Below are 72,089 nucleotides of genomic sequence, written 5' to 3'. Positions count from 1 at the left end.
AGCCCAGAGATACAAAGAGGGCACCGCAGAAGTGGAAGTAGGCTGGCTGGGAAGGGGCCTCATCTGTGATGCATATGCCGCAGATGCGGAGCCGCAGAAGCGGAAATCGCTGGAGGTAGAAGGGTTCATTTAAGTTGGGACTTAGGCCATTTTTGACTCATTTCTTTCATCTCTTGGGATTTTTTTAAGCTTCTTGGAGAGGGGTTTTCACCTAGCTATTGAAAGTAAGTAATTTCTATCCAATGTAAGTTAAATACATAGATTATAGGTAGAGTTTAATATGTAAAATTGTGAAAATTATGGGTTTAGTTGAAAAACCTAGGTTTTGATAAAAATGGGATTTAACCATGAAAATGATTATGCAATTGGGTGAAATTGATATATTTTAGTTCGCGAGGTCATGGGTAACAATTATCTTAAAAATAATTTTGAAATTCGGGCACGTGGGCCCGGGGCGCGAATTTTAGGAATCTTCCAAATTGGGTTGGGTAATTACTCCAATAGTTAAATTTTGAACTTTTGAGTATATATTGATTTATTTATATAATATTTGACTAGTTTCGGGTTGTTTGGCACCAAGTTGAGGACTTAGAGCGTATTTATCGACCGGAAGTGAGATTAAGAACGAGGTAAGTCTCTTGCCTAACCTTGTAAGAGGGATCTCATCCCTTTAGGTATATTTTGTTGTGAACTACTTGTGTGGGGAGTTACGTACGCACTAGGTGACGAGGGTCTGAGCGTAGCTATATTTTCCATGAGATGTTCGGGTAGTATTAGATTTACATCATGCTTTAATTCTACTGTCATGTTTGTTGTGCTTATTATTATCTTAAATAGAGCTGAGACTAGAGATTTTTAGTTGAAAAAATTCCAAGCTAGATTTATTATTTTTGGGAAAGAATTGAAGAATACATAATACTTTGAGAAATCCATGTCCTCTCTTATCACAAGTACTTCCGCGAGTGAGGTAAACTTCTCTATTCTCATGGGAGCGGGTTGTTCGCCTAGGCAGTATAATAGATGCATCTATGGTTTGTGTTGTTCGACCCTCGACAATGCACACAGTATTTTTATATCGGGTCGTACGACCTCGGCATAAATCGTGCATGATAATACTCGGAATCCGATTACACTTAATATTTTGTTATGGCTTGAGAGATATAATTTATTAAACGACCGAAAGTGAGTGGGAAATAGTATATATTAGATGGAAATTTTGGAATTTGTTTCCAGTTAAGGAATCACTTATTCACTGCTTGTTGTTGTGTTATTATTATTATTTCCATGTTCCATACTTTTTTAGAATTTCTCCAGTTTATTATTGGCACATAGTAAGTGTCGATGTCGACCCCTCGTCACCACTTCTTCGTAGTTAGACTGGATACTTACTAGGTACATGTTGTTTATGTACTCACGCTACACTTATGCACTAATCGTGAAAGATTTGAGGAAGGTGCATCTGGTGGTCATCCTGGCGCGCACTCATGATACCCTGAGGCTTAGTGGTGAGCTGCTTTCCGAGTCCGTTCTGCAGCACTCAGAGTTTCTCTTTTGCATTTACTTTCTATCTACTCTATTCCAGACAGTAGTTTAGTGTTTTGTATATCCTACTAGGAGCTCATACACTTGTGACACCAGGTCTTGGCAATATGCTAGTAGACATTTGATGACTTTTGAATATTTATTTCACCACACTTGCTCTTATATTTGTTTACAATTTGTTTTATTAAATTTTTCATATCGTATTTACTTCATAAATAAAAATCAATTATTTTGAAATTGTTTAAAAAGAATAAATACATGGCTAGTTCACCGTTGGCTTGCCTAGTGGCGACGTTGAGCGCCATCAAGGCCTATAGGGGAAAATGAGCCGTGACAACATGGTATCAGAGCACTAGATTCATGTAGGTCTCTCAAGTTATGATCAAGCCTAATATAGTCTTGCGGATTAGTGCGGAGACGTTTGAACTTATCTTTGAGAGGCTATAGAGTATTAGGAAACTACTCTTTCTTCATCTCCTATCGTGCAGTTGATGTTGTGCTAAGTATCTTTCTCTTATTCTCTCACACATGGTGAGAACGTGTGCGGCAGATGTACCTGACCATGGAGGAGCTGCTCCCCCTATTGCTAGAGACCGAGGCAGAGGTCGAGAGAGGGCTCTAGCTCATGGTAGAGGACGAGGACGTCCTAGAGTTGCTCCAGTTGTACCACCATTGGATCCTGTGGAGGATCTTACTATTGAAGAGCAGAGCGAGGTGCCTGCAGCAGAGCCAGCCCCGGTGGATTTCATGTCCACACCAAGATTCTAGGAGGTCATGGACCGTATGTTGCGGTTCATAGATTCTATGACTCAGGCTGGTTTATTTCCAGCAGACCCAGCCATATCTCAGGCGGGGGAGGAGCACAAACCCCTACCGCTCAGGCTCCTGGGCATGCAGCTGCCGTAAATCAGACCCCGGGTGCACTACCCATGGGTAGATCCCAGCCAATTGCAGCAACCATACCTGAGCCCAGACCAGTTATGGACGGCTAGCCGCAGAAGCTATTGGATAGATGGACCAGGCTACATCCTCTTGTCTTTGGAGAAGAGTGACATGAGGACCCCCAGGACTTTATCGATCGTTACAGGGATAGACTGCACAACATGAGGATATTGGAGTCTCACATGGTGGACTTTACCACTTTTTAGCTAGAGGGCAGGGCTCGTAGGTGGTGGCAGTCATATTTTCTCGTCACACTAGCAGGTTCTCCTCCCTTAACTTGGGACCAGTTCACATGTATCTTTCTAGATAGGTATATTCCACCCTCTCAGAGAGAAGAGTTGCGATTTTAGTTTGAGCAGCTCCAGCAGGGTCAGATGTCGGTGACTGACTATGAGGCGAGGTTCTCTGAGTTGTCTCACCATGTACTTATGATACTTCCTACCAATGCAGAGAGGGTGCGGAGGCTTGTTGCAGGATTGCACTCTAGTATCCAGGACATTATGGCCTGAGAGGTTGAGATGGGGACTTCTTACGAGCTAGTTATGGAGATAGCTAGGATCGAGGGTGTTCGTTAGTGAAGCCGAGAGCACGTGCCGAGGGATAAGAAGTTTTGATATTCTGGAGGGTTTAGTGGTGCTCCGTCTGGGGGTAGAGGTCAGTTTATGAGGGGTCAGTCTAGCAGGCCCATATATCTAGCACCGCCACCTTCTCGAGGTGCTCCAGTGCGGCCCTATTTTTGCGCCATGCCTGAGAGCTCCTACCGCCCACCAGCTATTCAGGGTTCCTCCCGTGGGTATTTAGTTCATCAAGGCCAGACCTCAGGTCAGAAGTCCATTGTTCTGAGGGGTTGCTACGAGTGCGGGAACCCTGGCCACATGAAGAGGTTTTGTCCCAGAGGTTGCGGCAAGGCAGTACAGTAGGGTCATCAGCTTATGATTACAGCACCAGCTGTCGCACCGGCCATCCAGCCACCTAGAGGCGGAGGGCAGGTAGGTAGAGGTTGTCCTAAAGGTGGAGTCCAGTTAGGTGGTGCTCCATCTAGGTTCTATGCTTTTCCAGTCAGACCATATGCAGTGGTCTCAGATGCCGTGATCATAAGTATTATTTCTGTCTGCAGTAGGGATGCTTCGGTACTATTTGATCCAGGGTCTACATATTCATATGTTTTATCTCTATTTGCTCATTTCCTAGGTGTTCCTCGTGAGTCCTTGGGTACTTCACTATATATGTCCACGCCAGTGGGCAATTCTGTTATGGTGGATCGGATCTATCGGTCCTGTGTGGTTACATTTTGTGGTTATGAGACTAGAACGGATCTTCTGTTGCTTGATATGACCGACTTTGAGGTCATCCTGGGCATGGATTAGTTGTCTACATATCACACCATCGTTGATTGCCATGCCAAGATTGTTACCTTAGCAATGCCGGAGCTTCCTAGATTGGAGTGGAGGGGTTCGTCTGTCAGTGCATCTAGTCGGGTTATCTCTTTTATAAAGGCTAGAAACATGGTTGAGAAGGGTTGTTGGGATTATCTAGCTTATGTTCGGGATACTACTGCAGAGACTCCGGTGATTGATTCAGTAACCGTGGTTCAGGAGTTCTCTGATGTGTTTCGTTCTAGTCTTCTAGGCATGCCACCAGATTGTGATATCGATTTCTGTATTGATTTGGCTCCAAGTACCCAGCATATCTCTATTCCACCGTACCACATGGATCCGAAAGAGTTGAAGGAGTTGAATGAACATCTTGAGGAGTTGCTACCAAAGGGGTTCATCAGACCGAGTGTGTCGCCTTGGGGGTGCACCAGTGTTATTCGTGAAGAAGAAAGATGGGACTATGTAGATGTGCATTGATTACCGCCAGTTAAACAAAGTTACCATTAAGAACAAGTACTCATTGCTGTGTATTGATGATTTGTTTGACCAGTTACAGGGTGCCAGGGTGTTCTCTAAGATCGACTTGAGATTGGGGTACCATCAATTGAAGATTCGGGATTTGGATCTTTCGAAGATGACTTTCTAGACTAGATATGGCCACTATGAGTTTCTAGTGATGTCCTTCGGTTTAACTAATGCCTCGGTGGCATTTATGGATTTGATGAACCGGGTGTTTAGGATATATATTGATTCGTTTGTCATTGTCTTCATTGATGAAATTTTAATCTACTCGCGTAGCATGGAGGAGCACGAGCAGCAATGGTGCTTCAGACCTTGCGAGAATAGAAGTTACATGCTAGGTTCTCCAAGTGTGAGTTTTGGTTAGATTTTATGGCATTCTTGGGGCATGTTGTATCAGGCGAGGATATTAAGGTAGATCCTAAGAAGATCTAAGCAGTTCAGAGATGGCCTCGTCTTACCACAGTGACCGAGATCAGGAGCTTCTTGGGGTTAGCAGGTTATTATCGTTGGTTTGTGGAGGGCTTCTCATCTATTGCAGCACCTTTGACAAAATTGACACAGAAAGGTGCTCCGTTTCGATGGTCCGTCGATTACGAGGTGAGCTTTCAGAAGATCAAGACCGCTTTGACTTCAGCATCGGTGTTAGTGTTGCCTTGTGGTTCAGGGATGTATATTGTGTATTGCGACGCTTCACGCATTGGCCTGGGTTGTATATTGATGTAGGAGGGGCAAGTTATTGCATATCCTTCACGTCAGCTGAAGCCCCACGAGAAGAATTACATCGTGCATGATTTGGAGTTGGCCGCGATAGTTCATACTCTTAAGATCTAGAGGCATTATCTTTATGGGGTGTCCTATGAGATTTACACCGATCATCGCAGCTTACAGCATTTATTCAAGCAGAGGGATCTCAATTTGAGGTAGCGCAGGTGGCTTGAGTTACTAAAAGATTATGATATTACCATCCTTTATCATCCGGGCAAGGCGAATGTGGTTGCGGATGCCTTGAGCAGGAAGGCGGAGAGCATGGGTAGTTTGGCATTCCTTTCAGCAGAGGAGCGGCCATTAGCTTTGGACTTTTATTCCTTGGCTAACAGACTTGAGAGGTTGGATATTTCAGAGCCTAGCTGAGTCCTTGCATGCATCGTTGCCCAATCTTCACTATTCGAGTAGATCAAGGCTCGCTAGTACGATGATCCGCACTTATTGGTTCTCAGAGAGACGGTACTACAGGGTAGTGCCAAGGAGGTTACTATCGGTAAGGATGGTGTTTTGTGACTCCAGGGTCGTGTATGTGTCCCTAATGTTGATGGATTGAGGGAAACGATTCTAGAGGAGGCACAGAGCTCTCGGTATTCTATTCATCCAGGTGCTACAAAGATGTATCGCGACCTGAAGCAGCATTATTAGTGGCGGCGGATGAAGAACGACATAGTGTAGTATGTGGCAAGGTGCCTAAATTTCTAGCAGGTTAAGTATGAGTATCAGAGACCAGGTGGCCTACTCCAACAGATGGTTATACCTGAGAGGAAATGGAAGTGCATTTCTGTGGACTTCATAGTTGGGTTTCCGCGGACCTTGAGCAAGTTTGATGTAGTTTGGGTCATTGTCAACAGGTTGACCAAGTCAGCACACTTCATTCTGGTTATGACCACATATTCTTCAGAGAGATTGGCCCAGATTTGCATTTAGAAGATTGTTCTGTTAACGGTGTGCCTGTTTCTATTATATCAAATAGAGCCCCGCAGTTTACTTTACATTACTGGAGGGTAGTACAGAGTGAGTTAGGAACCTGGGTAGAGCTCAGAACAGCCTTTCATCCGCAGACGGTTCAGATCTTGGAGGATATTCTCAAAGCATGTGTGATTGACTTTGGAGGGCACTGGGATCGATTCTTGCCTTTGGCCGAGGTTGCTTACAACAACAGTTATCAGTCCAACATCGAGATGGCTCCATTTGAGTCTTTGTATGGTCGGCGATGTTGTTCACCCATCGGATGGTTTGAGCCCGACAAGGCTAAGTTATATGGTACTGATTTGGTAAAGGATGCCTTGGAAAAGGAAAAGTTGATTTTGGAGCGACTTCGCACAGCACAATCCAGACAGAATAGTTACGTGGATCAGAAGGCACGTCATTTATCATTTATGGTAGGCGAGAAGTTTCTCTTGAAAGTCTCGCCAATGAAGGGGATCATGATGTTCAGGAAGAAGGGCAAGTTAAGCCCAAGATTTATAGGTCTATATGAGGTGTTGAGATGAGTTGGGGAGGTTGCTTATGAGCTTGCTTTGCCTCCCAGTCTATCGGGAGTTCATCTGGTCTTCCACGTGTCTATGCTCCGAAAGTATCATGCCGACAAGTCGCATATGATACAATACAACACAGTTTAGTTAGATGAGAGCCTGGGTTATGAGGATGAGCCAGTTGCCATTGTTGACAGACATGTTTGCCAGTTGAGGTCCAAGAAGATTTCTACGATAAAAGTTCAGTGGAGGGTTCAACCAGTCAAGGAGGCGACTTGGACGAACGAGGAGGACATGCAAAGTAGTTATCCATACTTATTCGGCACTCCAGGTACGATTCTAGACCCGTTCAAGGACGAACGATTGTTTAAGAGGTGGAGAATGTAATGACCTGACCGGTCATTTTGCTTTATAGATTCCTATTCCCCTAAATAAGACTCCTCGTGTATGCTTTTACTGTTTTATGACTTGCGGGGATGGTTAGTTCGGGTTTGGAAGGGTTCGGGTTGAAATCGAAACACTTAGTTCCTTAATATTGGCTTAAAAGGGGTAAGTTTGACTTGAGTCAATGTTTTGAGTAAACGGCCCCGGAATCGGGTTTCGAAGGATCCAATAGATTCGCATGATAATTTTGGACTTGGTCGTGCATTTGGATCGGGTTTTAGATAAACCGGGGAGCATTTCAGCGCTTTATATTGAAAGTTGGCATTTTGGTGTTATCGAGGTCCGTTTGGGATTTTGAGCCCAAGAATAGTTCTGTAAGGTGATTTAAGACATGCACGCAAAATTTGGTGTCATTCCGAGTAGTTTAAGTATGATTCGGCGCGTTTGGAGCAAGTTGGAAGAACTTGAAGTTCATGAGTTGATTTGATTTGAATTGGAGTATAATCCTTAGTTTTGATGTTATTTCACGCCATCCGTACGATACGCGAAACTCGTTTGGACTTGGAAGAAATTCAGAAGCAGTAGGGCTTCTGGTGCGTTCGCATCTACGAAGAAATGGCTGCAGGTGCGGCACCATAGAAGCGGTTGGTTAACAACGGGTGCGGATTTGTTCTGAGTCTGCAGGTGCGGACAAGGGGACACAGGTGCGCGACCATAGAAGCAGTTAGTGGTCCGCAGAAACGGCCTTGTGCTGGAGGGGCTGTGGCGCAGGTGCGAGGGCTTGACCACATATGCTAGCCCGCAAATGCGAAGAGGGCACCACAGAAAAGGAAGTAGGCTGGCTGGGAATGGGCCGCATCTGTGATGCATATACCACAGAAGCGGCCATTTCTCCACATGAGCGGAAATTGCTGGAGGCAGAAGGGTTAATTTAAGTCGGGATGTAGGACATTTTTGACTCATTTCTTTCATCTCTTGGGTGATTTTGAAGCTTCTTGGAGAGGGATTTTCACCTAGATATTGAAGGTAAGTAATTTCTATCCAATGTATTTTAAATACATAGATTATGGGTGATTTTAACATGTAAAATTCTGAAAATTATGGGATTAGTTGAAAAACCAAGGTTTTGATAAAAATGAGATTTAACCACGAAAATGATTATGGAATTGGGTGAAATTGATATATTTGAGTTCGTGAGGTCATGGGTAACAATTATCTTCAAAGATTTCTAGAATCCGGGTACATAGGCCCCGAGGCGAATTTTAGGAATCTTCCAAATTGGGTTGGGTAATTACTCCAATAGTTAAATTATGAACTTTTGAGTATACATTGATCCATTTATATAATATTTGGATAGTTTCGGGTTGTTTGGCACCAAGTTGAGGACTTAGAGTGTATTTGTGGACCGGAAGTGAGCTTGAGAACGAGGTAAGTCTCTTGCCTAACCTTGTAAGAGGGAACTCATCCCCTTAGGTATATTTTGTTGTGAACTACTTGTATGGAGAGCTACGTACGCAGTAGGTGATGAGGGTCCGTGCATAGCTATATTTTCCATAAGATGTCCGGGTAGTCTTAGATCTACATCATGCTTTAATTGTACTGTCATGTTTCTTGTGCATATTAATTATCTTAAATAGAGCTGAGACTAGAGATTTATAGTTGAAAACTTCCAAGTTAAATTTATTATTTTGGGGAAAGAATTGAAGAATACTTAATAACTTTGAGAAATCCATGTGCTCTCGCGTCGTAAGTACTTCCGCGAGCGAGGTAAACTTCTCTCTTCTCATGGGAGTGGGTCGTTCGCCTCGGCAGTATAATAGATGTATCTATGGTTTATGTAGTTCGACCCATGGCAGTGCACACAGTATTTTTGGATCGGGTCGTAAGACCTTGACATAAATCGTGCGTGATAATACTCGAAATCCAATTACACTTAATGTTTTGTTATGGCTTGAGAGGTATAATTTATTAAACGATCGAAAGTGAGTGGGAACTAGTATGTGTTAGATGGAAATTTTGGAATTTGTTATCAGTTAAGGAATCACCTATTCATTGCTTGTTGTTGTGTTATTATTATTATTTACATGTTCCATACTTGTTTAGAATTTCTGCAGTTTATTATTGGCACATAGTAAGTGTCGATGTCGACCCCTCGTCACTACTTCTTCGAGGTTAGACCAGATATTTACTAGGTATATGTTGTTTATGTACTCACGCTATACTTCTGCACTAATCGTGCAGGATCTGTGGCAGGTGCATCTGGTGGTCATCCCGACGCGCACTCCTGATACCCCGAGGCTTAGTGGTGAGCTGCTTTTCGAGTCCGTTCTGCAGAACCTGGAGTCTCTCTTTTGCATTTACTTTGTGTCTACTCTATTCCAGACAATAGTTTAGTGTTTTGTATATCCTACTAGTAGCTCATATACTTGTGACATCAGGTCTTGGCAATATGGTAGTAGATATTTGATGGCTTTTGAGTATTTATTTCACCACACTTGTTATTATATTTGTTTACACTTTGTTTTATTAAATTTTTCACTATCTTATTTTCTTAATAAATAAATTTCAACTATTTCAAAATTTATTAAAAAGAATAAATACAAGGCTAGTTCACTGTAGGCTTACCTAGCGGCAACATTGGGCGTTATCACGGCCTAGAGGGAAAAATGGGTCGTGACACTTCCGGTCTACAAATCCGCTCTAAAGCCTCAACTTGGGGCCAAAAAACCCGAAAGTGGCCAAATATTTTATTAATTAATCAATATACACTCACAAGTTCATAATTTAACTATTAGAGAAATAACCCAACCCAAATTAGAAGATTCCTAAAATTCACCCTCGGGCCCACGTACTCGGATTCTGAAAATTTTCGAAGATAAATGTTACCCATAGCCTCACGAACTCAAATATATAATTTTTACATAATTCCATAACCAATTTTGTGGTCAAATCTCATTTTTACCAAAACCCTAGGTTTTTCTCAAAATCGTATTAATTTCACCATTTTTCCCTGTTAAATATACCTATGATTCGCTTATTTAGCTAAAGAATTGATAGGGATAACTTACCTCTTGATGTTGATGAAATCTCTCCACAAAATGCTCTCAAAATCGCCTAAAACCAAGTGGGAAATGAGGGAAATAAAGCTAAGTCCCATAATAAAAGCTCTTGCACCAGGCGCAGATGTCACATTCGCGACATCTTGTTCGCAATTGTGACAAAACCATCGCAAATGCGAAGGCTGGCCATCTCTGACATAGTCGCAAATGCGATGAGGTGCTGATCTCAAAAGCGAAGGAAAAGCTCACAAATGCGAGTCCTGTCTCGCCCAGGCTTCATCGCAATTGCGAAGCCCACCTCGCATTTGCGATACCTGAGGCACCAGTTAAAAAACTAGAAAAATTAAAGTTCTTCCACCCCTCTGAACGCGTCCGAAACTCTCCCGAGCCCTCAGGGTTCCACATCAAACATCCACACAAGTAAAAAAATATCGTATGAACTCACTCGAGCGATCAAATCACCGAAATAATATCTAGAATCATGAATCGGACGCCAAAATCCATGAATTAAATCATGAAACTCAAGAACTTCTAAAAATACTTCCGCGCGTCTGATTCCTATAAAATCAACTCGGAATGGCACCAAAATTTGCATACAAGTTATAAATCACCATACGGAACTATTCTAAGGATCAAAATCCCAAACGGACCTCGATAACACTAAAATCTACTCCAAACCAAACTTAAAGAACTTGAAAAAACCTTCAATGCGCCAACTTTCAATATTAAGCACCGAAATGCTCTCGGGTCATCCGAAACCTGATCCGAACATACGCCCAAGTCCAAAATCATCATACGAACCTATTGGGACCGTCAAATTCTAGTTCCGAGGTCGTTTACTTAAAATATTGACTCAAGTCAAACTTAACCATTTTAAGCAAATATTAAGGAACTAAGTGTTCCGATTTCAACCCGAACCCTTCCAAACCCGAACTAACCATCCCCGTAATTCATAAAATAGTAAAAGAACATACAGGGAGTCTTAATTAGAGGAACATGGATCTAGAAAGCAAAACGTCCGGTCGGGTCGTTACATTCTCCACCTCTTAAACAAATATTCGTCCTCAAACGGGTCTAGGATCATACCTGGAGTGCCGAATATGTGTGGGTATCTACTCCGAATGTCCTCATCGGTCTCCCGAGTAACCTCCTTGACTGGTTGAACCCTCCACTAAACCTTTATCGCAGAAATCTTCTTGGACCTCAACTGGCGAACCTACATGTCAACAATGGCAACTGGCTCCTCCTCATAACCCAGGCTCTCATCTAGCTGAACCGTGTTGTAGTCTAACACATGCGACCTGTCAGCATGATACTTCTAGAGCATAGACACGTGAAAAACCGAATGAACTCCCGATAGACTAGGACGTAAAGCAAACTCATAAGCAACCTCCCCAACTCGTCTCAACACCTCAAATGGGCCTACAAACCTTGGGCTCAAACTTGCCCTTCTTCCCGAACCTCATGATTCCCTTCATCGGCGAGACTTTCAAGAGAACCTTCTCGCCCACCATAAATGATAAATCACGCACCTTCTGATCGGCGTAACTCTTCTGTCTAGACTGTGTTGTGCAAAGTCGCTCCTGAATCAACTTTACTTTCTCCAAGGCATCCTTCATTAAATCAGTACCATATAACCTAGCCTCATCGGGCTCAAACCAACTGATGGGCGATGATATTGCCGATCATACAAAGCCTCAAATGGAGCCATCTCGATGCTGGATTGATAACTGTTATTATAAGCAAACTCGGCCAAAGGTAAGAATCGATCCCACTGCCCTCCGAAGTCAATCACACATACACTGACCATATCCTCCAAGATTGGATTCGTCTGCTCCGACTGCCCATCGATCTGTGGATAAAAGGTTGTGCTGAGATCTACCCGAGTCCCCAACTCACTCTGTACTGCCCTCCAAAAATATGAAGTAAACTGAGGGCCTCTATTTTATATGATGGAAACAGGCACACCATGCAATCGAACAATCTCCTAAATGAAAATCTGGGCCAATCTCTCTAAAGAATACGTAGTCATAATCGGAATGAAGTGTACCGACTTGGTCAACATGTTGACAATGACCCAAACCACATTGAACTTCCTCAAAGTCCGCAGCAGCCCAACTACGAAGTCCCTAGTGATGTGCTCCCATTTTTACTCAGGTATTACCATCTGCTAGAGTAGGCCAACTGGCTTCTGATGCTTATACTTAACCTGATGGCAATTTAGGCACCTCGCTACATACACAACTATGTCCTTCTTCATCCGCCGCCACCAATAATATTTCCTCAGGTCACGATACACCTTGGTAGCCCTGAATGAATAGAATACCAGGAACTATGTGCCTCTTCTAGAATCTTCTCCCTCAAGCCATCAACATTAGGAACACATAGGCGGCCCTGGAGCCATATAACACCATCCTCAATGATAACAACCTCCTTGGCACCACCCTGTAGGACCGTCTCTCTGAGAACCAATAAGTGCGGATCATCGAAAAGACGAGCCTTAATCTGCTCGAATAATGAAGGCTGAGCGATGACGCATGCAAGAACTCGGCTGGGCTCTGAAATATCCAACCTCACAAGTATGTTGGCCAAGGACTGAATGTCCAAAGCTAATGGCCTCTCCTCTGCTGAAATGAATGCTAAACTACCCATACTATCAGTCTTTCTTCTCAATGCATCCGCAACCACATTCGCTTTACCCGAATGATAAATGATGGTAATATCATAATCTTTAGTAACTCAAGATACCTGTGTTGCCTCAAGTTGAGGTCCCTCTGTTTGAACAAATGCTGCAAGCTGCAATGATCGATGTAAACCTCATAGGACACCCCATAAAGATAATGCCTCCAGATCTTGAGAGCATGAACTATCGTGGCCAACTCCAAATCGTGTACGGGGTAATTCTTCTCGTGAGGCTTCAGCTAATGTAAAGCATATGCAATAACTCACCCCCCTGTATCAATACGCAACCCAGGCCAACACATGAAGCATCGCAATGCATAGTGTACATCCCCGAACCGGAAGGAAACACTAACACCGGTGTTGAAGTCAAGACGGTCTTGAGCTTCTGAAAGTTCGCCTCGTAATCGTCGGACCATCAGAACGGAGCACCCTTCTGTGTCAATTTTGTCAAAGGTGCTGCAATAGATGTGAAGCCCTCCACAAACTGACGATAATAACCTACTAACCCCAAGAAGCTCCTGATCTCGGTCAGTGTGGTAAGATGAGGCCATCTCTGAACTGCCTAGATCTTCTTGGGATCTACCTTAATATCCTCGCCTGATACAACATGCCCCAAGAATGCCACAAAATCTAACCAAAACTCAAACTTGGAGAACTTATTATATAGCTTTTATTCCCGTAAGGTCTGAAGCACCATTCTCAAATGCTGCTCGTGCTCCTTCATGCTACACGAGTAGATTAAATTGACATCAATGAAGATAATGACAAACAAATCAATATATGTCCTGAACACCCGGTTCATCAAATCCATAAACGCCACCGAGGCATTAGTCAAACCGAAGGATATCACTAGAAACTCATAGTGGCCATATCTAGTCCGGAAAGCCGTCTTCGGAACATCCGAGTCATGAATCTTCAACTGATGATACCTCGATCTCAAGTCGATCTTAGAGAACACCCTGTCACCCTTCAACTGGTCAAACGAATCATCAATATGCGGCAACGAGTACTTGTACTCAATGGTAACTTTGTTCAACTGGCGGTAATCAATGCACATTCACATAGTCCTATCTTTCGTCTTCACGAACAACACCGATGAACCCAAAGGCGAAACACTCGGTCTGACGAACCCCTTTGCTAGCAACTCCTCAAGATGTTCTTTTAACTACTTCAACTCTTTCGGAGCCATGCGGTACGGTGGAATAGAGATAGGCTAGGTACTTGGAGCCAAATCAATACAAAAATTAATATCACGATCTGGTGGCATGCATAGAAGATCAGAAGGAAACACATCGAAGAACTCCCGGACCATGGACACTGAATCAATCACCGGAGTCTTTGCAGCCATATCTCGAACATAAGCTAGATAAGCCAAATAACCCTTCTCGACCATGTGTCGAGCTTTCAGGAAAGAGATAACCCGATTAGATGCATAACAGACGAACCCTTCCACTCCAATCTAGGCAACTCTAGCATCGCCAAGGTAACAGTCTTGACATGAAAATCAATGATGACATGATATGGAGACAGCCAATCTATGCCTAGGATAACCTCAAAGTCAGTCATATCGAGCAATAGAAGATCAGCTCTAGTCTCATAATCGCAAAAAGTCACGATACAAGACTGGTAAATCCGATCCACAAAAACAGAATCACCCAACTGGCATGGACACATATATAAGAGTACCTAAGGACTCGCGAGGAACACCTAGAAAATGAGAAAACAGAGATGAAACATATGAATATGTAAACCCTAGGTCAAATAGTACAGAAGCATCCCTACCAAGAACAGAAATAATACATGTGATCACGGCATCTGAGGCCACTGCATCTGGTCTGGCTGGAAAATCATAGAATCTAGCTGGAGCGCCACCTGACTAGAATCCACCTCTAGGGCAACCCCTACCCACCTGCCCTCCACCTTTGGGCGGCCAGATGGCTGGTGCAGTAGCTGGTGCGATAATCATAGGCTGATGACCCTGATGTACTGCCTTGCCCCCAAGTCTGGGACAAAACCTCTTCATGTGGCCAAGATCCCCGCACTCAAAATAATCCCTCGGAATAGTAGATTTCTGACCTGAAGTCTGACCCTGATGGCCTGGATACCCACTTGAGGAACCCTGAATAGTTGGCGGGTAGTAGAAGCTCTCTAGAATGGCGTAGAAATAGGGCTGCACCAGAGCACCCCAAGAAGGCGATGGTGCTAGATATGTGGGCATGCTAGACTTACCCCTCACAAACTGACCTCTGCCCCCAGACGAAGCACCACTGAACCCTTCAGAATATCGAAACCTCTTGTCCCTCGGCATCTTCTCTCAGCTCCACTGACGAACACCCTCGATCCTCCGAGCTATTTCCATAACCAGCTCGTAAGAAGTCCCTATCTTAACCTCTCGGGCCGTAGTGGCCTGGATACCAGAGTGAAAACCTGCAACAAACCTCTGCACTCTCTTTGCATCGATGAGGAGTATCATAAGTGCATGGAGAGACAACTCGGAGAATCTCGCCTCATAGTCGGTCACCGACATCTGACCCTGCTGGAGCTGCTCGAACTGAAATCGCAACTCTTTCTCTGATAGAGTGGAATATATCTATCTAGAAAGAGACGTGTGAACTGGTCACAAGTCAAGGGAGGAGAACCTACTGGTCTGTCGAGAAGATAGGACTACCACCATCTACGGGCCCTACCCTCCAGCTGAAAGGTGGTAAAGTCCACCCCGTAGGACTCCAATACCCTCATGTTGTGCAGTTTGTCCCTACAACAATCAATAAAGTCCTGGGGGTCCTCATGTTGCTCACCTCCAAAGACAGGAGGATGTAGCCTGGTCCATCTATCTAATAGCTTCTGCGGCTCATCGGCCGTAGCTGGTCTGGGCTCAAGTATAGCTGCTGCAACTGGCTGAGCTCCGCCCGCGGGTAGTGTGCCCGGGGTCTGATATATGACAGCTACATGCCCTGGAGCCTGAGCGATAGGGGTCTGTGCTCCCCCTCCCACCTGAGATGTGGATGAGTCTGCTGGAAATAAACCAACTTGCATCATAGAATCCATGAACCGCAGCATACAGCCCATGACCTCCTGGAATTCTGGTGCGGACATGAATCCACTGGGGATGACTCCGTTACAGGCATCTCACCATGCTCCTCAATAACAGGATCCCCCACTGGATCCACTAGTGGCATAACGGGAGCAACTCTAGGATGTCCTTGTCCTCTACCACGAGCTGGAGACGTCCCTCGGCCTCTGCCTCTAGCAACAGTGGGAGCAGCTCCTCCACGGCCGGGGACATTTGTCGCGCGTGTTCTCACCATCTGTGAGAGAATAAAAGAAAGATACTTAGCACAACATCAAATTCACGATAGGAGATGAAGAAAGAGTAGTTTCCTAGCACCCAATAGCCTCTCGAAGATAAATACGGACGTCTCTGCACCAATCCGCAAGACTCTGAGAGGCCTGCTCATGACTTTTGAGACAAACGTGAACCTAGTGCTATGATACAATGTTGTCACGACCCAATTTCTCCTATAGGCTGTGATGGCACCCAACGTCATCGCTAGGCAAGCCAGCGGTGAACTAGCCATGTATTTATTCTTTTTAATAATTTCAAAGTAGTTGATTTTTATTTATGAAGTAAATGAGAAGTGAAAAATTTAATAAAGTAAAGTGTAAACTAATAAAAGAGCAAATATGATGAAATAAATACTCAAAAACCATAAAGTGTCTACTAGCATGTTCCCAAGACCCTGTGTCACAAGTGTATGAGCTACTAGCAGAATATACAAAACAGCTATGTTATTGTCTGAAATAGGATAGACAGAAAGTAAATACAAAAGAGAGACCGCGGGTGCTGCAAAACGGACTCAGAGAGCAGCTCACCATTATGCCTTAGGATAACGGGGGTTTGCGCCTGGATGGACACCAGATGTACCTACCTCAGATCCTGCACGATTAGTGCAGAACTGTAGCGTCTGTACATAAACGACATGTACCTAGTAAGTATCCAGTCTAACCTCGAAGAAGTAGTGATGAGGGGTCGACATAGACACTTACTACGGGCCAATAATAAAATAAAGAAATAGGCATTGCGTACAAGAATAATAATAACAACACAATAACCAACAATGAATAAATAGTTCTTTAACTAATAGTAAACTTAGAAGTCTCCATTTGATACGTGCTAACTCCAACAATTTCAGGCCATTAAATAAATTATAACCTCTCAAGCGGTAAAATAATATCAAGTGAAATCGGACTCCGAGTTTTATCATGCACAATTTTATGTTGAGGTCGTACAACCCGATCCACAATACTGTGTGCACTGCCGAGGGTCGAACGGCACGAACCATAGATGCATCTATTATACTTCCGAGGCGAACGACCCGCTCCCATGAGAGTAGAGAAGTTTACATCGCTCGCGGAAGTACTTGCGACGCGAGAGGACATGGGTTTCTCAGAGTTATTATGTATTTTCTCAATTCTTCCCAAAATTAAGAAATCTAAATTGAAAATTTGAAACTTTAAAATTCCTAGTCTCAGCTCTATTCAAGTCAATTAATATGAACAATGAACACAATAGTACCATTAAAGCATGATGTGGATCTAAGACTACCCGGACATATCATGGAATATAGCTACGTACGGACTCTCGTCATCTAGTGCGTACGTAGCTCCCCACACAAGTAATACACAACAAGATACACCTAAGGGGATGAGTTCCCTTTTACAAGGTTAGGCAAGAGACTTACCTCATTCTCAAGCTCACTTTCGGCCCACAAATCCGCTCTAAATCCTTAACTTGGTGCCAAACAACCCGAAACTAGCCAAATATTATATAAATTAATCAATATACACTCACAAGTTCATAATTTAGCTATAAGATAAATTACCCAACCCAAATTGGAAGATTTCTAAAATTCACCATCGGGCCCACGTGCCCGGATTCTGAAATTTTTTTAAGATAAATATTACCCATAGCCTCACGAAATCAAATATATAATTTTTACTTAATTCCATGACCAATTTCGTGGTCAAATCTCATTTTTATCAAAATTCTAGATTTTTCTCAAAATCTCATTAATTTCATCATTTTTCCATGTTAAATCTACCTTTGATTCGTGTATTTAGCTAAAAAATTGATAGGGATCACTTACCTCTTGATGTAGATGAAATCCCTACACAAAATGCTCTCAAAATCGCCTAAGACCAAGTGGGAAGTGAGGGAAATAAAGCTATGTCCCGTAATAAAAGCTCTTGCACCAGTCGCAGATGTCGCATTTGCGATATCTTGTTCGCAATTGCGACAAAACCATCACAAATGCGAAGGCTGGCCATCTCTGACATGGTCGCAAGTTCGACCAAAAACTTTGCTAATGCGAAGAGGTGCTGATCGCAAAAGCGAAGGAAAAGCTCGCAAATGCGAGTCCTGCCTCACCCAGGCTTCATCGCAATTGCGAAGCCCACCTCGCAAATGCGAGGTTCGCAAATGCGAACAAAACCTCGCATTTGCGATACCTGAGGCACCAGCAAAAAAATAAGAAAAACTGAAGTCCTTCCACCCCTCCGAACGCGTCCGAAACTCACCCGAGCCCTCGGGGCTCCACACCAAACGTCCACACAAGTCTAAAAATACTGTACGAACTCGCTCGCATGATTAAATTACCGAAATAACATCTAAAATCACGAATCGGATGCCAAAATCCATGAATTAAATAATAAAACTCAAGCAATTCTAAAAACACTTCCACGCGTCCTATTCCAATCAAATCAACTCGGAATGACGTCAAATTTTGCATACAAGTCATAAACCACCATACAGAACTATTCTCTATCTCGACATCCCAAACAGACCTTGATAACACCAAAATCTACTCCAAACCAAACTTAAAGAACTTGAAAAAATATTCAATACGCCAATTTTCAATATTAAGCGTTGAAACGCTCCCGGGTCATCCGAAACCTGATCCGAACATACGCCCAAGTCCAAAATCATCATACGAACCTATTGAGACCATCAAATTCCAGTTCCGAGGTCGTTTACTCAAAATATTGATTCAAGTCAAACTTAACCATTTTAAGCCAATATTAAGGAGCTAAGTGTTCCGATTTCAACCTGAACCCTTCCAAACCTGAACTAACCATTCCTGCAAGTCATAAAACAGTAAAAGCACATACAGGGAGTCTTAATTAGGGAAGCGAGGATCTAGAAAGCAAAACGACCGGTCGGGTCATTACACTCTCTATATATTTTTTATATTTTATCCTAAAGATTGCCAAGTGGCTTTTATTAGCTTGCCACTTGGCTTATCCACGATGCCAATTTTATATATATATATATATACAGATTGGGAATTCTTCCTTATCATTTAGTAGCATCCACATTAATGTAGTCCTTAAGGGGTTTTGCGAGTCTTGTTTAGGGGGAGAATTATTTTGATAAGTGTTAGCCTGCCACTTGTGTGAGCCTTTTTATGAGATTGTTCTATCGGTATTTTGTGCTCTCTTTTATATAGTGGATTGCTCACCTTCGCTTGTGGAGTTAGGTCAATTGATCGAATCACGTTAAATGTTTGTGTCTCTTTTAGTATATTTCTCTTTTGCTATATGCTTTGTTAGCTTCTTCATGACACTTAATTATTTTGATCCTAACATAGATGATCGATGATTGATGAGAGCGTGAATAAACTAGAAAAACAGAGAACGACGTGTGCATACACAAATACGTGTAAGAAAGAGAGGAGCTTTTATGGATGAGATAATGTGTAGCTAGAATTGTAGGATTATCCAAATTTCTGGAAGAGAATATATGGAATATCTATTATATATCTTCACCATGATTAGGATCTTGTTTTGAATTAACTAAATCTGAGCTATGTGTCTCCTATTTGTATAGAAACTTGAGAAAATGGAGAGTATGAAAAATAGAGAAGAGTCGAATCCAGCAACTAGAAAAATGCCGTATATATACAGTGATTTATAGATATCTCTAACGATATTTGATCGAGCCAAAAGAAACCTATATCCTCATCTGAATTTTGTTCTTCCTGTTTTCAGTTTTTGCTTAAATGAACCAAAAGTTAGGCAACCTTTCAATACTCATAACTACTTTTCATTTTTTACTTTTGATCGCATCTCTTCTTTTTTTGTTCAACGTGATGATCATTACTTACTCCTTAATTTACACGTCTTAATACTGCAAAATACGCAATCTTTTTTTCTACTAAGGCAACAAAAGCCAAACTATTATACCAAAAAAGAACAAATACGTAATCTTTAAGGCCTATAAATTCTACAAGTGCAAGCTACGCCAAAGTTTTTATATGAAAATAAAATTTGACGACTCTCCCCTCTCTTTGTATGATCTCCCTCTCCTATTTCTACAACTATACTATCCCATTACTACAACTATATCATATTGATAGCTCCCTTTCATCATTTTCTCATCAAAATTACTACACATACTTCATTTCTCAATATATATGTATTAAAACTAGATATGTCAACAACTTCAACAATCACAACCACCACAAAAACCCTACCATACCATACCATTGCTTCTTGCCCAAGTTAATTAAAGTTATACTCAATATTCATCTCAATAATAATAGTAACACAACAGTTTTACTAATCAATACCTCATGAGTACCATTTCCTTTGGAACAACAACGTCTTTTAAGTTTTTCTAGCTCATGGCAAATCAACAAGATTTGGCAGTTCATTTTCCAGCCCAGATTATTGTGAGTTTGCCTTATATTTTTTAGTGCCTTACATGGGATTTCAAAATTCTATTAGGGTTTTGTCATCTTGTTTCGTTCTTGGACATTTATGGTATACACTTTTTCTCAGTGCGGCAGATTCAGAATTTAGAATCAGCACAATCTGTTCTTTATATGTAGATATTTTTATTTCTTTTTTCTCTCACACACGTAAAGACGCAATAGGTTCCCATTCTGGATCCTCCATTTCTTTTTTGTTTTTGTGTTGAGATGTTGTTGGTTTATGTTTTTCAGAGAAAGAAGAAAATTGGTGGACAACAAAAGAAAGAGGAACTAGAAAAAGAGGTATGGGTGTGATTCTGTGTTCTTTTCTTCTTTGACTTCTTTTGCATGGTACGTATTATTAAAAATATGACCAATTATTTAGAAGTACTTGGCATATATAGGTGATGGTCATGTACCTTTGGCCTATGCTCTTTTAGTAGGTTAGTCATACGTATGAATGTTGCTAAATTTGCAATTGGAATCCAAAGATATGCTCTTTATTTTCTTAGGATTACAAAGTCTATATAAGTAAAGCAATAAGAAGGAATTTCCACCATTATTACCATAAAGATTTTAAATATCAGACAATCTTATGGGCACAAAGTCTAATTCAATGGAGATTTCAAGGATTTAGATCCCATATTATTCCTCGTCCTATTCTTTCTTACAGATTCCATTCCGGCTTTACATATATATAGCTGACGTAGAAATCATTGATATATTCCCAGAAATAAAAGAACCGTTTATTTCTTTTGGTCTTATACTCTTTTTAGGTTGCTGAGCTTAAGAAAATGTTGAATCATGAACAAAAAGTACATGAATTTCTGGAGAAAGTGTATCAGCGAAAGGATGGTTCATCTTTCAGTATTCCAAATTACCTTCCTCCTAAGGTAATTTAATTTCTTAGTGAAATGTTTTATAAATTTAATTTTGTTTTGTGCCTTCAATTTTCTGTGTGTATCCAACTTTTGATGGAATGATCTTCTCTTCTTCCTAAGATTTCATGATTAACACAAGCTTAGAAGAAAAGTTAGATTTTCTTCAATGATTTAGTTACACGTGGAATTGTGTATTTATTTTTTGGAAAAAATATCACTAAAATGCAAATCATAGCCTCTAAATTTACACGGTAAGAATGGGAACTTTTTTTGAATATGAAGAAACTACCTTTTGTCATCAAAGGATCTGACGTTTACTTTCTACCTAAGCTTGATTCAACCAACCATCCCTATGTACCTACTAAAGCTACAAACTATTTTTTTTAAATTTCTTTTCTTAAAGATTTTGTACGAAATTGGATCCATAGCAAGCCATTGTTGTTCTGGATATGAACATGATTTTTTTTTTTGGGTTATAATCCCAAAATCATTAGTTTCTTCTCCATATATACTAATGGATTTAAGTTATATATGTATATTGATCGTGTAAAGATTTTGTTTACTATCGATGTAGATTGCCGATTATCATTTGTATTAAGTCATATATGTAGTAAATCAAGCAATATTTATCGTAGAATTTTACTTGTAATTATTACCTTATAAGTAACGTGATTATATATATTTATATCGTTAGTCCGTCAAACTTAATCTTAAACTCTGCAGGGGTGGAGCTAGAGTATCGGGAGCGGGTTCGACAGAACCTAGTAGCTTTGGTTCGAACCCTGTATTTGTCTTAAAATATCCATTAAATATGTATAAATTATTAATTTAGAACTCAATAACTTAAAACGATCAGAATCCCAAACCCATAAACTTGAAATCCTAGCTCTGCCTCTGAAACTCGAACCTAATTGGTACTGACTAAATTGCAAATTTTGTAGATGAAGGAGCTGTTAGCAGAGCTTGCCATGGTTGAAAATGAGATAGCTAAGTTGGAAAGCCAAATCAGTCAACTACAATGTGATGTGAATAAGGAGAAGGAAATCAACATTACTGAAAAAGCCAAGTCCAAACAATTTGTACCAAAGCTGAAACAATCGCAACAACATGGAATTATCAACAGCTCTCATAATATTTCATCACTTCCACCAAATCCAAACAAATTCAAAGGGTTAAATGATCAGAAGTTGCCATTTGAGACTAAGGCTTTGCATTTCATTAGCAAAGCTATAAAAGGTGATTATGGTCTTAATGATTTCAGAATCAATGAGAAAATAATGATGAAGTCAAAAGTCAATATTACTGATCAGGAGGAAAATCAATTACATCAAGAAGTTCGAACATTTGGTGAAAGAATTTCAAGGAAAAGTGGGATGATTAAAACTCCCTCTCCTTTAAGAGAACCAAGAAATCCAACTCCAAGAGTAAGTTCTTTATTATTAATATTCTGATTCTTAGTAATAGTATTTCAAGATTTTTTATGGGTTAATTTCACGACGGATTAATTGTAGTAAAGCCATAAAGTTAAACTTTTTATACAAAAAATTACATCTATTATCCTTAAATTTCCTGTAAAATGCAAAATGCGAAATAAGCACCGCCACATCATCAAAATCAATTAAAATTAGGAACAATATCAGATATTTTTTTATGGTTGTTAGATGTATATTTGGTAATTTTATTTTATGTGCCAGATTATTGCCAATGTATTCATAAAGAGCTTAGTTTTTAAGAATTTTAGACCAGATTTATGATAAACTTTGATTTTTAACTAGCCCAACACTAACTCTTCGATATATTTCTTGCTGGAAGTACCCCAGATCCCATTGATAACGAGTGAGCCCAAATAATTCAATCAGGATAGCTGTTGAACCATATCACATAGTTCCGGCAATAATAAAAGCGTAAAAAAGACTGCAGCGATACTGCTGGAAAGAACGATTTTAATTTTTCTTTCTGATGATTTGACAGTGCTTATTCGATAATTATTTGATATGCCAGCTTAATTGTGATTTCTAGCATTGTGGTCATGAATTTTCAACTATTTTTATTTTAGGCGAAATATTAGATTACTTGACGAATATTTTTTTGTTAATAATTTAGTTTACTTTGTTGCAACAGACCTTTAATTCGTGAAACTAACTCCAAATTTTGTATAATTTTCTTGATTCGATCTATTTTTGATCTTTCAGAGAGAACGTAACGCAGAAATCCCAAAGTTTATGTCTACTCCAATACACGAACTTCAGCCAAAAGTAATGCCAAGTCCACTTCACACAGAAGAAGACACAATTCATAGATGGCCACCAAATAAATTATCTGAAAACATTATGAAATGTTTGATATTTATTTTTATAAGGTTGCTTAGAACGTCAAGAGCAATGGAGTTAGAAAAATCAGGTCCTATTGGTAGGTCAAGCAATTTCTCTTTAAGTTTCAGAGCTGAACCAAATTTGAACTCGAAAACAAGCCTTTTGATTCAGAAAGATTCAAGACAACAAGATCCATATGGTATTTTTGATTCAGAAGAGTCTATTCCAAGAGATATTGGCCCTTACAAGAATTTGGTTAGATTTGCAAAAAGTTCTATGGAGGCAAAATGCATCTCGAGTTCTAATTCCATCCCTCTATTTCAAAAGCTCAAGTATGTCAAAACCTTTAGAAATTTTATTTTTATATATTTTTTCCTACATGCAAATTAATTACTTATGAGTTTAACTTCTGAACACAACAATGTAAAGAACTTTTACATTATCATATCATGTCATCTAAAAGATAACTACAAGTAACTGTCAGAATAAATGAAATAATTATATGAAAATAAAAAAGTATGTTATCTGCAATCACAATCAAACTTCTCTATAACAATCTTATTTTTTCGGAATTTTTTTGGATATAAAGTGAAATGTGTTATAGAGAACATATACTATCATAGCACGAAAAATGATTCTATAAAAAATTTGGTTTTTATAGTGAATGATTGTTATATATAGTGATGTTGTATAACAAGTTAAATTATACTGATAGCCTAAAAAATTCTTTACATTCTCACCGCATATAAGTTAAATTCTTTTATTTTTCTGTTTGCAACATATGGTTTCTCTTCTAAATGGAGTAATATTTTTCTTGTATTTTTTATAATTTCAGGCTTATGATGAACAGTCTACAGAATGTAGATTTAAGACTGCTGAGTTACCAACAGAAGCTAGCATTTTGGATCAACATGTACAACGCTTGTATCATGCATGTACACTAGATTAAGCTTTATTCTTTTCATTTTTTTCTAAATATTAATATAACTAGTTTAATCCAGTTATAAATTAAAGTACATATATCTTTTTTGAATTCTTATTCCAGGGGTTTCTTCAACATGGAGTTCCTTCCAGTTCTAATCCTGAAAAGTTTCTGTCACTTATGAACAAGGTGATTAATACTTTCGTATTTTCTTGATAAAATTTTCGTATTTTCGTATTTTCATATATTAAGTAGGAATTTACGTAAGAATTGATTGATTTTCAGGCAACTTTAAACATTGGTGGCAATACGATAAATGCACATGCAATCGAGCATTTTATCTTGAGAAAACCAGTAAATTCACCTGCAAAAGAGGTAAATTACCTTTAACTTGTACCAACTTGTTTTGAGACTGAGGCTTATAATTAGTTATTGTTTGCTTGTATTTTTGCATGTAATGTATGTTATATCTTACAATATCGATATGATATTTAAATAGGTAAATCGAAAAGGTGAAAAAGAGGATAAAGAAACTTTAGTTCGTGGATTACATGGACTTGAATCATTCGATCCAAATATCATGTTTGCCTTATGTTGTGGCACACGTTCTTCTCCAGCAGTAAGTCAATATATTACCATAACATAATTGCTTATTATATGGAATTGCACTTTTCGAAAGTAAAGTTTGTTTGAAGCAAATATTTTTTATGCATTTAGAGTCTTTCAATTCGTTATAGTCTAGATATTTAATATTATTTCAAGAATTTTTTTTATCTTCACCCCATTATATATTCTGAAAGTTGGTCTGATTGGTGACTTCAGAAAGTATTAAGTGGACAATAATTTGGGTCTAGTGAGACAATATAAATTACGAAAATCAGTTGCACGATACATTTTCCTTTCCTTAATTGAATGTTAACTTGTTAATTATATTGGAAGGATTTAATTTAGTATATTTTTACATGTTATAGCAGGTTATTTTCAGGCAACTAAAACTTGTACTTACCTTTTAAGTGACAATTTGCACTGAAGTTAAGCTCTAATGAAAATGAATGTGCAGGTGAAGATATATACAAGTGACGGGGTTACAGCTGAGTTAGAAAAATCAAAGTTAGAATATTTACAAGCTTCACTAATTGTAACAAGCACAAAGAAAATAGCTATACCAGAGCTTCTGCTAAGAAATATGAATGACTTTGCTCAAGATTTGGACTCATTAATAGAGTGGATTTGCCAGCAATTACCTACATCAGGTTCATTGAGGAAATCCATTGTTGATTGTTTCAGAGGTGTTAATGGAGGCAAAGTGTCCACCATTGTTGAGAAGATACCTTATGATTTCGAGTTTCAATATCTGTTATCTGTATAAAATTGATTTGCATTTTTTAATGCAGTTTTTGCTTCATAATTAGTCGTCATTTGTATTTAGAGGAACCTTTTCTATTACGTGTATATGTGAAGGAATTACAATAAGTGGTGAAAAGAAAGGTGATCACTTGCTGCTTTATAGGGTTGTTTTGGAAGACCCTTTCTTGATTGGAAAATATTTACATATCCTCTATGTTTGCATCAAATTGTGCTAGTTTATCATAATCAAATGATAAATCGAGGCAATAGTGCATACGGTTAAACCACTATGTAATAGTCATTCTTTATAATAGCCCTTCACTATAACGGACAAGCTTTCTTTGAAACCAATTTTTTATATTATGTTACCATATATGTTCTACTTCACTATAACAACAAAAAAAATGTCTGAACAAACAAGGATATTATAGAGAGGTTTGACTGTAGTACTTATTAACTAACCATGCATAATTCAATAAAAAGATATTTATGTGATGAATAGTGACAGAATGTCATGTATATTTGTTAATTTGATGGAAATACTAGGTGTAGATAATTTTTTTTATTTTCATTTGAACAGCAATGGTCACTTACTCTTTTTTTTTTCAATTTAAAATTAAATAATCTTTCAATCGTCCTCTGATCCTTTTTTCTTTTGGGACAAGTGGAGTATAAACTATATTTAAAATAACGGCAAAGGGCTAAATATATCTCTCTACTTTTGAAAATGATCTAAGAATACTTCTCTTTATACTATTGGGTTATCTATACCCATGCAGTCATACTTTGGGTTCAAATATACCCCTCATTTAAACGGAGGGACACGTCTCATCGTCATGTTGGTCAATTCTAAATATCTCCTAATTAAAAAGAAACATTACTCATACACGAAAAATATATTTTTTTTTGTGTAAAAACTGGAAAAAACTAAAATTATTTTTACTAAAAACTGAAAAAACGAAAATATTTTTTATTCCAGTTTTTACAAAAAAAACTGCCTTAGAAAAAACTGAAAAATATTTTCTAAAACAATATTTTTGTAAAAACTAAAAAAAAAGGGCTGAAAATCAATTTTCTAAAGCAATTTTTTTTGTATAAACTAGAAAAAAACTGAAATATTTTTTATTAAAAACTGAAAAAAACAAAACAATATTTGTTTTTTCAGTTTTTACAAAAATATTGCTTTAAAAAATTACTTTTAGTTTTTTTTTCAATTTTTACAAAAAAGATTGTTTGGAAAATATTTTTCAGCTTTTTTTAAAAGCAGTATTTTTGTAAAAACTGGAAGAAATTTTTTTTTGTTTTTTTCAGTTTTTAGTAAAAAATATTTCAGTTTTTACAAAAACACTGCTTTAGAAATTTACTTTTTAGTTTTTTTTTTCCAGTTTTTACAAAAATATTATTTTAGAAAATATTTTTCAGCTTTTTTTAAAGCAGTTTTTTTGTAAAAACTGGAAAAAAAATATTTTCGTTTTTTTCAGTTTTTAGTAAAAAAAAAAATCAGTTTTTACAAAATTTTACAAAAAAAAAATATTTTTCGGGTATAGATAATGAGTCTTTTTAATTAATTAGGAGATATTTAGAATTGACCAACAGGACGATGACACGTGTCCCTCCATTTAAATGAGGGTATATTTGAACCCAAAGTATGACTGGGGTATAGATAACTCAATAGTATAACGAGAGGTATTTTTAGACCATTTTTAAAAGTAGAAGTGTATATTTAGCCTTTTGCCGTTAAAATAAAAATGAATAAGGTAGAATCTAATACAAAATTGAGAATATTCGGATTATTATAGGTAAGAATATAAATTTCTGTCATTAGAATGATGACAAAAATTGGATATTAAAACTGAATATTTCCAAATTCTTTTTTAAGGTTGTACCGTTTCATACGTACAATAAGATAGCCAAATAACACGCCTCCACGTATCACCTTTTCCGGACACCAACACCATAATTCCAATTCGCTTCTGTATGTAACTTCACGTCCGTCTCCACTCTCTCTGTGAAAAGACAAAATCAGCTCCCACTACTGAAACAGAGGCAGCTACAGACTACAGCTAGCTGCTTCATTCCTTTTGGTTTTTTGCTTTTCCACGTGTCCTTTTCTGATACGAAACTCTGCTACATGCATTAAATGTATAAAACTTTTCTGAGATTTCTTTAGTTTTTGGTTTTTGTTTCACAGTATGGTTCTTAATTTATGTTTGAAAAAATAGTATGATCAGAGCCTTTTGTTCTTGTTTATGCAAGGTTTGTTTTCTCCCTTTTCTTTTGCGGTTTCTGTCTTCAGGCCGTCTCATATTTGTATATGTTTTTCTCATTTGCATGCATTTTCTCATAATTCTTGAATCATTACTTGTCCCCGTTAATCTTTTAGTACCTTTTTATATAGTACCCAAAATTGACTGCATAAGAAAACATGTGATGTTTTAACACAAGATTGTTTTGTTTTAGGTTCACGTTGCTGATGTTTTAGTTCTTCATATGGCCTGTTGGTATCGAATCTCTAATTTTTTATAAAGGTATATATTGTGAGACTCTGAAGCTTTTTTAGTCAAAGTTTTGTTCCATAACTTGTGGATTAAATGATTTCATTTAGTTGATTATGCATTTTCTTATGCTTCTTGCTCTTGGACCTGAACAATTCCAATAAAATGTTATGATCTTTCTTTATGGTCATTTTTGCAATCTTTGGAGTTTCTAGTTCATGTTTGAAGTATGACTACATCAGTTATTGTTATTATTAATCTTTTTGGCTCCATATTTCTGGAATACAAGGTATATATGTATATGCCTAAAGGATGTTATTTAATTGGTATTTCCAAATGGATGAAATACACTGTTACTTGTTACTGATTAGTTATTACTTCATATGTACATATTATTGGTTCTTTTTGCAACACTGCAAATGCACATCATTTCCTTTACTAGTATACCATGCTAAGGCTGCAATGTTTTATTTTGTTCTGTTTCTGGTAGTCATTCTCAAGAAAATGTTAGGAAAAGTTGGACAAAAGTGTAAAATGCAGAGTGCTCTAGATTCATTGCAATACAGCTCAAAGACACCGAATGCGAGTGCAAGCATCTTTCGACAGGAGCCAGAACAGGTACCTAAACATTCTGGTGGACAACTAGTTTAGATTTCACTTCATTCGGCTGTTCAAGAATATGTTGCACATTCTGATCAATAATCTTTTTTATTTTATTTTGTTTAAATTTTTATGTTCTTTTAGGTCGTAGGCGGTGCCTCTGATTATTTTGCATCAGAGGAGGAAGCCATAGGTGTGGAACATCTATTAGCAGAACCTGAGTATGATGATATAGTTGATACTCTTCTAGATCTTAAGACATGTACATTCAGTGTTCCAGAGAGCTACTTTAAGGATTTTTCAGCTCTAGAGTCTGTTGATCATGGTACTTACTAATTAGTCTTATGAACTTGAGCTATGCGAATCAGATGAGAGTAAATGGCTACTTAGAGTGGTTCATTGACTGCTGATTTCTATTTATCTTTCTTAGTTTTTCCATAACTAATACTATATTTTGGTCTCTGGTCTTTCACCTAGATGCACTTCCCACAACTCTTACCGAAGTGGATGAAACGAGGGAGAAGGTATGTGTCCTTGTGAGCAAGGCATAATTGTTAAGTCCAATTTGTTTTCTGTTTTTATGTCGTTCCATAGCCTTTTCATTGTCACTGATTATTTGAACATACCTGATTTTGCAGCTTCTTGATGGATTTTCAAACGGATATGACGAAAATTATTGCTCCATTTCATGTGAAGATTACCTTTTGGGTAAACAGTTGTTGCATTTCCCATATCATGCTTGTCTACTCTTTCCTTTTCCTACTTTGTTTCTGTCCTAATTAAATATCTTTTAGCTGATAACTTAATTTTAGTCCTGCTATCCTCGATTTATCAGATATTGAAGTTGAGGAAGAGACTCCCACTCTCCATGATGTCGATATATCCTATATTGAAGATGTGAATTTGGAAAACCAGCTTGCTGGTTCAGATGGAAAAAATTGTGGCATTGATGTGTTAAAGTTGTCTGATGCAAGAAACTCATCTGATTATGATTCTCTGCTGTTAGACAATCGCAATTGTCTGCAATTTGATGACATGTCATCCGATAAACTACTCGAGGTGTTCAGGAAGATGTTTGGACATCAAACTTCTGTCACGGATAAGCAATGGCTGAAGCACCACATAACATTTGGTTTGCAAAACCAGGACATGAAATGTTCTCTAGTTTCGAGTGAAATTGAAGGGGCTAAAGTCCTCCCACCAGAAAGTCGTGAAGAGCTCCTTAAAGCATCTACTGCCTTTGCAAGTGTATTCAATTTCCGAAAAAAGCCAAGGGTTCAACATGTGAAAAGGAGAGAACATATCCAATGGAATTCCTTCAAATGCTTATCTGAGGCACAAGTTGATTCTTCTGGCATTCTTTCTGACCAGTCGAATGATAATACTACATCTGAAGATGATTGGACTATAGGGACTGAGACCCCAGGCACTAACCAAAACAGAAAACATAACTATTGGTCAACACCTGAGGTCCTAAAGTTGGTGGATGGTGTATCTAAGTATGGTGTAGGCAGATGGACTGACATAAAGAGGTTATATTTCCAATCATCTGCGCATCGTAGCCCACCTGATCTGAAGGTATGCAACTGTAGTATCATATAGTAATTTGCTGCTTTCCATAAATTTTTGATATGATTTTAGTCCCTTGTTTCTGACAGGACAAATGGCGGAATCTTCTGAGGGCTAGCCGCCAATGTTTGAAGAGCCGGAGAGGGGTATGGTATTCCTCCTATCAGTTGAAACTCTCTAATCTGTCCCTTTTCATTTCAATTTTAATTCAAAGTCATTCACTTTTATGATTCTTTGCACACAATTAATATGAATATCATGTTGCAAAGCCACATCCTTTTCCTTACGAGTGTGTCATGGTATTATTTTTGGAGCTACTGCTCCCTTTAATAAATAGGAGAGATTTTATGGCAATATTTAAGGCATTTGCTATTCTGAATTTCCTTTTTTCTTGATCAGCTCTTACTCGATTGCTTAGCTTTTTCAGTGGCTTTTTTTATTCAAAAACTATGAGATTTGCAGGTCGCGGCAAAGCAGAATCATGGTTGGTCCTCAATTCCTCACCATGTGTTGAATCGTGTTCAGGAGCTTGCTGTCATCTATCCATATCCGAGGAAACGTAGAGCAAGAGTTTTGCCAACAGTATTTGTTGCCTCTTCTTCAACAGAGTCTGATAACCGGTGCTTCTCTTTGAACGCGTAGAATGCATTGAAGATCGCATACTCCATTAGATACCAAGATATACTATACAAGAAGGATTATACCTATGCAAAAAGATTACATACATTTGAAAGAAATATTCCTAATATTTTTGTAAGTTACTAATTTGGAGCTGATACAAGTTCAAGCTAGAGACAGAGCTTACAGATTGTAGTTAATTTTGTTCTAGTTTAAAATCGTTTTGTCAGAATGCTTATCAACATTTCCAGGACTGAAGAAAGTGGTTGCAGTTATCTTTGTTGATTCATGTATAACTGCGAGTGTTTCTACATAATTTCATTAGTAACCCTTTTCCCATTCACGTTTTTTCTTTTTCATTTTAAAACTCATTATGTCCAATATTATGTAAGACTGTTCAGATAACAATACAAAAGCGCCAATATGATGTAGACAAAAGTATGGCAAGAATGCATGATTTCCAAGAAATGTACAGTGGTCTTATGGCTTAATAGATATTCTTTTGCATACTTAAAATGCTTAACGAAAAGGTTGATTAGAACACCTCATGGTAAGTTCCAGGAGAGATGACAGATCCTGGCACCTTGGCCAAACACAACGCTCTTGAACACTGAATGATCCACAATTCTTAGGGGAAGTTACACATTTAGCCGCTCGGCCAAAAATATTAACAGCCCTTAGTTGGTATACATAAATTATGCACTAATTATGCATGGCTAAAAACGTAAATACACATTTGCCGGTTATATTTTTGGGTGGACGACTACGTACTGAGGAAATGGCATGGGATAGTCACTTTTTAATATGGTATTTAGTTTTTATCCAGTATTTTTAATGCTGAGCAAAAATAGCCACTTACTCTATTAAAATTAATACAAAAAGATGTTTTTACCCTTTCTTCATGAGTGTTGTGTAAATATTAAGGACATGGTGTCCTTAACATTTACACTGCACACATGAAGTTAAGGAGGACATGTCCTTAACATTTACATTACACATATGAAGTTAAGGACATGATGTCTTAAAGTTTAACATCGGAAGGTGCAAAAACAAGACACTTTGTCCTTAATATTTACACAGTATTCATGAAGTTAAGGACACCATGTCCTTAATATTTACACAACACTCATAAAGTTAAGGACACTATGTCCTTAACATTTACACTGCACGCATGAAGTTAAGGACACCATGTTACTATGTCCTTAACATTTACACTACACATATGAAGTTAAGGACATGAGGTCCTAAAGTTTAACAACAGAAGGTGCAAATATAAGTTAAGGACATTATGTCCTTAACATTTACACTGCACACATGAAGTTAAGGACGCCATGTCCTTAACATTTACACTACACATATGAAATTAAGGACATGATATCCTAAAGTTTAACAACGGAAGGTGCAAATACATGACACTTTGTCCTTAAGATTTACACAACATTCATGAAGGTAAGGATATCGTGTCCTTAATATTTACACAACACCCATGTCTAGAGCACAAGGGTATTTTCGTCCGGGCAGGTAAAATTTATTAAGCACTGGCTAAAGAGTAAATATATTTTAAATAGTGGCTAAAGTGTAAAGACATCTCTAATTAATGGCTAACCGTGCACTACCCCTAGGTAGTCTAATTCCTCTCCACGACTTACTTAATGGGCCCAAATTTCCTGATCTCCAATTAAATGGAGAAAAAATATACAAATAGTCAATTTTTAGCCCTTGTGTTGAAAAATGTCAATTATTCTGGAGTTTCAAATTCCACAACTGAAACACCGGACATTTGAAACTAGGAAAGTAGCTATTTTAAAAAATAGGGCCAAATAAAGGCTATTTTTACAAATTAATCTGTAATTTCACTGAGCCCAATAGGTTTTGGTCCGTCGATGTAAGAGTCAGTTTCTTAGGCCCAAGAACTAAAAAGGCCAAAGCCCAATTATCATATGAATATATAGTACCTTTTCTTTCTCATATATTGAATCCGATGAGATCTTGAAAGACCAAAGAAGCAATAGTAAGTATTCAGCTCTTTCACATATCTCGAAAATGGCGAAATCAGCTGCCTATTCCAATACTAAATCATTCTCCTCAATACCCATCTTCTTATTCGTAGTATCTTTAACTGTGTTGTTGTACACATCAACATTTGCTGAAGCTGGAGAAGGAGATGCCTCTGCCTTTGCCAAGAAAACAATTTCTTCTCACTCCATTGTTATCTTCTCCAAATCCTATTGCCCGTTAGTTTTCTATCCCTTTAAGCTCCTTTTTGCCCTTTTTGGTGATTTTTTAGCTTATTTGATTATGTTTTCTGTGTGTTGTTGCATTTTTATGGTCTTTGATTGTGTTTCTGATTGATCTTTCTCAAATTGATATGATAAATTGCAAATTGGAAGACCCTTTTTAGGTTAGAGCTACTCTTCCAAAAGAGAGCATGAAGTTTTTGTCTTTGATGAATGTGTAACAACTTTAGGAATAAATGTAAGTTACATTGTACCAAAAAAAAAAATGAAAAATCGGCCCCGGGCTTTGATCTAGTGGTGAAAGTGCATGATGTGCTGAGTTAGAAGCACGTCACAGGTCGGAATCATGCCACATATTTAAGTGGAGAAGGATAGAGGGGTGGGGCCATTATCCATTAATTGTAGAATTGTGCATCTCGACCCTTGGGGCCAGGGGCGGATCCACCTTATCCCAACCGGTGTCACGTGACACCACACCGCTTCGTCGAAAATCTTTACTAATTAATTATATATAATTCAAATGTAGAAACAAAAAAGGGTAAAATAGAACAAAGTTAACACCACTTGTCACGTTGAGCTGTGTAGCTTATCTGGTCATACTGTGAAGTTTTCTATGCGGGGCCGTCGGTTCGAACCAGCGTAACTTCATTTTATGTTTTAATACTTTTGTGCCTCATCTAAAAAATATACGTGCCCAGAGGGGTTTGAACCCCTAACCTCTTACAGGTTATTTGTTCACGATTAAAATGGTGATACCGCTTACAAAAGCTCCTGCGTACGCCACTGCTTGGGGCTTTCTCGGTTATCCACAAAGAATCTTAAAGAAGTTTTCATTCTGAGAAATGTTAAATTTGAGACCGACGGTTGCCGTTGTAGTACATTTTTGTCTAGGATACTTTGCAGATAGATCATGATTTTGGATTCCATAATCAAGTTAATTATTGGATGGATATATGTAAAATGTGGGAACATTTTCTTCTGTTAGGTGATTTAGCTCTTTTCTTGACCCACTTTGGCAGCATACGTTTTTCTATTTAGCTGTCTTTGGCTTATTAATTGTAATGAATATGGGTATGTACATATTGCTATACTTGGTTAAATAAAAAATTTCTGTTTATGGGTCTTTATTATGGTAGTGGATGCATTTTGACTATTCTGCTAGGTTGCAATTGAATCTTAAGCTGTGGAAATCAAAAGTAGAGAAAGTAAAAGTGTTGTCTCTTTTTTTACTGAAGTTGTTTGGACTTGCTAACTTTGAGGTGTGTCAATTGATAATTGAATAGTTCATTACATCAAATTATAAACAGAAATTTAGTTTACCTTGCCCTCATACAAACAAACAACAACATCAACCCGGTAGTAATCCCACTAGTGGGGTCTGGGGAGGTTAGAGTGTACGCAAATCTTACCCCTACCCGGGGTAGAGAGGTTGTTTCCGGGAGACCCCCGGCTCATAAACAAAAGATCTGTAACAACACAGAAAGCAGACAAATAGAATCAGCACCGTAAGAGACAACAAATACTTGGAAGGGCAATAAGTATGTCAATAATAAAATTGAAAAATAAATAAATTATGGAAATAAACATCGTGTGATGAACAACAACCGCTAGCAGACCTAGACCAAACTCTATCAGACTAGCTGGAAAAATGCTCGACTACCCCCTAACCTACAACCGTAATGCTTGACCTCCACACCTCCCTATCCAGGATCATGTCCTCGGAAATCTGAAGTTGCGCCATGTCTTGCCTGATCACCCCGCCCCAATACTTCTTAGGTCGTCCTCTACCTCTTCTCGTACCTGTCAAAGTCAACCGTTCACACCTCCTAACCGGGGCCTCTAGGCTCCTCCTCCGCACGTGCCCGAACCATCTAAGGGTCGCTTCCCGCATCTTGACGTCCATGGGAGCCACGCCCACCCTCTCCCGAATAACTTCATTCCTAATCTTATCCAGCCTAGTGTGCCCACACATCCATCTCAGCATCCTCATTTCGGCTACTTTCATCTTCTGGATATGAGAATTCTTGACTGGCCAACACTCAGCTCCATACAACATAGAACTTAGACTCCAGCTCTATAGTCTAACCACCGCTCTATAGAACTTACCTTTAAGTTTCAGTGGCACCTTCTTGTCGCACAGGACTCCAGACGCTAACCTCCATTTCATCCACCCCCCGATACGGTGCGTGACATCCCCGTCGATCTCCCCGTTTCCCTGGATAATTGACCCTAGATACTTGAAACTCTCTCTCTTAGTCAAGCGTCACCTCCACGCCCGCTTCCCCCGACCCCTCGCTGAACTGACACTCCAAATATTTTGTCTTGGTCCTACTCAACTTGAAACCTTTAGACTCCAGGGCCTGCCTCCATACCTCCAGTCTCTCATTTACGCCGCCTTTCGTCTCATCAATCAAAACTATATCATCAACGAACAACATACACCATGGCACCTCCCCTTGAATATGGTGTGTCAATGCGTCCATCACCAGAGCAAATAAGAACGGGCTGAGCGCAGATCCTTGGTGTAACCCCATAACCACCGGAAAAGGCTCTGAGTCCCCTCCCACAGTCCTTACCCGAATCTTAGCTCCATCATACAAATCGTTTATTACACTAATATAAGCTACCGGCACACCTTTCACCTCCAGGCATCTCCAAAGAACGTCCCTAGGGATCTTGTCATACGCCTTCTCTAGATCAATAAATACCATGTGCAAATCCCTCTTCTTATCTCTGTACTGTTCCATCAACCTCCTGATAAGGTGGATAGCTTTCGTTGTAGAACGACCTGGTATGAACCCGAACTGGTTATCTGATATTGACACTGCCCTCCTTACCCTCCCTTCCACTACATTTTCCCAAACTTTCATGGTATGACTTAGTAACTTAATACCCCTATAGTTGTTACAATTCTGGATATCCCCTTTGTTCTTGTACAACGGGATCATCGTACACCACCTCCACTCATCTGGCATCCTTTTCGTCCTGAAAATAACATTAAACAGCTCAGTCATCCACTCCAAACCTGCTCTACCCACATACCTCCAAAATTTCACTTGAATCTCGTCTGATCCAGTCGCTTTTCCCTGGCTCATCTTACGCATTGCTCTCACGACCTCCTCCACCTCAATACGCTCACAGTACCTAAAGTCTTGGTGACTCTCGGAGTGCCCCAATTCCCCTAACTCGATGTTTCTGTCTCCCTCTTCATTCAGAAGTCTATGAAAATACGGCTGCCATCTCTGCTTAATTTGGGCTTCTTCCATCAATACACGGCCTTCCTCGTATTTGGTACACCTCACTTGCTCCAGATCACGAGCCTTCCTCTTTACCCCCCAATTCCTCATACAGCCGCCCAAACGTAGCGTCTTAGCCTCCGTGACCGTTACTTTCGCCTCCCTCCTAGCTTCCTTATACCTTTCTCTATTCGCTCTCATATGCTCCTCGTCGGTACTCTCCACTAACTTAAGGTAAGCCGCTTTCTTTGCTTCCACTTTACTCCGGTGTCCCACCCCCCGACCCTTGCCCTAATCCCCGCCCCGCCACCAGCCCACCCCGAGGACATGACCTTACATTGCCATTACAAACCACAGTCGTTATACCTACGGAAGTCTATGTTAAAAATGGGAATATAGGTCCACTACTAAATTGACTAAACTAATTACGTACTACTACAACAACAAATCAACTAAGACATGAGAGAGAGAAACAAGAGGTGGGACTTTCGATTTGGTATACTCCCGATGCTGTAGAACCCAATGTTTTGTCCTTGTTCCTGCCAACCGACCTGCTTTGCTGCTTTTGCGCGTGCGCCTCCCTCCCGTCACCAAACAACCACAAAATGGTACCTGCAGCACTCACAACACACCACAGAACCAAGAAAAATAGATGATGGTAGGGTTGTCACCCTCACCACAGGTGGCCCAATTGAACTCAAAGCAGAGACGCAGCGGACAAAGAAAGGTATAAAGAAGAGAAGACAAAAGGAACGGCGTCGGCGTGGGGTGGTCGCTGGACTGCTCGTCGCTCGCTGAAAATCTGTTGTGTTAAGAATGGGGGATAAGAGGAAAGGGAAGAAAGAGAGGGGGTTGGGGGAGTGATAATAGAGGAGGAGGAGAGAGAGGGGTGTGGGGCGAGGGGAGTGTGTGTGTGTGTGTGTGGGAGGGGGGGGGGATTACCTGGACTGCCCGTCACGCCGGAGCCGGCGCTGAAGTAACGGTCGAAAACAGTGACGGGGTAAGAAAGACGAGACAGTGGTAACCTAAGTTACTCGGACTCTTCACTTTCAGTGCCGCACCCGTGTCGACACGACGTGGGTGTGGGTATGGGTGTGGGATCCGTGTCGGATCTGGTCAACCGATTTTGGGTACTTTGACCAAAATCAACGGAGAAATTTGGGACAGATACTATGATTTTTGAAAACAAATCAAAAGCTAGGGTGATATGGAAGAAAATGGAATACCTTGTATATATAAATTTCTATGCCAGTCATTTTCCTTTTATCTCCTTCTAAAATTCTACTCTTGTTCAATATTTTCTCCTTCTTGGAATACCTTATAAGTTTTTCACATGTCTCATAATTTATACATATTTTTATAACTCTATTTTTAATTAATTGAATTATTTTTAGCCGAATCCCCGCACCCGTATCCGTACTTGGATCCGTACCCCCGAATCTTTAAATTTAGATAATGAAGGATCTGACCTCTAGATCTGCACCCGTATCGGACACCCGCACCCGAGTCCGAGCAACTTAGGTGGTAACGGTCGAAAACAGAATGCTTTTACAAACCACCAGACAAATGTCAACAAATAATTATACTAAATCATAACCACTTATAATTGGAATTAATTGGCCGTTTACCTTGCCCTCATATGATGTCTAATTGAAGAGCCGAAGGAGCTATCATTTCCCTTAAAGTCATGTGCGAGCAAATAGATGAAAGGAGGATATTCAATCATAGCTTGTTTAATTAGACATGAGGAAATTACCTCAAAAGAGGATGGGAATGAGGAGGCAGGGGACGGTTAATTCCTATTTCAAATGCTCTACTATTTCAAACCACCAGACAAATGTCAACAAATAATTATACTAAATCATAACTACTTATAATTGGAATTAATTGGCCGTTTACCTTGCCCTCATATGATGTCTAATTGAAGAGCCGAAGGAGCTATCATTTCCCTTAAAGTCATGTGCGAGCAAATAGATGAAAGGAGGATATTCAATCATAGCTTGTTTAATTAGACATGAGGAAATTACCTCAAAAGAGGATGGGAATGAGGAGGCAGGGGACGGTTAATTCCTATTTCAAATGCTCTACTATCACAAATCTATGGTTTTAATGGACTTAATCCTTACTTTTCCTTCCATTTTTAGATCAAAGACCTTTCAGAAAAGTTTTGGTCAACTAGACCGCCAAATAGAGAAATTAATACTTTTGACGAGTGGATTTTCTTCTATTTCGTTTTCTGTTTCTTTTAGCTGTATTTAGCTCTAGGAAATATATTTTGCCTTTATAGGAACATGGATAACAAAATTCAAAGAAATACCAAGCTTTTCATAAGTAAAGACTATCCATATCCAGGCTTGAGTAACAACTAACAAGGAGGGTAGGTTTGACTCGGAGGAGAAGTTATCATACTCCCCACGGTTACGATAATTGAATTGGAGTGAGGGTGCTCAAGTCTTTGAATAAAATGGTATGATAAACATAATAGTAGAGTTTTGAATTGCTCTGGTTTATGGTTCCATTGTTGTTCTACATAAATTATAATGCAGACTCATGCATCTAGAGAGAGGGATGGAGATGACGTTAGCGAGGTTGGGGAGAACTGTATTCAATCTATGTTATGCGCAATATGCTCTCTTCTTAATTCCGAGGACATGTCACAGAAAGTCTTTTTACCTTCTGAATGCATCATTCAATGGGTGAAAGGCTTATATTTCATCACTAAAAGGGCAACTAAAGGAGCCTTTTTTCCCAAAGTGCCCATCCTGAGCTTTTTTTCAATTCTGTAGTTATCATGCAAAATCTGTTTAGTTCATGTGCTTATAAAACAAGACGCACAATATTTTTGAGGCAATGCAACAGGTATCATGTTAGCCAGTGAAACCCATGCCTCAACACTTAAAAGAATGTTTGAGATCCAAAGATCAAAATCATTGGCAACTAATATGGCTTATAGACTCGTTAATTTTCCTATTGGAAGCCTACTTTTACATATTCAACTTCTTAAAAGTATATGTATATAATGTCCTGAAATGCAAATGTTATTTATTTATGTTGATTGTATGTAATGTTAACTGTTTGCATAATTTTATTGCTTTGCAGTTCTGCAAAGCAATATTTATTTATGTTGATTGTATGTAATGTTAACTGTTTGCTTAATTTTATTGCTTTGCAGATACTGTAAGAAAGCAAAGGCTGTGTTTAAAGAGTTGAAGCAAAAACCTTATGTTGTTGAGCTTGATGAAAGAGGTATCCTTGATTGCCTCCACCCTCACCCCCAAATTTCTTTTTCTCAATCCCCACATGTTGTAAGATAAGGCTGCAGCTGCCAACCTTCTAAGGTTTTGTCGACTGTTCACACCGGATTTCAGTAGCTAATTGAAATTGTAACATACGTCGGATTACATCTCATTATCTTGCTATTAACCAATAACATTTTTCTACTATTTCTTTACAAGGGTTGGAACATTTTCAGTCAATTAGGCTTGTCCAATTTGAAGGGAAAAAACCAGTTTCATACATCTCTTATGTCCATGTGATTTTTCTCTTCTTTTTCTTTTGTTGCTTTAAATTGATGGATCTTCCGCCCCCATGATGGCTGAGCTAACTTTTAGGTCTGTACTTCTTCACTCTAGAAAGTTGTACACTTCACTTAGTATTTACATCTAGCAACCTGAGCCCTTGAACCTCTGGTATAATTTTATTATCCAATATAATCCACCTCCCTGTTTCATACATCTGATGATTCCAATTTGTCGAATGCCATGTGGGTGTGTTAGCAGCAGAACTGGCAGAGAATTTTCCCTTTGTTTGGATCTTCTTAAGGGGGACAACTGTTTGAATTCAATGTAAATGGTGAAAAAGATGGTTTTAGGTCATCACGTCATGCCTTTGATCTTTATCTTTAAAAATATTCTGCTTCTCCTTTTGTCAGATGATGGCTGGAGTATTCAGGATGCCCTTAGTGAAATCGTTGGCAGACGTACTGTGCCACAAGTTTTCATTAACGGAAAGCATATCGGAGGATCAGATGGTAAGCTACTGAAAACATATCTATGCTTTGGTGCCTATGGATAATCATAATCCTGTGCTTATGACGTTAATATCTGTACACAGATACCGTCGAGGCCTATGAAAACGGGGAGCTAGCTAAACTTCTTGGTCTTTCTGCAAAGAAAGATGATCTTTAAGCTGAATTTGTTACATGGTGGTTTCAAATTCAGTGACTGTAATATGAGATGCTCACCATAAGTTTTTGCAGCCTTTAGTCCCTTTTTGGTGTGTAGAGGTTGGAGAAACTGGTGATTGTAATATGGTACTCTTTCTTATTCAAGTTTAGGTTCTCTCCTTTTTGTATTTCCTAAAATTGGGAAGCTTTGGAGCAACGGTAAAGTTGTCTTCGTGTGACCTGTAGGCCACGGGTTCGAGCCGTGGAATAAGCCACTCATGCTTGCATCAGGGTAGGCTGCCTACATCTCTTCCCCGGACACTACGTGAACGCGGGATGCTTCGTGCAGCTGCCCTTTTTTTCCCTTCTAAAATTGGCAAGCATGAGCCTTGTTTTAATAAAATATTTCTTGTTAAGAGGATTCTATCATGCAGGAGGATCTGCTTAACATTAAAAGCTTCAATAGAGATATTTGCATACAGTATTAGGATAAAGGACTTGCATGTTATTATATTGTAGGTTAAAACTTGGTGGTGTAAAAAATTTATATACTCCCAGTGCAAAGAACATAAACTCCTTTTTAGAATTATGTTCTTTCAAATCATGAGATATATTCATGAATTTGGATTCATAAGTTGTTATTATCAGATGAACTGGAGATTCAAAATATAATTCTGAGACATGGAAAACTACAACACAATCATGAATTAAAGATTTAAACCCAATTGTGCTTGGTTAGTGTATCAAATTAGATCCAAATTATGTAAGGTATCCCTTTTTGGATGCTATGAGACAGTCAAATCTAAATTCTAAGTACGATTAACAGGTTTTCAAAGCTAACTATGAAAGTTGAAAGTTAGAGAAAGGCACATGGATTGTCAAAGAAATGAATAATAAAAACAACCTATGCAGTTGTATCATCGTTTTCTAAGCTCTTATATTGTTCTTGGAATTTCGAAACCTGAGACTATTTTCTGCTAGCTACTTGAAAATATTCTTAGTTTTGTTCACAAATATAAAGGAAAGAAATTCTCGTTGACTAACGATTTATATAGACAATAAAAATTACTTAATTCAAGAGACATTTCTCAAGATTTGTCCATATGACCTTTTCCTTTTTCGTGGGAAAGAAGTGCGGGACTATTTAAATAAAAAGGAATAAAGAAAAGGAAGAGAAAATAGAAAAGGAAAAGCAAAAGCAAAAGTAAAAGGAATGTAATTTGTGGGACCCGTTTGAATAAAAAAAAATTAAAAAAAGGGAAGTAAAAATCAAATTTGACATGAAATATGTCTATTCTTATGTGTATGAACGAACTTACACATCAAATGGGAGAAAAATTAATGATCATGAGATGAAAAGAAAAGTTCCGATCATCAAAGCCAGGTTCACTTTACAAGCATGGGACCGAAACACACTTCTTTCATTAGACAGAAAAGCCTAATGTTTTGGTAAGGTTTCGTAATGAAAATTGTACACTATTAGCAGGTGCAACCCGACGAGTTCTGTGGCCTAAAGCCAAATTTAATGAGGGGCCTTAACTTTTTTTTAAAAAATAAAATATTTATTTATTTGAAGTCTATTTTTATAGCGTTTCTTAGATACAAAGTTATTAATAATTTTTTTTATAATCAATAACTCCTAATAAGTCTTTCTTAATTGACAATATAGCTAATCCATTTAACCTTTCTTGAGATATTGTTGACCTTAAGTAAAATTTTATCAATTTAATTTTGAAAATTTCTTTCTGCTGAAGCAGCGGTAACAAGATTTATTAACATTAGTCCATAAGTAATATAGGCATTGAAAAAAGAATCAAATCTTTTTAGTTGACCGAGTGCATCAATTAAACTGTTATATTCTAATTATACTATTTTTTAAAAATATTTTTAATTCCGAAAATAAATCTAAATCATCAATATCGAATTGATTATTATGCTTTAGCGATCTTAATTTTTACCGCTAAATAGAAAATAAAAAATATTTTCATATGCTTCGAATTATTCAAATCTATTTTGAATTGAAAAACATAGCCTTGTCTACTATGTATATAGTAATCAACTCCAAAGGACTCTTCGCTCGGTAGTTTGGAGGTACAAGTAGCTCCATATGATGTATTATGACTTGTGTGAATCGTCGGTTTTGGTTTTCAGGTTAATCGGAATCGATTTGAAAGAATAAATTTCATGATTGAAGCTTTAAGTTAGAAGAGTTGACCAAGTTTGGCTTTTATGTATTTGACCCCGGACCGGAGTTTTTATGGTTCCGTTAGATCCGGACGGTGATTTTGGATTTGGATGTATGCCCGGATTTGCATTTAGATTTTTTAGAAGGTTTCGGTACTAATTGGCGAAAGTTGAAGATTTGAAAAAGATTTTAAGATTTTATTATCAATATTCTCATTAAATTGTTACTTTCTATATATAATATGTTTCATACGGAATTCGGGTTCGATATTCATTTCAAGTGCAATTTTCGTGACTGAAATTATAGCAGTTACAAATCCTTCTTCTCTATACTTGTTAAAGAAAGAAATCAATTTTTTTCACTTCACATAACATTTTTCAAACTTATACATAACCTATTAATTGTAAAAATGGTCTCCATATTTGGACCTAAAACAATTGCTTTAATTGCTTTATGTAAGGTCCGCCCCGACTATTAGCCGAAAATCACGACTGGAGAAAAATCAAGTCAATGTTCTTCTCATTCAATTCAATTTCTTGCCTATATATACCAGCCTATTTGCATATAGTCTTCTTCACTCATCAATATTTTGTATTAATATTCATTAAGCTTCATATTTTTACAAATATAGCCACCATGGTCAAGCTTGTCTTCCTTTTTCTTTACATTTTAGCAATTTTCATCTCTTCTTCTTGGCCAGGAAACGCCATTTCCTCATGCAACGGCCCGTGTAATTCCTTGAACGATTGTGACGGTCAATTAATTTGCATAAGGGGAAAATGTAACGATGACCCTGATGTTGGAACCAATACTTGCAAAGGCAGAAACTCTCCTTCTGTTCCTTCGTCACCTACAGATTCAACGCCTGCCCAACTTACCCTCAACGATTTCAGTAAAGGCGGAGACGGTGGCGGTCCATCAGAATGTGATGAGAAATATCATGATAATAGTGAAAGAGTAGTAGCTTTGTCCACTAGATGGTATGCTAAAGGTTCAAAATGTGGTAAAATGATACGTATTATGGCAAATAATGGGAAGAGTGTAACGGCTAAAGTTGTGGATCAATGTGACTCTATTAATGATGGTTGTGCAAATAATGTAGTTGATGGTTCCATTGCTGTGTGGAGAGCTTTGGGTTTAGATACTGATAAGGGAAGAGTTCCCATCACTTGGTCCATGGTCTAGAATATTATTATTAGGTTTGTTTGGTCTGTGTCTGGTTTGTACTTGTAAAATTTGAATAAGGTTGTCATCTTATATGTAATAAGATGGACAAGAGCTCAAGAATTAGCTATGAAATATTATTCCTAATTAATTATGTGCACGTTATTTCCAAGAATTAATACTTTTGGAGATTAATTAAGCAAAGCAATATCCTAGTTTTTACTTGTATTGTTGATATTGAAAGAGCCACTGATCTGCATTAGCTACTTATTCGTGATCTCTCTTTAGTTTCTGGCTTGAATGTGTTATATTATTATGTTTAAGTTATATACATTGTCGGTATATTTTTTTTTTATGTTATGGGGTTATTTAAAAGATATTTATAGGGAACGTTCCGGACCATAACGTTGTTGATCAGAGGTACTTCAAATATCCCCGAATATCCTCGTCAATGATATACTATCAGTCAAAGGTTTCCTCAAATAGTTCGAGGATGCTATATATTCTTTTACGATTTGTTTTTTCGTTTTCAAAAACTGAGAGAAGGGCAAAAGAGAAAGAAACACTAATTTTCAAGGTATCTTAGTGAAACATGGCACATATTGTACAGAAAATAAAAGGTAGCTTAAACAGGAATCGGAGTTTGAAAATTAATGACAAAGCAAACTGTATTTAGCCTACTTGCGACTATTAGTGGACAATCAATGTATGAATTTCAGCGCCCATTATTTGTAGTAACTTTCAAGCACGTGTTAACTGTTTAGAAATCTTAAGAAATGGTTTCTTTATCTATTCGTACGTTATAAACACTGCATTTTGAAAACGTATATAGAAAATCACACCATTTCTATTCATATGTTAAATGCAGATTCAAAAGAACCCATATATGCAACGAAGTTTAAAATACATATTTATAATAATCTCGCAGTCATTTTGATCTCACTAATATGATTCCAATAGCTATGGGCTTATTTAAATTAAATGTTAGAAAATAGTCAAAGTTCCCAAATCTATTAGTCACAAGTATCTATTTAACAATTGAATTTTCACATGGACTGTTGTAGAACGTAATGGACTAGATACAACCAAGCTGGTGAAATATCGTTTTTTTTTCAATCAAAAAATGGGGATTAAGGGTGTGTTTGGTATGAAGGAAAATATTTTTCATGAAAATGTTTTATCACTTATTTTTCCTTGTTTGGTTGGTGAATGAAAAATATTTTCTAGTGTTTAGTTAGAGAGTATAAAATACTTTTTTATGCTACTCTCCCCGACCCACCTTTTCCAAAATTCCCATGTTTCTTGTACTCCTCCTGTCACGACCCAATTTCACATATAGGTCATGATTACGCCCAACACTATAGCTAGGCAAGCCAACTAATAAATTAAACATATATCGATAAAATTTAAATCCAAGGAAAAATCATAAGACACCAAATTCTACCAATGTGTGTGCCAAGACCTGGTGTCACAAGTGTATGAGCATCTAATAAATTATACAAAAATCCAAATACTGTCTGAAATGAAAATAGACAGAATTAAAAATACAAGAAGAGGCACTGATACCTGCAGGACGGCTCAGAAAGGTAGCTCACTACTACACCCCTAGATTACGAGGATGTGCTATGATAGGTCCTCCACTAGTATTTGTCTCAGATCCTGCACAAAAAGTGCATCAAGTGTAGCATGAGTACATAAACAACGTGTACCCAGTAAGTATCAAGCCTAATCTCGAAGTGGTAGAGACGAGATGACCGACTTTGACACTCACTAAGGGTCAACAATAATAAATGGAATAAATTATAATTATTCAAATCAACATGATTCACAGAGTTAACAGTAATTTTATTCATTTAGCAGAAATAATAAAAATCCTTCAAATGCAACAATTTTCAATCTATTAATTAAATCCTTCAATTTCAATAAAAATTTTAATTTATCAAATAGCTATACAATCTGCAATTCAATTTCAATAAATTTTTAATTTATTAAATAACGTTACAAGCTACAATTCAATTGTCCAAAAATCGTGTAATTATTATTATTATCAAGCACGATTTCTGCCGAGGTCGTACGGCCCGATCCAGAGTTTCGTGTACACTGCCGAGGGACGTGTGGCACGATCCATAGATGCATCTATCCTGCCGAGGCGTTCGACCCGCTCCACAAGAAAGGAGGACATTTTCTTATGTACCTCCGGAATGAGAGTATATTTATTATAAGATAAATTCAGGAGGAAAAACAATCTCTCTTAACAATTAGTTAATTTAAACAGAAAAATCAAGTATAAGAGATTTCCATCCTTTAATAATTTTATCTAACAATTCACAATATATATATATATATATCAAATAATATTAATTAAACAAAGAATACAATTTACACAAGTAATTCATGTTTTGAGTCCTAAACTACCCGGACTTTAGCATTAATAGTAGCTATGCACGGACTCTCGTCACCTCGTGCATACATAGCCCCCACAATTAGCAACAATTATTTAATTTTAATCACCTATGAGGTAATTTCTCCCTCACAAGATTAGACAAGAGACTTACATCGTCTTGCTCCAATTTAATCAACTAGTAGACCCTTTCCTCGATTATCCAACTCTGTCTGGCTCGAATCTAGCCAAAATAATTCGATACGATCATTAAAATTTATAGGAATCAATTGTATAAGAAAATACTACATTTTTAATAAAATCCCGAAATTAATTAAAAATTCGTCCATGGGGCCCACGTCTCAAAATCCAGCGAAAGTTATGAAATCCGACAACCCATTCAATTACGAGTCCAACCATACCAGTTTCACTCAAATTCGACTCCGAATAGATACCGAAATCTCAAAAATTCGTTTCTATGAGATTTCAAATTTTTTTCCAATTTCAATCTCAAAACACTAATTAAATGGTGAAACCAATGATATATTTGTGTATATAGACTAAATTCGAGTTAGAATCACTTACCCCAATGTCTTTCCTTGAAAATCTATCCAAAATCGCCTCTGCTCAAGCTCCAATTTGTTAAAAATGGCGAATGGGATGGATGCCTTCTTTTTATAAAACTGCCTAGGCAGCCTTCGGAATTTGGGCCTCGAACTGGGCCTCGATCGTGGCTTCGATCATGGCCCTCGAGCCTAGGCCTCGATCGTGGCTTCGATTACAGGCTCGAGCCTGGACCTCGGTCATGGCCTCGATTATGGCATCAAGCCTGGTCCTTCAATCATAGCCTTAATCATGGCATCGAGCCTGAGCCTTCGATTGTGACCCTCGATCTTGGGTCTCGATCATGACCCTCGAGCATTGCCTTCGATCATGGCCCTCGAGCTGGACCTTCGATCATGGCTTCGATACACAAGCTCGAGCCTGAGCCTCTTCAACCCTGGGCTCGATATCTTGGCTCGATACCTGGGCTCGATCACAGCCCAGAATGTCCAACAGAAGAGGAAAAATTGCAGCAGCTTTTTAAGTCCAACTTTTGATCCGTTAACCATCTGAAACTCACCCGAGGCCCTCGGGACCTCAACCAAATATGCCCACAAGTCCTAAAATATCATACGAACTTATTTAAAACCTCAAATCACCTAAAACGACGCTAAAACCACGAATTATGTTCCAATTCAAGCTTAATGAAACTTAGAATTTCCAACTTCTACATTCGATATCGAAACTTATCAAATCAAGTCCGATTGACGTCAAATTTTACACACAAGACATAAATGATATAACGGAGCTATAAAAATTTTAGGAACTAGATTCCGACCCCGATATCAAAAATTCAATTCCCCGGTCAAACTTTCAAACTTAAATTCTTGTTTTAGCCATTTCAAGCCTAATTTCACAATGGACTTCCAAATAAAATTTCGATCACGCTCCTAAGTCCAAAATCACCATACGGAGCTGTTGGAACCATCACAATTCTATTTCGAGGTCGTTTGCACATAATTCGGCATCCGATCACTATTTAAACTTAAACTTTTAATTTTTCATCAAAATTCTATATCTCGGGCTAGGGACCTCGGAATTTGATTCCGGGCATACACCCAAGTCCCAAATCACGATACGGACCTATCGGAACCGTCAAAACACTAATCCGAGTCTGTTTACTCAAAATATTGACCAAAGTCAACTCAATTGAGTTTTAATGCTCTAATTCACATTTTAATCCATTTTCACATAAAAACTTCCCGAAAATTTTAATCCATTACGCAAGTCGAGGAATGACAAATAGTATTTTTCGAAGTCTTAGAATACATAATTAATTATTAAATACAAAGATGATATTTTGGGTCATCACACCTCTCCCCCCTCCCCCCGGCTCTATTTTCATCAAAAATTTAATTATTTTTTTTTAAAATTCACACCAACCTAGAAGAACTAATGTGCTACTTTACTTTTTCACACAAGAGCAATGTAACGACCCAACCGGTCGTTTTGACTTTTAGAACCCCGTTCCCTTAAATAAAACTCCTCGAATGTCTTTTTAATGATTTATGACTTGCGGGGATAGTTGGTTCGGGATTTGGATGTGTTTGGGTTGAAATCGGAACACTTGGTTCCTTAAGTTAACCTTAAAAGGCCAAGTTTGACTTCGGTCAACATTTTCGAGAAAACGACCTCGGAATCGGGATTTGATGGTTCCAATAGGTTCGTATGATGATTTTGGACTTGAGCGTATGTTCGAATCGGGTTTTGGATAACCCGGTAGCGTTTTGGCGTTTAATAGTGAAAATTAACTATTTGAAGGTTTAAAGTTCTTTAATATTGGTTTGGAGTAGGTTTTTGAGTAATTGAAGTCCGTTTGGAATTCCGGGTTTGGGAATAGTTTCGTATAGTGATTTAAGACTTGCACGCAAAATTTCGTGTCATTCCGAGTAGTTTAAGTATATTTCGGCGCATTGGAAGTAAATTAAAGAACTTAAAAATTTTAAGTTTGAATTAATTTGGTTTGGGGTATGATTCTTAGATTTGATGTTGTTTTACACGTTTCGTGAGTTTGAGCGAGTCCGTTTTATGATTTCAAACCTGTTGGTATGTTCGGGCGGGCCCCTGGGGTCCCCGAGTGTTAACCGGACGAGACTCGGATCAATTTTTGTAATTTTGAAGAAGAGCTGAAGCCTTCTGCCTCTGGTACGTTTGCACCTGTGCTTGGACAGCCGCAGGTGCGACTCTCGCAGATGCGAGGTTTATGCGCAGAAGCGAAAGAGAAGGGGAGGTCTGCCATTGCAAGTGCGGAATCTCGGGTGCACCTGCGAATGCGCAGGTGCGAGCATTTTTCGCAGATGCGAGGCTTGGCAGGCGAGGGAAAACGAGCACCTGCAAGGCTTTTCCGCAGGTGCGGTACCCCTTCCGTAGGTGCGAAACCACTGCTTGGCAGAATAGTTAAAAATCGGGGCTCAGACATTTTGAGCCCATTTTCCCTCCATTTTCGAGCGATTTCAGAGCTTTTGAGATAGGAGCTCAACTAACAACTTGGAGGTAAGTTAATTCTACACACCTTGAGTTAAATACATAGATTATAGGTAGATTATAACTAGTAAATCTTAGAAATCAAAGATTTAGATGAAAAACCTAGATTTTTATAAAAATAAAATTTTAACCACGAAAATAGTTATGGAATGGGGTATAAATTATATATTTAAGTTCTTGAGATTATGGGTAATATTTTCATCCAAAAATTTCCAGAATCCGAGCACGTGGGCCCGGGGTGAATTTTAGGAATTTTACCATTTTGGATAAGGTAATTTATTTAATTGATAATTTTTGAATCATTTAGCATATATTAATTATTTTGTATAATATTTGAATAGTTTTGGATTTTTGGCGTCGAATCGAGAATTCAACGCGGCGTGGTAATCGGAAAGTGGACTTTGAGACGAGGTAAGTCTCTTGTCTAATCTTGTGAGGGAAAAATTACCCCATAGGGATTAAATTGAATAATTGTTGCTTATTGCGGGGGCTACGTACGCACGAGGAGACGAGAGTCTGTGCGTAGCTACTATTAATGCTAAAGTCTGGGTAGTTTAGGACTCAAAGCATGAACTACTTGTGTAAATTGTATTCTTTGTTTAATTAATATTATTTGATATGTATGAATATATTGTGAATTGTTAGATAAAGATATTAAAGGATGGAAATCTCATATGTTTGATTTTCTGTTTAAATTAATTAATTGTTAAAAGAAATTATTCTTCCTCCCGAATTTATCTTATAATAAATATACTCTCCTTCCGGAGGTACATAAAAAAATGTCTTCCTTTCTTGTGGAGCGGGCCGAATGCCTCGGCAGGATATATGCATCTATGGATCGCACCGCACGTCCCTCGGCAGTGTACACGACACTCTGGATCGAGTCGTACGTCCTCGGCAGAAATCGTGCTTAATAATAATAATTACACGATACCTTAATAGTTTATTTCAGCTTGCGAAGCTAATTGATAAATTGAAAAATCCTTAGAATTTAAAGAATTATTATTCTTGCTTGTTAAAGAATTAATTGTTATTCCTGTAAATAATATTTAATTGATAAATTGGAAAATCCTTATAATTTAATGAATTATTATTCTTGCTTGTTAAAGAATTAATTGTTATTCCTGTAAATAATATTTAATTGATAAATTGGAAAATTCTTAGAATTTAATGAATTATTATTCTTGCTTGTTAAAGAATTAATTGTTATTCCTGTAAATGATATTTAATTGATAAATTGGAAATTTTATTTGAATTGAAGGAATTTAATTAATATATAGAGAATTATTGCATTTGAAAGGAATTTGATTATTTCCGCTGATTAAATAAATTATTTTAAATTCTGTAAATCATGCTGATTTAAATATCCTAGTTGTATTTCAATTATTATTATTGACCTATAGTGAGTGTCAAAGTCGGCCATCTCGTCTCTACCACTTCGAGATTAGGCTTGATACTTACTGGGTACACAGTATTTTCGTACTCATACTGCACTTCCTGCACATTTTATTGTGCAGGTACATATATGTATAGCGGCCTTGTGGGCGCAGAGGTGTGGTTAATAATTGTGGGGACATAGGTGAGTTGCATTCTATATTACGATCCGCAGCTAACAGAGTCTCCTTCAGAGTTATTATATTTTCCTATCTAATTTGTATTCTGGACAGATGCTGCATTTTATTTTTAATTTTCTAGTAAATGTTCATGCACTTATGACACCGGGTTTTGGGAATAGTTGTGAATTGTATTGCTAAAAATATTTATCATTTACCCTATGAGTTTTATCTTTATTATTTCATTGAAAAAATTTTAATTTCAAAAATGCTAAAATGGGTAATTAAGTGAAGTTTGTATTGTTGGCTTGCCTGACAGCGGTGTCCAGCGCCATCACGACCTTAATGGATTTTGGGTCGTGACAACATGGTATCAGAGCACTAGGTTCACTTAGGTCTCACAAGTCATGAGCAAGTCTAGTAGAGTCTTGCGGATCGGTACGGAGACGTCTGTGCTTATCTTCGAGAGGCTACAAGGCTGTTAAGAATACTTCCCTTCTTGATTCCTCATCGTGCGATTCGATTCCTTTGAGGCTTATGCCTACATTTCCTTCAAATTCAATCTTATGCGACGTGAAGCGCTTGTTATACATTGAGGATCGAGGAAATTTTTAATGGTAGTACAGATGTAGTGCAAGATGCTTCTCCCTGTGTAATTAATTGGGCTATTGTCGTCGCCTTGCGGAAGGACGCTCTATCGTTTCAAGTTAAGTATCAGTACTACCTAAGGTTTTGAAATTTGGCATTGATTGTTACGATGATTCGTGCGTTGTTATCGCACAGTGTTTATGAAATGGTAAAATGCCCGTCTATGTGACAGAGCAGTAAACGACTTGAAAGAAGATTTTCTCAGTACATGATTCATAGGTTCCATGTTTTAATTTCAGCGGAGAAAAGGCAATCGGACTATGAATGTTCAGGTTTGGGGTTGATGGAGTAATGAAGCTTGATATTTTTCGATTATGGTAGAGTTCTCAATTTTGATGTGGTGTCGTCGCCTTGTAAAATGCATTAAGGTTCGTCAGTGTTATGGTTTTGTTCAACTCGCTTTCACGACGGGGTGTTAGGAATTGGTATAGGGGAAGCAGTCGTTAGATATCACGGTGTGCAGTGATTCAGGATCGAAGCAACATTTCTAGTATTGATGTCTCGAGAAGGATGATCGTCAGAAAGGTTTAAAGCTGGTAATGAGTTATTGGTTCGAGTGCTACAGAGACTGATTTTGAGTTAAGGCAACAACTGGGCAGAGAAGGATGAGGAAGGACATGTGGAAGGTGCCTTGCGGTGGTTAGGTTCCGAAAAGGCCAAGTGTAAGAAAACAGAAGTCGAGTAGTTGCTTGAAGGAGAAGGGTTTGACCAAAGTGGGAGAGTGGCAAAGTAGCATATGGGTTACGTGGTAGGATGATTACACGTCTTGAGGAAACGTTTGGAGTGATTTGCGATGTAGAATGGACAATGACTAGGTCTACGGACTTAAGTTGTAATATTAGCCGCTACATTGAGGAAGATTAGATACAACAGGAGGGAGTTGCTTGATATGAAGAAGGATACAACATGACTTTGGATTGGAATGTATTGTCGCACCTTTAGCTGATGTCCATGAGGAGTGAACGGACTGGTGCAGCTGGTGAATGAGCTCGGACTCAGGATGATCTACTGATTTCGTAGTAATTGCACCCAGTGCAGCAACGTTGGAATATGTCAGCATGTAATTTCCACATGTGGGTTTATCTCCTGTAAGCAGGTTAGCGGTCGCGTGGTGTTGACGAAGCTTCTGCGAAGAATTCTACTGGCTACCCGGTAAGAGATTTAATATGTAAACGTGGCTAGTGGTTCAGAGTGTTTATTAAAGGTTAATAGAAGGATTTTGAGAAAATTTGGCAAGTTGCGTGTACAGGATCATGTCAACGATGAAGAAAGAATCTCGGTGGATTCCAAAATTTTGTAATTGTAGCTTCAAGCTAAGTGGGAGAGCTCCACCATCTATGATTAGATTGCATAGTGTCAACTTGTGCGGTTTCTAGTTATCGGTGTATTGGTGGGTCATTGCAACTAAGGAAAGAAAACATCAGTGGTAATTTGAGCAAAGTATTTAAGGAATGTGTGCCATATTTGGCCTCATTAATTCATATTCAGGTTTTTGGAAGAATCAGAGTTTATGCTTTGTGTAGATATAATGCACAGGAAAGTGAAATAGTTGGATGTTTCCTTGATAAAGTGTCCATGTGCTAGCAGGGCCTTGGAATTGATCATGTTTGGGAACAAGTCAGAGCAAGTGACTCTCAATAACGGTCCTAGTGGATTCAAAAATTTAAAGTGTGGTGTCTAAGGATCTCGAGTCTATAGTATGGTTGAGTATCGAGCTTTTGCAGCAGATTATGAAACGGGGCTTGGAGTACTCTGCGTTATCTTCAGGTTGTGGTGTAGCATTAGAGAAACGGAAGAAAATAACTTCGGATTCATAAAAGAAGTATCAGAATGGGTGTACCAATTGAAGATGAAAAAGTGCGCACAAGAAGGGATATGAGATAATTAGTGGGTTTTGAAATAGCGCGGTCTCGTGAAATAAGGTCACTTGGGATGAGTGCGGATTTGAGTTCGTGATGTAATGAATGGAGCTATTATTATTTCTAAGACAAGTTGAGAGTAAATTGAGAAAAGACGGATCGGCTAACAATGGTTGAATCGGCACGATGGTGGCAATGATCAGTTCCTTCAGCGCATTGAATTATACATGTGATTTGTGGCGGTACATGCGAGGTTTGACGGCCGCCGTAATTGATTTTATTTGGAGTAATTCAAGTATTATGACATGTTATGTGTAGAGGGATCCCAGAAGAGTTATGGTAGTTTAGACCACTACTTGAGGCCGGTATTTTCTACGGATATGGGAATTCAGTCACGTGCTGTAATGGTTCTCTTGAAATGAGTTAAGAAGAAGGTTTCTATATGATGAAGTGTTTACCCTATTAGTAGTTCGGGAGTTATGATGGAATTCTTGTACTCCTGCGCATTGGCGTGGTTAAGTGCACTAAGTAACATGGGATTCGAAAGTTGAGGATTTAAGATTTCGGTTCGGTGTTGACAAGGTTGTCATGAGCTCGGATGAGCAGGAAAGGGATTTAGATGTTTAAAGTAAGATGGTATTGTTTTTGGCATCATCTAAAGTCGATGTCAGGTGTAAGAGACCTTGTGTATTGATTTGTGGATTCTTGATATGCTTTACAATATTAGTGTAACTGGTAGCATAGATGTGCAGACTTGTTACCTGGTGCGGAAGGTCGTGGGAGCGTGTCTCACGGAAAGATTGTGTAAGAGTGACATGTAGTCACTTGATTGAGTGAAGATTGAAACCAATTACAAAGATTGTGGCAATATCGCTGATTCGAGAATTTATGCCTGGAGGGCGCTTAGTTCATTTGGTTGTCGACTGTGGAAGTATTGTTCCGGTTATGATGGCTATTCTTGTATAATATGGGAAAAAGGGTTATTATGGATACTTGAAAGGTTATTATCCTAGTGCGATGCAATCAGAATCGGCTTGAGGTCTGTGGATGGATTTGAATATGAATATGGGCTCCATATCAGGCCGGATGTGTTCATTTCAGCATAACCGCTCCCTATGGAGGAGTATTCAGACGTTGGATGTCGTTTCGTCGTCGGTTATTTTATGTAATACTATATTGTGCCATGTGAGTTGCGAAACAGCTTGATAAATTTCTTATGTGTTGAGTTTCCACATAGCGATGGTGTTATGTGAGCAGGATGGCTCTCGAGATTCAGATCATATATCGCACCTTAGTTGTGCTTGAGTTTTGTAGCGTATGGCGCTGTCGGTCCTTCTAAGGATGGTATTATGCACTTAGCGTGCTTATGTCCGATGTTCCGATATTTTGTAAGTAATGAGCATTCTAGCTCGATAAGTTTTTTTTATATAGATTCTTTTTGTGCGGATCGGGTTGCACGCTGCAACAGTGTAATGTTGAGTACAGTTCCCTATATTCTATTTTGTGTTTTTTGTGTCCTATTTTCTGAGAAAAGTTCATGACACCTTTTCAGTTATTTAATTAGTCACGTGGGTTGAGTAATCCTTTCCATAGTTTGTTTTCCTTATGTATCACAATCGAGTCCATAGCTTATTGGATCATTGTGGCGTCATATGAGATTTTTTGTCATATCTGAGGTGGCTTATTGCTTGAGCAGCTTATACTAAGTGAGATGAGGTTATTAGATCCGGGATCAGTACGATCGGATTATATGAAGTATAATAAAGAGCAAATACCATTATTTGGTCCATAATGAGGCAATGGTTCTTGTCAGAAGGAGAAACATAATAATTTGTTGACTCAGCAGTTGGTTATGAATTTCTACACATTTCTTCCATCGTGGAAGCAGTTCAAGAGTTGGAACAGGAATTATAGGTATCATGAGGTGTGTTGTGAACATTAGATTCGTGGAATTTTTCGGCTATTGTTATCAGAGGATGATATTATGATCATGTGAATGGTGCGGTGCATGATCTAAATTCAACCAAAGGTATGCAATCCTGTATTGGTGTATCGTGTAGTGATTGATACGACATTCATAGGTTGGAAACAGGCATGGTGGAGAATTCTGGATGTTAGAATTGGGCTCTAAGGTTTATTTGCCTAAATAAAGGGGAGAATTTTTAGATTTGCTCGAGTTAATGTGCTCAACTGGGTGTGGTAGCACGGGTAGGTGCACGAGGTGTTAAACAGTAATTTTGGATAACTCCGGAACACTCCTTAGCATGTTCGAGGATGAACGTATATTTAAGTGGGAGAGAATGTAATGACTTAACCGGTCGTTTCGACTTTTAGAACCCCGTTCCCTTAAATAAAACTCCCCGAATATCTTTTTAATGATTTATGACTTGCGAGGATAGTTGGTTCGGGATTTGGATGTGTTTGGGTTGAAATCGGAACACTTAGTTCCTTAAGTTAACCTTAAAAGGCCAAGTTTGACTTCGGTCAATATTTTGAGAAAAAGACCTCGGAATCGGGATTTAACAGTTCCAATAGGTTCGTATGATGATTTCGGACTTGGGCGTATGTTCGAATCCGATTTTGGATAACCCGGGAGCGTTTTGGCGCTTAATAGTGAAAATCAACTATTTGAAGGTTTAAAGTTCTTTAAAATTGGTTTGGAGTAGGTTTTTGTGTAATTGAAGTCCGTTTGGAATTCCGAGTTTGGAAATAGTTCAGTATAGTGATTTAAGACTTGCACGCAAAATTTCGTGTCATTCCGAGTAGTTTAAGTATATTTCGGTGCATTGGAAGTAAATTAAAGAACTTGAAAATTTTAAGTTTGAATTAATTTGGTTAATTCTTAGATTTGATGTTGTTTTACACGTTCTGTGAGTTCGATCGAGTCCGTTTTATGATTTCAAACCTGTTGGTATATTCGGGCGGGCCCCGGGGCCCTGAGTGTTAATCGGATGAGGCTCAGATCAATTTTTGGAATTTTGAAGAAGAGCTCAAGCCTTCTACTTCTGGTACGTTCGCACCTACGCTTGGATAGCCGCAGATGCGAGGTTTATGCGCAGAAGCGAAAGAGAAGGGGAGGTCTGCCATCGCAGGTGCGGAATCTCGGGCGCGAGCATTTTTCGCAGATGCGAGGCTTGGCAGGCGAGGAAAAACTCGCACCTGTGAGGCTTTTCAGTAGGTGCGAAAGCCGTAGGTGCAGTACCCCTTCCGCAGGTACGAAACCACTGCTTGGCAGAATGGTTAAAAATCGGGGCTCAAACATTTTGAGCCCATTTTTCCTCCATTTTCGAACGATTTCAGAGCTTTTGAGATGGGAGTTCAACTAACAACTTGGAGGTAAGTTAATTATACACACCTTGAGTTAAATACATAGATTATAGGTTTATTATAAGTAGTAAATCTTAAAAATCAAAGATTTATATGAAAAACCTAGATTTTTATAAAAATGAGATTTTAACCACGAAAATAGTTATGGAATGGGGTAAAAATTATATATTTAAGTTCTTGAGATTATGGGTAATGTTTTTATCCGAATATTTTTAGAATCCGAGCATGTGGGCCCGGGATGAATTTTAGGAATTTTATCATTTTGGATAAGGTAATTTATTTAATAGATAAATTTTGAATCATTTTGCATATATTAATTATTTTGTATAATATTTGGATAGTTTTGGATTTTTGGCATTGAATCGAGAAATCAACGCGACGTGGTAATCGGAAAGTGGACTTTGAGACGAGGTAAGTCTCTTGTCTAATCTTGTGAGGAGAAAATTACCTCATAGGGATTAAATTGAATAATTGTTGCTAATTGAGGGAGCTACGTACGCACGAGGTGAAGAGAGTCCGTGCGTAGCTATTATTAATGCTAAAGTCCGGGTAGTTTAGGACTCAAAGCATGAACTACTTGTGTAAATTGTAATTTTTTGTTTAATTAATATTAATTTATATGTATGAATATATTGTGAATTGTTAGATAAAGATATTAAAGGATGAAAATCTCATATGTTTGATTTTCTGTTTAAATTAATTAATTATTAAAAGAAATTATTCTTCCTCTCGAATTTATCTTTTAATAAATATACTCTCCTTCCGGAGGCACATAAAAAAATGTCCTCCTTTCTTGTGGAGCGGGCCGAACGCCTCGGCAGGATAGATGCATTTATGGATCGCGCCGCACGTCCCTCGGCAGTGTACACGACACTCTAGATCGGGCCGTACGTCCTCGGCAGAAATCGTGCTTAATAATAATAATTACACGATACCTTAATAGTTTATTTTACCTTGTGAAGCTAATTGATAAATTGAAAAATCCATAGAATTTAATGAATTATTATTCTTGCTTGTTAAAGAATTAATTGTTATTCCTGTAAATAATATTTAATTGAAAAATCCTTAGAATTTAATGAATTATTATTCTTGCTTGTTAAAGAATTAATTGTTATTCCTGTAAATGATATTTAATTGATAAATTGGAAAATTTATTTGAATTGAAGGAATTTAATTAATATATAGAGAATTGTTGCATTTGAAGGAATTTGATTATTTTCGCTGATTAAATAAATTATTTTAAATTCTGTAAATCATGCTGATTTAAATATCCTAGTTGTATTTCAATTATTATTATTGACCCATAGTGAGTGTCAAAGTCGGCCATCTCATCTCTACCACTTCAAGATTAGGCTTGATACTTACTGGGTACACGTTGTTTTCGTACTCATACTGCACTTGCTGCACATTTTATTGTGCATGTATATATATGTATAACGGCCTTGTGGGCGCAGAGGTGTGGTTAATAATTGTGGGGACATAAGTGAGCTGTATTCTATATTACGATCCGCAACTAACAGAGTTTCCTTCAGAGTTATTATATTTTCCTGTCTAATTTGTATTCTGGACAGATGTTGTATTTTATTTTTAATTCTCTAGTAAATGCTCAATGCACTTGTGACACCGGGTTTTGGTAATAGTTGTGAATTGTGTTGCTAAAAATATTTATCATTTACCCTATGAGTTTTATCTTTATTATTTTATTGAAGAAATTTTGATTTCAAAAATACTAAAATGGGCAATTAAGTGAAGTTTGTATTGTTGGCTTGCTTGACAGCGGTGTCCGGCGCCATCACGACCTTAATGGATTTTGGGTCGTGACAAACATCGTTGAAATTTGAGCTTGATAACTGAAACGAAAATACTTTATTTTGTTGAAAAAGAAAGTATTCTTTCTACAATGTGAAAAGAAATTACTCGTTTTGTTGAATGGAAGAACATATTTTTTCTATATCATGAAAAGAAAATACTTAGTTTGTTAAAATGAAAGAAAATACTTTTTCTACATCATGAAAAGAAAGTATTCGTTTTGTTTAAATAAAAGAAAATATATTTTTTACATCATGAAAAGAAAGTACTCGTTTTGTTGGGGAAAAAAAATACTTTTTCTATTTCAGGAAAAGAAAATACTTAGTTTGTTAAATGAAAGAAAATATTTTTTCTATATCATAAAAAAAGTACTCATTTTGTTAAAATGAAAGAAAATAATTTTTATACATCATGAAAAGAATATATTTATTTTGTTGGAAAAAAAAAGTATTCTAATTGCAACATGAAAAGAATGTACTCTTAGGGTGTGTTTGGAGGAAAATGATTTCCCTAAAAAAAGTTACGAAAATATTTTTTAAAAACTCCACCAACCTTCACATCTAACCCCAACCCCCTCCAATTTCAATTTTCTATTTTTTTTCGTTTTTCTACGCCACCACCGACCCAAAAAAATTATTTTTTTGTATTTTTAATTTTCTGTTTTTTTTCGTTTTTCTGAGCCCCCCTCCCCCCCCCCCCCCCATTATTATTTTTTATTTTTTATATTTTTAGTTCTGATTTTTTTATTTTTCAGTTTACAGGTTTAAAATTTTACGAGTCTAAAGTTATGAGTTCAGAGGTTTATGTGTTTGAAAGTTTGCGGGTTTAGAAATTATAGAGTTTACGAGTTCGAAAGTTTAGCGGTTAAGAAGTTTATGAAATTTGTGGATTCGAAAAGTTGTTGGTTCGAAAGTTTATGACTTCATGTTTATTGTATCTAAATTATAATTTATGAATACTCTTTAGAAGTTATTTTCCTTAATTTGCGTACCAAACACCGAAAAATGAGTAAGATTACTACTTGTTTTACAAGAAAATATTTTCCACGAAAAATATTTTCCGTTATACCAAATACACCCTTAATAATAATTCTATTTAGGGTGGGTGGTGGGCGAGTTTGGGGTGGGGGTAGGGGTGTTTTCGGGGTGGGTTGGGTTGGTGGAGATAGAGAATAGGACGGAAAAGGTTAAAAAAGAGTTTGGAAAATATTTTCCCTTCTTTTCATGATAGGGAAAATATTTTTCTCCAATTGGAGGAAAATGAGTTCAGGAGAAAAATATTTTTCAAAATATTTAAGTCAACCAAACATGAAAAAATTGGAAAATATTTTCCTTTGTACCAAAAACACCATTAACCGAAAATCACGACTAACAAAAATAAAATCCCAGTACATATATAGAAATTACTTTTCCTACAATTTCTCCCCATATATATATCTCCATTAGCAGAGTCTTCATCACTAATCCTCACATTTAGAACTGCAGCACGTTGTTGTATTATGCGACCTCTAACCTGCAGCGAGAGAATGGTGGTGAAAGATTCGTACTACGTGAGAGGGATATTAAGGGTTAAATATCTTATCCCATTTTGATTAATGGAGAAACTCTAATTGAAGTTAATGGTTTGATAACACGACTAACATTCATTTTAGTGTGCCCGAGGATTCGACACTAAATTAAGTTTCTATTACTTCTACTCAAAAAGTATATCATTAGTAATAATCACAGTAGTTGCTCTGCCTTCCTCTATTATTTGCAACACATTCATGCTAGTTGCTTCTCTACCACAACCTAGATTTAAGTATTTCTTTTCCTATTCATTTTCCCCTGCCTGTACGATTTGTCGGCATTGTATAATGCGTTGCCATCGTTACCACTTCTTCTCATATCCTAACAAAATACCATAAAATCAAATAATATCCATATGAAATATGAATATACTCATAAAGAGCACAAATAGATTTGTTTACCTTCAGGGAGCAAAAGCCATAGGAAAATATTCTTGAATGAAAACTAGATTTTAAAGAAAGTTTAACCTGGACAACCATGTAATAGTTATTAGTGTAATAATTCATATTCTTAAAGATATTTATTTTTGGATGAAAAAATAATTATTTTGTTATAATTCTTTGTACTAAGTATTAGTGTATTCCAAGTTTATGCTATTAGTGTAAAATGAGAATTCTTTGAAGATGCTTCTCTTTGAAGGAAGAAATTAATCATATTGTTGTAATATTTAAAGTTTCTCTTCGTCAAGGGATAATAATGACATTTGTAAATTCAGGTAAGAGTTTTTTTTGGTTGACTTTTGGGTCAAAGGGGATTCATTCCCTCTCAAAATGTGAAGGAAGTATTGTTTCCTAACTCTAAGGAGTTTACCGTTCCAATTCAAAAAAGTGCACGAGGTATCAACTCTTAAAAGGTTAAGGGGTAAAGTGGAATTAATAAATAGCGCAAAAGAATTTGTAACTAATAAAACTGTTTACCCTAAAAATTGAGTAACAATTAAACTTATATTGTGGTTTTAAGGATATGTGATTTAACCCAGTACCAATTGATAAACAACGAATTAAATAGATAAATTGGACAATAAAAAAAAATCAAACTGGTCTGCAAATAATGTCTCGACCTTGATTCGAGATAGTCTCGAGGTTAGTTAATAAGAACAATAGAGGATGGAATAAACAGCGATGAACAATGATGAACAGTAAGTAAATAAAAGAAAACAACATATATGTATATTCTTATCAGTGAATGATGATTGTTTTCTTTCTACAAGTGAATGGGATCCCTATTTATATAATAGAGGAATCGTAAATAAGGTACAACTCTCATAACGGAAGTAGATCCCATGATTGGCACTAATAACTGCTTTGATTTGATCTGTTCCGGGATTTCCGCCGTGATCTTCGACCGGTTACTGATACCTCGCCATTCCGTTATTACGCCTTACTCGAAGTCAGTCATGCTTGATCTCGATTGTTGATGGCCTCAATCTCAATGAACAGTTCGATCTCCAGGCGTGATGTTCTATCTTCGAGCTCGAGCCCGATCTATTATGAGGTTACCCTCGGGGCAACTCCCCTACCAACGAAATCGGGTATGTCCGATTTCAACCGTATACAGATAGTCCCCTCATTTTTTGGAGTGTAACGAGAAGAAACGAATTTGAGACTTCGATTTAATACCTCGATCAATTATGACGTCAACATCGTGACGTAAGCGACAAAAGCGATTGAAGCGTCATGTCTGTACAGTTCCCAAGATCATTAATTAACGCCAGTTGATGGTCGGCCACCAGTACTTTCAAACCATCAAAGTGGCTATTATAAATAGACCACCTTCATAATCTTCTCAAACTTTACTTTCAAACTTCTTCTAATCTTCCAAAGCTCTTCTATTCTCTTCAAGTTCATCAACTTTGTCGGTTTCCGTTTTGCGAATCTCTTATTAAAATACAAATTCTGCCGTCTTCTTCCTTAAACCTCATACTTGCTTTAGGGAAGCGTCTTCCTGAATGACCATTCTCTGAATTTCTCATGAATCTTCTTCTGTTGTCCATTCTATTATCTCCGAAATGAAATCTGAAATTCTTATGATATCGACCATTCTCAAATCTCTTAGTCCCTAATTCATGTTTAGTTTATCTTGTTCACCAACCCATACTGATTTCTATTACTCTGGGGTCTAACTTTCCTTCTGCTAGTCGCGTTGGAATCACGAACTTATTTCTCGAAATGAGGATATGACTTTATGGCCTATACTCTTTTGTTGTCTCAAGGCCTGCCACCTCTCGTCTCTTCCTTCACTTAACTATAGACTCTGTAATACTGTTATTTTTTTGATTTACTGTTGTCATCCATCTATCACATCTTACTCATAATGCTTCATTAACTCTCTTCTTATTTCTCTACTAACGTCTTTGTCTATCACTTTATTTTGAAAATTCCAACAAGACATTCTTTTACTTTTAGCTCCCCTTGCTCCATCCCCTGGCTCTTCGGTTTGCCTAACATTCTCACTCTACTAGGGGCGGGAGCCACACTAAGGCAATATTTATCCCTTCAAGGCTTCTAGTGCCTATCCTTGTAGTACTCATATCTAGCTGTACTATTTTAGAGTGTACCATCTGGGTGTCTCACAATGAGTTCTATTATCACATTTGCAATATCCTTCAGAATTGTCAACTAACACAAATAATCCATTTAACATTTTGGGTTACTCTAACCCCAGCCGGATCCTGATATCTTGTCATTCTCTTAAACCATATACATTAGTTTCCATAGGGTATAGCTAGGATGGGTGTGGCCAATTATACATACCTCTGTTACTGTTGAAGGTAACTCAAAATGCTTATATTTTTCTGCTTGAATTGTAAATACCGATAATCTTCATTAACTGGGTACCTCGTACCCTTCTCACCTTGCTCCTTTTACTTGTTGAAGCTTGTATCTACCTTATGAATTTCTCGTTACTTTTTACCATATGGGTGGATAGATATTCATACCTTAGGCTCCTTTTCCAGAAGCTCACACGTCTTAGTACACACATGATCTGTTTGAGATGTTACATTTACTCAGCATAAGCATGATATAAAATCGAGTTCCTCTGACTCAACTCTTCCACAACCGCCTTTCTTGATGAAGGTTACGTCGTATTATGAATAAGATAAGAGTTTAGGGAATTGAGTTCTTACAACTAAGATCTACCACACGATCTAGAATAAGAAGAAAGAGTGACAATCCTAAATTCCATGTAGCCTCTTGCTTATAAGTGTGGTGCACAACACACCCATAAACAAGACTCTACTAGACACGGCTTGTAGACTCCCTAGGACAGAACTGCTCTGATACCACTTTTGTCACGACCCAAACCGATGGGCCATGACGGGAACCCGATACCTTACTCAATTGAGTACAAACATAACATATCATTTCGTATCATACTATCATAGATAACTGAGCCGGAGAGGCTACCGTGAGATAAGTAGAATACAACATGAAGTACCAACTTATACTTAAGACATACGGGCCTATAAGATCAAAATAATCACTCGTACACTGAACATAGGCCGACAGGCCGTACAATCTTTTACGTACATGACATCTGTCTACAAGCCTCTAAGAATACATAATTTTTATAAAGGTCGGGACAGAGTCTCACCATACCAAACAATACACGTCTAAATCATACTGACCAAACAAGTAACTCCTGAGCAAATGGAGCACACCAACATCTTCCGCTGAGCTGATAGCCTACTTGGAGGGCTCTCGATCTGTCTATCGGGACCTGCGGGCATGAAACGCAGCATCCCCAGGCAAAAGGGACGTCAGCACAAATAATGTACCAAGTATGTAAGGAATGAAAATTAGAAAACAATAGATATGAGAAAAATATGGAGTAAAAGACTCGACATGTATGCCTGAATAACTCTATGAATCATTAATATTTACAATGTCATGCATATGCGTATAAATATCATACCATGTTTAGGTATATGGGTTCATAATATCATCAAGCCTCTGAGGGCATCCCATCATATCATCTCAGCCACTGTGGGCAAATCATCAACGTATACCAGCTGATCAGGTGGTGGTGCATATATAACACCATAACTTTTTCCCATATCCCATATACATATAATATACGTGTAAATAACGCCTTCTGGTCATGGATCAATGTACATGTATAAATGCATGAAATGCATAATAAATACGTTAATAAGACTTCTCGAATATCATAAAATCAATCTGCCTTTCGGACAAACTTTATCAAATACGTATTTTTCTGAGACCCATGAACAAAGGATATAATAATAATAATACACATAGGGAATCAAGAATATAGACACCCCTAGTATTTCTATGAATAGAGTCATTTATGAAAGTTGTGTATTTTGCTCTTTTCGTTTGTATCATTTGGATCATGCCAAAAAGAAAGAAGGGATAACATTAACATACCTGGAGTAGGGAGAATTCCATATGATATTCTTGAGAAAGATTGCATCGTACTCCCTTAGAATCGCAAAATCCCATTGATATTATAATATGGAGTCTCGTATGAATTTCCAAATTCCCTTACCTTCGTTCTTGGCTTTGCCTTTCTGTATAACTCCCTTACTAAATGAATTTTTTGAGGATGCTAAAATTCTCACGTTACATGTATATACATGTTCTTGTATGAGCTTGCTGAAGCAAACTCACGTTACTTTATCTCACTTTGTAAAAGAGTCAAATGAATCTTGTTTTAGATTTTCCATCCGTAAGTGCCTCACTTAAAGACATATGAAAGTCCTTTAAAATTAAGATTTGTGGGCCCCATTTGCATAATGACTAAGCCACCCAAAATTCACCTAACTTTGTCATTTTGCAACATAATTCATGAGTCATTAATTATAGTGATGGGCTGCCACGTAAATAGTTATAAGGTTTATCCAAAAATCATCCACTTAATTCCTTAATTAATTCATTAATCCCTCACTAATCCAATAATTAACTAATTATTCACATAATTAAGAATTAACATTAATGATTCGCCGCCCGACCCCACGTTCTCTGAGGGGCAGTTTCGGGATGCCCGGTCCATGGGGAACCCCGATGTAGGGACGGCCCCCGAAGGGGATGATATATTTCGCGGCTACTTCGCGGGTGTCGATGATGTTCCCGACCTGGACGCATCACTCATTTTTGATGAGGCTCAGCGACTTCTGAACCAAGTGAGTTTTAGACCATGTTACCATGCTTGCGTTTGTTCTTATTTCTCTAAGTCTGATTTTCTTCCTTTCTGTACAGACTAGGACGCTCCATCGAGAAACGTCCTCCAAATACCGAGCTGAGATGGCCCGATGTGATGCTGCTCTCAAAAAGCTTACGGAGGAGAGAGACGCCCTCAAACTTTTCTATGTGCAAAAAGAAGAGGAGATCATGAATATTCGAGCCGAGCTGACAAGAGCTCATCAAGATCAGACCGAGCTCATTAAACGAGTAATGTAAATGTTTGGGAGCTTGTTATGTATTAACTTGATATTGGCGACTAACACTTTGATCCTGCAGGTTCAGCAGAAGGTCGAATTGGTTGAGCAGCTTCATGAGGAGGCCAAGATGAAAGAGGTAGAGACTTTGGGGTGGAAGCAGAACATGGATCGTCTCGCCTCGAAAAAAGATGCGGTTTGGGCCCAACTGTCTTCGGTTGAGCATCAACTCCAAAGTGTGAAGGAGGAGAACTTGGCCCGAGCCCAGAAGGCTGAAGAGCTCTAGACTCGGTTGGCCGTTGAGCTTGCAAGGGCCACATCCGAGGCAGAGGCGCTCGTGGCCTCCTACCGAGCCGACGCTGAAGCTGCTAATACTCGGGCAAAGGAAATTTCTGACGCTGCTGAGGTTAAATTATCCCGTATTGCCGAGCATGCTAGGCGCCAGTCTCGAAGAGAGACTTTTGAGGAGGTACATGCTCGTGGCTTTGACCTCACGTCTGATATCGAGAGTACAAAGGTTTTGGAGGATGAGGCCGGAGCTTTGCTTTTCGATGATGAAGACTCTGCGAGTGGATCTGAGAGCAGAGGAGATGAAGATGAAGCTCTCGAAGATGCGGCTCCCGAGGCAGACTAGGCACTTAGGATTTTTTTCTCCTTTTGTTTTTTGTGTAAGACCATGTGTGGTCTTTGTAAATACTTTGCATATATGAAAGATTCCTTTTCTTTCCGTTTCGTTTCCGATTTCTGATTTATGATAAATTTTGTTTTGCCTTGTGAAAACTTTGTTGCAATCGGGTTGTTGTAGCCTCTATAATCGAGTGACCAATAGCTCGAACTCAGAGTAGAACAAACCCTTAGGGTTTTTAGTTAAGCGAGGGCGAGTCCCTAAGCTCAATAATATGTTCGGGATTTTGATTTCTGATGGCTTGATCGAAACCGTAATTGTACTGTTTTTATAGCCGAGTTCGAGTAAGTTTCGAACTGACAGTAACAGACTCCTTAAGGTTTTATATCAAATAATGATGAATCCTCAGGATATATTCAAGTCAGTTTTATTTGATCTCGGAATAGTGGAACCCTTAGGTCCGAACTGAGTGAGAACAAAATCTCGAACTCTAAGTGTATCGGCGCTTAAGCTCTTTAGATTGGGCCGATATGGCCTCTAAAAGATGGCTATTTTTTCCCTTTTTCGGTTTAGAAGACTTAGTAAAATATTTCTTTATGACTTAACACGTATTCTTTACCCATTGGGTTTTTTAGGGTTCGATATTGATTGAAACCCCTTTGCTTTTTGTGCCTTAGCACGTTTGTGTTAAGATAATTTGATACCTCTTAAGGTTTTTCAAGGGCTGATTTTATCGAAGCCCTTTTGATTACTTGCCGAGGGTAGCCTTTTTAACCGATTTTTCAAAGAATTCGAAGGCCTCTTTTTATTGCGGGATTTGGACGTCTTCGAGCCGCCTTAGTTTGGCTGTAGCCTTTGGGTATGCCTCTTGGGTTTATTTCCCAATAACAGTTCGAACTTGTTCGAAGTGTTAGTCCCTGAGAATGATGGCCTTGGCTTATAGATCAAGGGGTGCCTCTTTGAGATCTTATGAATTTGAGTTTAGATTAATCGAATATGTCGATCATTGACGGCAATCTCCGAGTGTACGAGGTATATTTGCACTTGGCCCTTGAGTCATTTCTCACAAAATCATAAGTATGGAGCTTGTATAGTAGAAAATTTTCTTTGAGACACCAAATGTTTGATATAGAAAGAATGCTTCTTTGTATAATTTATACATGCGTACATGCTTTGCCATCGGGGCTCGACTAATCTATACGGATACGGTTCATTCGACCGTTTGTCCCATTACAAAGTTTCTCTATCGAGACCCTTTGACACGAAGTATTTTCCTCGAAAGTCTAACATCCAAGGGTGATGCCCCCAGTATTCGAGGTTGATTGTAAAGAAGCTTTGGATACTATTGAATTGTCCTTAGGTAGCACATAATTGTTTCCTCGTTAAAAACCTCGCCGGAAAAACCCACTTGGGACAAAATCCGATCTAAGAAAAAAAGAGTGCAATGCGTGCTTTAAAACCAGAGGTCTCGATGTCTTCGATCGAACACCTGCAGTGAGTTAGTGTCGAATATATAAATGAAAAAGGGGATAAAGTCATACCTTAGCAATAATACCATTTGAGAAGCGATATGTTCCAATTATTTGGCAGTTGTACGTCGTCCATCGTGCCGAGCTTATAAGATCCCTTTTCGGCGATGTCGAGGACTTGGAAGGGTCCCTCCCAATTTGGGCCGAGCTTCCCTTCATTAGGATCTCGAGTGTTGATGGTGGCTTTCCTCAGGACTAAGTACCCGACTCTGAAGTGGCGAAGGTTGGTTCTCCTATTGTAGTATCTTTCGATTCGTTGCTTTTGTGCAGCCATTCGAACGAGTGCGGCTTCTCATTTTTCATCCAATAATTCGAGGCTAGTATTCATAGCCTCGTGATTTAACTCTTTTGTTGTATGTCGAAACTTGGCACTGGGTTCCCCGACTTCGACTGGAATCAAGGCTTCGGAGCCATATACTAAGGAGAACGGGGTTGCCCCCGTACTGGACTTTGATGTTGTTCGATATGCCCAAAGGACTTCGGGTAGAATTTCTCTCCATTTCCCCTTAGCGTCGTTCAACCTTTTCTTTAGGTTTTGAATGATAGTCTTGTTCGTCGATTCGGCTTGTCCGTTCCCACTATGGTGATACGGCGTTGATAATATCCTTTTTATTTTGTGGTCTTCGAGGAATTTCGTCACTTTGCTGCCAATAAATTATTTTCCATTATCACACACTATTTCGGCGGGTATCCCAAATCAACATACGATGTGATCCCAGATGAAGTCTATAACCTCTTTCTCTCTCTCTTTCTCGAACGCATGTGCTTCAACCCATTTAGAGAAATAGTCAGTCATAAATAAAATGATCTTAACTTTACCTGGGGCCGATGGTAGAGGGCTGATGATATCTATTCTCCATTTCATGAATAACCATGAGGATAGGACTGAATGAAGTTGTTCTCCGGGCTGATGGATTATCGGTGCAAACCTTTGACATTTATCACATTTTCGAACAAACTCCTTAGTGTCTTTTTCCATGCTATCCTAGTAGTATCCTGCTCTAATGATTTTGTGAATCAGTGATTCGGCGCCAGAGTTGTTCCCACAAGTGCCTTCATGGACCTCTCGTAGAACATAATAGGTGTATCCTGGTCCTAAGCATACTGCCAATGGTCCATCGAATGTCCTTCTGTATAATGTTCCATCTTCAGCCAATGTGAATCGAGCAGCTTTGGTTTGCAGGGCCCTCGACTCTTTAGGGTCCGATAGGAGTTTTCTGTTCTTCAAGTATTCAATATATTTATTCCTCCAATACCAGGTTAAGCTTGTAGAGTTTATCTTGACATGACCTTCCTCGATCACGGATCTCGAGAATTGAACGACTGTCCCCGAGCTGATCTCATTTTCCTCGACCGATGATCCCAAATTTACAAGTACATCGGCCTCACTGTTTTGTTCTCGAGGTATATGCTGTAAAGTCCATTTCTTGAAATGGTGCAAAGTTACCTGCAGTTTGTCAAAATACCTTTGCATCCTATCCTCTCAAACTTCAAAAGTTTTGTTTACTTGGTTCACCACCAGTAAAGAGTCACACTTGGCTTCACTGACTTCTGCTCCCAAGCTTTTAGCTAGCTCGAGACCTGCAATCATGGCCTCGTACTCAGCCTCATTGTTAGTCAACCTAGAAGTTTTGATAGATTGCCTAATAGTGCTACCCGTGGGCGGCTTTAAAACGATGCCTAGCCCGGACCCCTTCACATTCGAAGCATCATCTGTGAAGAGGGTCCATACACCCGATGATGTACCTGATTTTAACAAGAGTTCCTTTTCAACTTCGGGTACGAAGTTTGGAGTGAAATTGGCCACAAAGTCCGCTAAAATTTGAGACTTAATGGCCATCCGGGGTTGATATTCGATATCGTACCCGCTGAGTTTGAGGGCCTATTTGGCCAATCAGCCCGATAGTTCGGGCTTGTGCAAAATATTACGAAGTGGGTGGTTAATACGCATATGGGGTAACATTGAAAGTATGGTCTTAACTTTCTAGAGGCGCTTATCAGTGCAAGTGCCAATTTTTCAAAGTGTGGATACCTAGTTTCTTCTTCTCCTAAGGTTCGACTTACATAATAAACGAAAAATTGCGTACCTTGCTCTTCTCGAACTAGGATACCACTTACCACGATTTTCGAAACTGCCAAGTACAGGTAAAGTTTCTCATCTGCCTTTGGAGTGTGAAGCAGTGGTGGGCTCGATAGGTATCACTTTAATTCCTCTAATGCCTGTTGGCATTCCGGGGTCCAGGCGAAATTGTTCTTCTTTTTGTGTAGAGAGAAAAATATGTGGCTTCGATCCGACGACCTCGAAATGAATCGGCCTAAGGCAGCTATCCGTCCAGTTAGCTTCTGCACGACTTTTACACTGTCCACGATGGTGATATCTTCGATGGCCTTGATTTTATCGGGGTTGAGCTTCATGTTGTATTTCCTTAAAATCTCGAGTGTTTCCTGCAAATGAGCCAAATGTTCCTCTGCGCGCAGGGACTTAACTAGCATGTCATCAATATAAACTTTCATTGATTTACCTATTTATTCTACCAACATTTTATTTACTAGGCGTTAGTAAGTAGCTCCTGCATTTTTTAGCCCGAAGGGCATTACATTATAACAATATGTTCCATACTTGGTGATAAGTGAAGTCTTTTCTCGGTCCTCCGAGTTCATTTGGATTTGATTGTACCCGGAATAGGCATCGAGAAAAGTAAGGATCTCGTGGCCGGCCGTGGCATCGATCATGTGATCGATGTTAGGCAGTGGAAAAGAATCTTTGGGGCACCCCTTGTTTAAATCCTTATAATCTAAACATATTCTAAGTTTGCTCCCTTTTTTAGGGACTACAACTACATTAGCTAACCATTCGGGATATTTCACCTCCCGAATGGACCCTATTTTGAGAAGTTTAGTTACATCATCCTTTATGAATGCGTGTTTTACCTCGGACTGGGGTCTTCTCTTTTGCTTCATCGGTTTGAACCTAGGGTCCAGGCTTAGCCAATACGTCATTATCTCTGGTGGGATCCATGTCATGTCTAAATGGGACCAAGCAAAACAATCTATGTTATCAATAAGAAATTGAATAAGCTTTTTTCTGAGTTCGGGGGTTAATCCTGTTCCCAGGTATACCTTTCGCTCGGGCAGGTACTCGATCAATATAACCTGTTCCAGCTCTTCGACCGTTGATTTGGTGGCAACAGAATCTTTGGGAACAATAAAAGTTCGAGGGGTCAGAAAATCCTACTCTTCTTCTTCTATCTCCTGCTTCCCTGATTCGGTCGAGGCTGGTGTCTGTGATTGCTATTTGACTTCCTATTTACCTTTGATGCTCGACCTTTCCGAGGTTGATAGTGTCGATGTCGGCGTTACCTCATCGACCGCAAATATTTCCTTTGCAGTATGCTGCTTCCCGTATACTATTTTTACACCGTCCGACGTTGGGAATTTTATTATTTGGTGGAGAGTCGAAGGGACTGCCCTCATATTGTGGATCCAAGGCCATCCGAGTAGGGCATTGTACCTCATGTCGCCCTTGATTACATGGAACTTGGTATCTTGAATGGTTCCAGCCACGTTCACCGGTAGAATAATCTCCCATTTAGTTATTTCATTGGCCATATTGAAGCCGTTTAAGACCCGAGCTGCGGGCACGATTTGATTTTGTAGGCCGAGCTGCTCCACGACCCTCGATCGGATGATATTCGCCAAGCTACCTAGATCCACTAAAACACGCTTAACTTGAACTTTATTTAATAAGATAGAAATTACGAGAGCATCGTTGTAGGGCTAAGAAATGCCGTCTACTTCTTCGTCGTTGAATGATAAAGTGCCTTCGGGCACATAATCTCGGGTTCGTTTTTCCCTAGTGATTGATACCTTAGTGCGTTTGAATATGGGTCCCTGCGGAATGTCGACCCTACCGACGATCATATGAATGGCATGTTGGGGTTCCTCCTATTCATTTTTCCTGTTAGTATTCCTTTCTCCAAAATGATTCTTGGCTCGATCGCTGAGGAACTCTCGAAGGTAGCCCTCATTGAATAGACAGGCTACCTCCTCCCTTAATTGCCTGCAATCCTCGGT

General features: G+C 38.4%; 4 protein-coding genes across 6 annotated transcripts; all 4 read left to right on the top strand.

Moving 5' to 3' along the window:
• Positions 1-20,163: 20,163 nt before the first annotated feature.
• LOC107780841 (uncharacterized) lies at positions 20,164-26,167 on the top strand. The gene is made up of 10 exons (XM_016601440.2): positions 20,164-20,477; positions 20,751-20,801; positions 21,275-21,391; positions 22,321-22,803; positions 23,572-24,023; positions 24,527-24,626; positions 24,737-24,802; positions 24,899-24,988; positions 25,113-25,232; positions 25,674-26,167. Exons 1-10 carry the CDS (start codon positions 20,430-20,432, stop codon positions 25,980-25,982), a joined length of 1,836 nt encoding a protein of 611 aa, XP_016456926.1. The 5' UTR covers positions 20,164-20,429; the 3' UTR covers positions 25,983-26,167.
• Positions 26,168-27,907: 1,740 nt separating this feature from the next.
• Positions 27,908-31,585, top strand: LOC107780842 (uncharacterized). 3 transcript variants are annotated; one of them, XM_016601442.2, is made up of 9 exons: positions 27,908-28,102; positions 28,421-28,488; positions 28,946-29,073; positions 29,200-29,380; positions 29,533-29,579; positions 29,694-29,763; positions 29,891-30,633; positions 30,714-30,770; positions 31,087-31,585. In XM_016601442.2, exons 3-9 carry the CDS (start codon positions 28,960-28,962, stop codon positions 31,264-31,266), a joined length of 1,392 nt encoding a protein of 463 aa, XP_016456928.1. In that variant the 5' UTR covers positions 27,908-28,102; positions 28,421-28,488; positions 28,946-28,959; the 3' UTR covers positions 31,267-31,585. The 3 variants fall into 3 exon arrangements, with proteins under 3 accessions (XP_016456928.1, XP_016456927.1, XP_016456929.1); XM_016601441.2 differs by having other exon boundaries at positions 27,910-28,216; XM_016601443.2 differs by lacking the exon at positions 28,421-28,488 and having other exon boundaries at positions 27,964-28,102.
• A 1,631-nt stretch (positions 31,586-33,216) lies between these two features.
• LOC107780843 (glutaredoxin-C4) lies at positions 33,217-41,078 on the top strand. Its single transcript, XM_016601445.2, has 4 exons — positions 33,217-33,476; positions 39,888-39,961; positions 40,647-40,745; positions 40,829-41,078. Exons 1-4 carry the CDS (start codon positions 33,286-33,288, stop codon positions 40,900-40,902), a joined length of 438 nt encoding a protein of 145 aa, XP_016456931.1. The 5' UTR covers positions 33,217-33,285; the 3' UTR covers positions 40,903-41,078.
• A 2,551-nt stretch (positions 41,079-43,629) lies between these two features.
• On the top strand, positions 43,630-44,495 carry LOC107780844 (kiwellin-like). The gene has a single exon (XM_016601446.2). It carries the CDS (start codon positions 43,702-43,704, stop codon positions 44,248-44,250), a length of 549 nt encoding a protein of 182 aa, XP_016456932.1. The 5' UTR covers positions 43,630-43,701; the 3' UTR covers positions 44,251-44,495.
• The last annotated feature ends 27,594 nt before the right edge of the window (positions 44,496-72,089 follow it).

This window comes from Nicotiana tabacum, chromosome 9, assembly GCF_000715075.1.
Source record: "Nicotiana tabacum cultivar K326 chromosome 9, ASM71507v2, whole genome shotgun sequence".
NCBI lineage: Eukaryota > Viridiplantae > Streptophyta > Magnoliopsida > Solanales > Solanaceae > Nicotiana > Nicotiana tabacum.
Note: the sequence above shows the minus strand (reverse complement) of the source record. Positions and strands in the feature narration are given on the sequence as shown.

Coding starts and splice junctions, on each gene's coding strand:
- LOC107780841 (XM_016601440.2), top strand. CDS start 20,430: ATGGCAAATCAACAAGATTTGGCAGTTCATTTTCCAGCCCAGATTATT. Junction 22,804..23,571: donor CAAGAAATCCAACTCCAAGA/GTAAGTTCTTTA, acceptor TTGATCTTTCAG/AGAGAACGTAACGCAGAAAT. Junction 24,024..24,526: donor CCTCTATTTCAAAAGCTCAA/GTATGTCAAAAC, acceptor TTATAATTTCAG/GCTTATGATGAACAGTCTAC.
- LOC107780843 (XM_016601445.2), top strand. CDS start 33,286: ATGGCGAAATCAGCTGCCTATTCCAATACTAAATCATTCTCCTCAATA. Junction 33,477..39,887: donor TTCTCCAAATCCTATTGCCC/GTTAGTTTTCTA, acceptor ATTGCTTTGCAG/ATACTGTAAGAAAGCAAAGG. Junction 40,746..40,828: donor GCATATCGGAGGATCAGATG/GTAAGCTACTGA, acceptor ATCTGTACACAG/ATACCGTCGAGGCCTATGAA.
- LOC107780844 (XM_016601446.2), top strand. CDS start 43,702: ATGGTCAAGCTTGTCTTCCTTTTTCTTTACATTTTAGCAATTTTCATC.
- LOC107780842 (XM_016601442.2), top strand. CDS start 28,960: ATGTTAGGAAAAGTTGGACAAAAGTGTAAAATGCAGAGTGCTCTAGAT. Junction 29,074..29,199: donor TTCGACAGGAGCCAGAACAG/GTACCTAAACAT, acceptor ATGTTCTTTTAG/GTCGTAGGCGGTGCCTCTGA. Junction 30,771..31,086: donor GTTTGAAGAGCCGGAGAGGG/GTATGGTATTCC, acceptor TGAGATTTGCAG/GTCGCGGCAAAGCAGAATCA.